Source organism: Mercenaria mercenaria, chromosome 2 (genome assembly GCF_021730395.1).
Source record: "Mercenaria mercenaria strain notata chromosome 2, MADL_Memer_1, whole genome shotgun sequence".
Lineage (NCBI taxonomy): Eukaryota > Metazoa > Mollusca > Bivalvia > Venerida > Veneridae > Mercenaria > Mercenaria mercenaria.
In genome coordinates this window covers 63,789,694-63,849,204 of record NC_069362.1, presented here as the reverse complement: position 1 = coordinate 63,849,204, position 59,511 = coordinate 63,789,694, and the positions used below count along the sequence as shown (strand labels likewise).

Below are 59,511 nucleotides of genomic sequence, written 5' to 3'. Positions count from 1 at the left end.
GTTTAATAAATAGTCTAAATAGTGATTATCAAGCTTGTATCTCATTGAAATCTGACAAAAGTAATTGGTACTAGTTTTATTTGCTTAAATGTCTCAATGAGTGATGATTTAGACAACGGCGTGCTTTAGATTTAGTACCTTTATACACTGTGTAGTTGTAATAACTGCAATAAAGCAACACACATTGTATCTTTCTAAGGATCTATTATCTATAACACGATGGGGAAACCAAGAATGCAACGTCATCAAAAAGCAGCGCAAATGAGCTGGCCACATACAAATATACGCCGATTCAGGTAAAAAAGGACTTGTAACTTTTTTTGGTTGCGGGTTTTTCCCGCTTCCTAAGTTAAAGTGTATTTCTGACAATCATATCATCTTTATTTGATTCCAAATCACACCCAAATGTTCATGTGCTACACAAAATAGTCCCATTCATGAACAATGCGGATGAATTATTAATGAACAAGCAGTTCTTATTCAACCTGTATCCACTGCACTGACCATTTAGATTAAATAAGATCTGTCAATGATAAGGTATTCCAGCCCATGGTTACATCACAAGCTGGGTCAGGCAGAGTTCATCTTAGATATGAGGCACATTAAATTTGTATTTGTTTCTCATTCATGTATATTCATAGACTGGCATTTAAACAGAAAATAAATCTACCAAAAACCCGCAACCATCAGACATTTCAAGGCTTTGATTATTACTGCAGCTTTCGACTCGAGATAAAGAGCACCATACCCGTCCTGGAGTATACTTCTCTGCGATAGCGCATGACATGTTGTCTCATCATGGGGAAAATTTATGCTAAGTAATATAAAAATCCCTTCATGGATGGCAGAGTTATGGACGGGACAGGAAAAAATCTCTGTTGACCTTTGACCCCCAATTGTGACCTTGACCTTTGAGCTAGGAGTCCGGGATTTGCGCATGACAGGTCGTCTCATCATGGGGAACACTTGTGTCATGTGATATTAAAATCCCTTAATGAATGTCAGAGTTATGGACCGGACACGAAACAGACCCTGTTCATGCTATGTTAACATTTGACTGCTAACTGTGACCTTGACCTTTGAGCTAGAGGTCTAACAGTTATACATGACACATCGTCTTATTATGAGGTACATTTGTGCCAAGTAATATTAAAATCCCTTCATGGATGGGAGAGTTATGGACCGGACAGGAAAAAAGCCTTGTTGACCTTTGACCTCCAATTGTGACCTTGACCTTTAAGCTAGGGGTCCAAATTTTGCGCAGGACACGTCGTCTCATCATGGGAAATATTTGTGCCAAGTAATATTAAAATCCCTTCATGGATGGGATAGTTATGGAACGGACAGAAAAAAAAGCCCTGTTGACCTTTGACCTCCAATTGTGACCTTGACCTTTAAGCTAGGAGTCCGGGTTTTGCGCATGCCACGTCACCTCATCATGGGGAACATTTGTGACAAGTAATATTAAAATCCCTTCATGGATGACAGAGTTATGGACCGGACACGAAATTGCGGACGGACGGGCGGTCCACTACTTTCGTTAAGTGGGCCAACAGCCAAAAAGCCACTTTTAAGGGGCCAAGAAGGGTCAACAATGGCCCTCAATAATCTGCTGATCAACCAAAATGGCCTCTTAAGGGTCCCCCCTCCCTCCCCCCGGTTTCGGCCATGGCCCCCTTGTTTATAAACGGCCCCCTAGTCACCTCTGGGCTACTAAAATGGCCCGTTATCCCAGTTTAGAGGCACGGACGGACGGACGGAATGACGGAAAAGCGCATTCCTATAGTCCTCGAAACTGGTTTTCAACCAGTAGGGGACTAATAAAGGCAAACATAAAAACACACGGACTTATACATTTGATTTATATTTGATTTAATCATATGTAAGACCGTAGCTTATATTTCCGACAGAGAAGATTCATTAAAAGCTGCATTGGGGACAATTTATTTTTGAAAAGATGATTTCCAATAGGCACCTATTACGAAAACTTACTTAAGGTCAAAACATTCTGTTTAGCAGAAAAAGCACATGACACTATAATTTTACTTTTGCCGCAAGTTGCAAGTTTATTCTATAATTTGAAAAAAAAATCGGGGTTTAATCAAATTTCAGATCATTGAAGAAAAAAAACGGATCCGAACTTGTAGAACTACCGTAAGCATCATACGGGAAAGAGATTCTTCTATGCTTTTTTGTGTGATTTCATGTGACGCCTTAAAATTTCGTCAGTATTTATATACCTTTCCACACTCCTCACATCTTTGGTTTTCTCTCTCCGCTGTGACTGTCTAAGAGTTCCCGCAGAGCAGGTTTTCCGGCTAAAGCTTAGCCACTAATATCGCACGTCAATCAAATGCTGATTTATTAAAATAAATTTCCCAATAATTTGAAATGTACTGCAATGCCATTGGACAAAAATAATTTCAAACACTAAATACTGTATTAATCAATTTACTAGTCGCGGACACCTATTCACATTAGTAAATCTTAATAATTTCAAACTGTTTTATAGAGCTTGAGCCGTATTTTTCGTTAATAGTAGTTCAACCAGGAAAATTGTAAGGGTGTTTAGTATAGATTTGTGGTTTGGCAAAAGAAATTTACATATACTTTGTTATCTCGCATATGTAATTGGTGCCAAAATAATTTATATGGGATAAGAAGTTTTATTTTTCTAATTATTGGCTAACCTGTTTAGTGTTTGCAAATTTAAGCTCCGCGTACAGTATGTGACTTACCGGGTTAATAAACGACTGGAAGTAAATGTTGATTTACTAAAATTAATTTCCCCATAATTCGAAAAATACTGCAATGCCATTGGACAAAAATAATTTCAAACACTAAAAAGGTGGAAAGAGATCTATGTTTTCTTTTCGTTTTTTTTTTTTTAAATATTATATCTACATTTATTGTCCCACTAAAGTGTGTCCCTTATTATTCAACATGTACTATGCTGCGGAGTCATTCTGTGTGATTTTAGCCATTGGAAATACATGTATTATGTTCGCTAAGTCTGTCAACTCGTCACTGATGTAGGCCTATGGGGCTTTAAAAGAGTTCAAAAACAATAAGATGGTTTATTGAAAATGCAAAGTCCATCAGATGACAAGTATTTGTAAATTATAAAAAGCAGAAAATAACAGCGGGAAGATAATCATTCTCGAAAAAGTAACACGATCCTATTCATGTAGATTCTACTCTACTAAATATTTATATAGATCAAACGACCTACGGATTGCAACAATATTTTCAAATTGACATTATTAAATGTATGTCATGAAAAGAAACAAATACTGTCACCCGAAACAAAATAATGAATGACGCGCAGATTGAATGCAACGAAATTTATCACTTTTACTGTACATGTCAGATTTTAAAACAAAAACGTTTTTGGCTTAGATTTTTCTAAATAGTGCATGATGATAGTGTGGATGTTCTCCATCGGAGTCGTCAGTGTGGATGTTCTCATTTTAATAATGTTGTTTGTTTTTTAATAAAATATCGTCGGATATCCTCGAAAACAGCAAAATAAAACAATGGTTGAGTATTATGCTAGTCACTGATATTAAATGAGCGTCAAATTTGTTCTCGTTTCACGAAAATACGGTCAAAACTCGCTTTTTTAGACAAAAATGTGGTACAGCTCATGCCTTCTTTGCCAACATTTCGCGTTTTCGGGCAAAAACCAAGCTATTCCAGGAATAATGTATCTATTTATGTCCCTGGCTATACGTACAATATGGAACACTACCGCAGAATACTTTACTCCAGGCCGGGTACGGTGCTCTTTATCTCGAGTTGAAAGCTGTAGTAATAAAAAAAATTACAAGTCCTTTCTTACCTGAATCGGCGTAAATTTGTGTGTGGCAAGCTCATTTGCGCTGCTTTTTGATGACGTTGCATTCTTGGTTTCCCCACTATGTATAATGATAAAGTTCGTTCATTTCTTGTGCATATATTGATGTAGAATACGCGACTATTGATTATATACATCGACGGTTAGCATTTTTTGAAATTTTTAAAAAGTGAATAGTTATTTGTATTGTCGTGTAATGGCTTGCCGCTCAGGTGTAAACATTTACTGAATAATTCGGTCTTGTTGGTTGATACTCATTACTATTTACCCGAGTTGTGACGGCAACAGTTCCATAAATGGTTTATTGCATGACATTAGAAGTGATCATTTTGCAGATTTCTTTTTCAAGTTTTGTTAAGGAAACCCATGTTGAATACAGAACACTGTTCGTTCGTTTGTTTGTTGCGTGTTTAGCGTCGTTTTCCAACAGTATTTCAGTTATATAACGGGGGCCTAGCATGTGTTCCTGTGTTCTGTACCAGTAACGTAAAAATCTCGCCAACTTCTCTACATGAGTTAGCGGACGAATGATTTTAGACACATTGTTTTCTATTAAGCGAGCAGGTTTTGTTCAAACTATTGACTGGCAATTTATTTAAGCAGTCTTATAGTTTAACTAGTCCAAACATCCAATTAGCTACAAGATAGTTTCACTTATTGTATTAGGTGTGAGTGTGTGGTGGGGGGGGGGGGGGGGGGGGGGGGGTGAGGGTGCAATGACGTTTACCATGCACCCTCCCTAGACTTTTTTTCATAGGTACCAAATTGTTCGGCAGGACCAACTCTTTCAAAATAAAAAATGTTCCCATGAAGAACTCTTTTGAACTATATATGATTTCACTGTTTCCATGGCAACCGTTCATTTTTGGAAAGGACAACCATATAGATTATAATCAGTCATATTTTGGTCAGCTTTGGTGATAAAACAATAAAAATGGTATCAAAATGAAGCTAAGACATTGGCCTTTAGATAGCAGCATGTTTATGTTAATTAACTAATTTACATATTCATGAATATTAATTAGAATATTACAAAATGACAAAATTTTATTAGAAAAAATATTTTCTAAGTTTTAAATCAATTTAAATGTACCAAACAGTTTTGATCTGTTTTGAAAGTCTCTCGGTGTTTTCTTAAATAGTATTGTAACTCTGATGGTAATTCTTTTACTCTAAAATAGGTATGTTTAGCTAATTTGCATAAAATAAAATATTTCCAACATCTCAGGAAACGAGATACCGCTTAAATTGAATAAAATGATATCAATAAAATAACACTTATGTGAGCTATGTAGTCCATTCTAAACAAGTTTTAATGACCAGAGAGACTATCATTCTTTTCTGTTGGTGGTGGTATCTAAAATATATTATAATTCTTTGTTAAGTAGAAGAACAATTTGATATGATAGATATGTATATAAACATTGGTGATGATACCAATAAGTATTTCAAGGATTCCATAAGTGCACACTGGTTTCTCAAGTGGAAGTCTGTGAGTTCAAACCCTATACCGCAGACCGTGAATGGGCGTGACTTTGAATTGAGTCCCCGTGCTTTACACCTTGCACTTAAAAGAAACAGAGAAAGCTTTTGTAATTGAAGCGTCTTGCACTGTCCTCCAAAAATCTTGCATGATTATTCTTCTGGAGGAGTCGTGCATATGAACAACCGTAGCGACCATAAATTAATTTAAAATATTGGATATTCATTCAGTGTTTCCCGGAAACGAAGTCGTTTCAAAAAGTATTTGTGTGTTTCTTTTTCATCTGAACAAAACCATTTGTAAAACTTTGGTGACCACATTGTAATGTGCACAATCTGTCAGAGGTCCATTCAGTATGCTTAAGACTGACCAAGCGATTCAAAAGATGAAAAACTGCAAAGACAGAATTCCAGATGGAATAGCTCCCAAGAAAGCAAGCCACTTCAACGAATCCCGATAGAAGTGAATGAACTAATGTGTAACAGAAATATACTCAAGATACACATACAAAGTAAAAAAATAGACAAAACACATAAAGGAACACAATATAAAGATTTTTTAGACTATGACCGACTTACGAACGCAGTGATCCTTCAGTGTCAATGCACACACCCTATCTCGCGCTTAATTTATTCCCATTCTGTTCCAAAGTCGCATTTATCCCTGCAAGGTGAATCTCTAATACATGCAATGATGCAATGTTAACAAAAGTACAGAAATATGATGAGTGATTTCAGCCGTGAGCCGACGCGACAGCTCGAAAGATAAGCTTCTTGTCGAGTTGTCGTTCTGTCATGTCTTCACACCTGCAACACAACCCGACAGGCGAATACACGGAATACATTTTATACCCACCAACACGACAACTTAACAAAACATCTGTCGAACTGGCGACCTTTGTATTTCTTTATTTCGTGTAAAATGTGTCGTATTGTCGTGCCTTCGCCCCACCAACACGACAGCATGACAAAACGACTCTTTCTATATTTGTCGTGTCTTCGTGTTGGCGTGCGCACAGCAATTATTTCCCCTCTACATATTAAACAAACTCTCCCGTAATGATCCTCTTTACGATTATTCCGAATATACACATGTGTAAAAACCTTGTGCAGGTCTACCGAAATGCAAAATATGCCGTTCTGTCGCGTAGTCGAGCTGGCGGATGAAGACACACCAGGTGAACAGATAAAGATCGCCACAACATTTTTCTATCAGCCAATAACAAAAGCAGAACAAATATATGTGCCAAGTCGGCGACCTTTATTTGTTTTAAATTTTACTTCTTGTGAAATCTTGGAGGTTGTCGTATTGTCGTATATCTCCAGCAACTCGATGCCAAAATGTCAGCACGGTAGCTCGACAAATACAGAATGTGCAGCTCTTGCGGTCGAACTGGCGACGAGAAAACACGACAACACTACAGCACGACAAATGAAGGGCACCCGAACGATATTTTCAGAATTGCCAACAAGTGAATTCGACAAATAAATCTGCCGAGTTTGCAACCTGTTTCTCATTTTATATATCATACAAGGTTTTTATAGCGCCATTTTCATGACAAACACGTCAAAAGGCGCTTTACGTATAAAGGCTGCCGTTCAGAGCGCCAAATTCAATTACTAATATAGACAAAGAGAGATCTGACTAGAGAGAGAGAGAGAGAGAGAGAGAGAGAGAGAGAGAGAGAGCTCCTTTTAGATACAGACATGTTCGGCTAACTTTGTCGCTAGCTCTTTGCGAATAGGAATTCCGGTTCTTTAACGTGCTAAGTTTGTATCGCCGATACATCTCCTTAGTTAGGTGGGAGACACTCAAAAAAAACAAAAAGTATTTCAGAAATTTCTGTTGCCTGGCCCAGACTTCTGGACTGACAATCAAGCGTGTTACCTCTAGACCACCGGATCATCTATATTCTTTCGTGTCTAACCTGTCTTCTTTAGTTGTCGGGTTGGGCAAAGACTCAACACTACAACAACACGTCAGAAAGCTGAATTATCGAACTGTCGAGCTGTCGAGTGTGCGCCTCGCAAACAATCTGCCACTATAGTAAAGCAACGAAGATGAATTGCATGATCATACTAAGAATGTCCTATCACAGACTTTAAGTAGAATGTGGACGTGGAAAACAATTCAAAATATACATAAATGTAAAATATATAAGATTCTGAAGATGAACATCATTTTGCCATAGAATGCGTACTTAATTTAAAGGTATACTAGACACAATGTTTATATTTGGAACTATGAACAAATTTTGTTGTTTTGGGTTTAACGCCGTTTTTCAACAGTATTTCAGTTATGTAACGGCGGGCAGTTCTTGGATTCTGTACCAGTACAAACCTGTTCTCCGCAAGTAACTCCCAACTTTCCCACATGAATCAGAAGTTGAGGACGAATGATTTCAGACACAATGTATTTTATCAAATCGTCACGGAGAACATACGCCTCACCCGGGGACCGAACTCACGTCCCCGCGATCCGTAGATCTGCACTCTCCCTACTGAGCTAAGCGGACGGGTCTTTACTATATATAGTTTATGTAGACATAAAATAAACAAGGTTATGTCAATTATGTTTCATGAATAATTCTTAAAAATGATGTCTCAAATATGTTATTATTATTATCATTATTATTATTATCATTTATCTATTTTTTATCATTGTAGCACTCTTTTATGTAACATAATATGTACGTTCAAAAGTGGTTTACATGAGACACTGAGAACAATATAAATACTTACGAATTGCAATATTTATTTTATAGGTCACACACGCCTAAATAGTATTCCCTATATATATGTCCTATATAAAGCTGACATTTTTTAAAGAGCTACCAAACATAGCTAGACCCATTTCAGAGAACTAATCATCACCTCATTTTAAAGAGTTACGATAAAACTGACATAAAATAAAGAGAAAAGTAGGGGTCATGTATCTTCTAAGACAGATTTCTCTTGTCACATTTGCTTAATGTAAAATCATATCAAAATCACACTGCTGTGACCTGGAAGTACTAGATTTTGACGAGTATTATTGTCTATAGTGTGGCCATTCAAACGTAAAATGCGTCAAAGTAAGCTTACAAAGTAAGAACACTAAGCCAATCATTGACGGTACTTGTTACAGGCCCCCAAAACAAACTGATTTTATCGAAAACTGAACTTGGTAAATCTTAGCTGATTGTGAAACTATAATCTTGGGCGGCTTGAATAGTTGCTATCTCGAGAAACGTAGTACATTATATCGTTATTATGTAAATATTTTGAGAATTTTTAGTTTTGATCAAATTATTTCCAAACCTACTCGTGTATCACAGACATCTAAAAGTCTTATAGATCATATATTATGTAGTAATAAGGATAATATTTTCCAGTTTGGAACGATTCCTATCGGTGTGTGATCACTTTAAGACTTTTTGTTCACAAAAAAAAAACGCAATGAAGGGTTTTATAACAAATATAAAACTTTCAAATTAAGATCTCTAAAACATACAGTAAAGAGGACTTTATCCAGCATCTCTCAAGTGCAGACTGGACTGGAGTACCTGTTTTAACGCACCATGTGTGAATAATGCATGGTCAGCTTTTCAAACGATATTTCTTTCCATATTAGATACAGTTGTCCCTATTAAAGACATTAGGTTAAAACAACGTAGTGAACCTTGGATGACTTCGGAAATTCTAGACATTTTATCAAGCAAAGGGATACTGCATTGTATAAATATAAAAAAGTATATGTCTAAAGATCATTATAAGGAGTTTTGTATTTGTAGAAATAAGCTTTAATATTGGATTAAAGCAACCAAGTCGAGTATTTTTCAAATAAAGTTGAAGAACACAGACATGATTCCAAGGGCCTGTGGCATCACTCTAAAACGTTAGGATATAAAACAAAGCCAAATGGTAGCTCAAATATTGTTCTCAAAATTTATAACGAAGTTTGTCATGACCCTTCTGTTGCCAATCATTTCAATACATTTTACACTACAGTTGCTTCAAACCTTGTAGATACCGAGTGCTAAGCATATTTTCAATTACTTCATCTGTAAGTTTTAAGAATTTTTCTGACAACAAAAAATCTAAGAACACATTTTTTACGGTAAAAACATGTACCCGATTTTTTTGTTTATAAGGAATTGTGTAAGCTCAACGCCATTAAAGGTACAGGCTTAGACGGTATCCCTGCAAGATTTGTTAGAGACAGTGCTGTTGTTCTTCAAATCCCCTTTATTTTTATTATTTATATGTCCGTTGATTCGTGTACTGTCCCCGACGCAAGGAAATCAGTTCGAGTAAATCCAATATATAAGAAGGCTAATCCCCTAGAAGTAGGTAACTGCAGACCCGCAAACATACTTAGTATAATTTCCAAGAGACTAGAAGGGTCAATACCAGTATATAACCAATTCTCTGAATATTTGTCTAAATATTCCCTACTATAAGAGATTCGGTCTGGGTTAAGGTCCAAGTATCCCACAGATACATGTCTGATCCACCTTCTCGACTACATCAAAGGCAATAATGCAAAAGGTCTCTATCCAGGAATGGTTCTACTTGACTTACAGAAAGCTTTTGATACTGTAGACCATTCGATTTTTTTGCGAAAAACTTTTAGAGACAGAACTCAATTGGTACGTATTAATAAGGTGTCATTGGAAGAAGCCAGTTACTTGAGGTGTTCCACAAGGAAGCATACTTGGGCCTCTGCTCTTCCTATGTTATGTTAATGATATGCACATATTTATAGACTCTGACTGTAAATTGATTTTTATACGCAGACGATAGTGCTATTCTGTTTGCCTATAAAGACCCTGCACTCATTTCCCAGAAACTAGCACATGTCCTGGAATATTGTCCTAACTGGCTAGTAGATAACAAACTATCTTTACATTTTAGGTAAAACTGAGTGAATGATTTTCGGGTCGGTAAGAACACGAAAAAAGGTGAAATCGTTTAGTGTCAGTTGTAATGGTCATACAATACCGTCTCAGGACAAGGTGAAGTATCTTGGGTTAACGGTTAATGATATGCCTAATTGTGAACCCATTGTAGACTCCATAGTAACAAAAGTTAATTCTAGAGTGAAGTTCTTGTATAGAAATTGCAGCAACCTTAGTCTTCAAACCAAACAGACACTTACTAATGCTCCGGTCCAATGTCACTTCGACTATGCATGCTCATTTTGGTATGCAGGATTAACAAAAATGTTACAACACAAATTGCAAATTTGTCAAAATAAGGTTATTAGGTTTCGATAAGATCTTCCTCCAAGAAGCAGTATAACATGTAAAGAACTTGATACTGTCAGTATGCTTAAAATCGATGACAGAGCCCGACAACCTAGGCTTTACCACGTGTTTAATATTTTTAAATAACAACTTTACTAGAGTATTTACAATTCATACTACGACCAGATCTAGCTCATGTAACTTATCGTCCCTAAAATAAACAGGTTTTGAATACGAATCTTTCTATTTCAGTGCTATAAAAGATTGGAATGCATTGTCAGAGAGTGTTAAAACGATCAAATCTTAACAGTGTTTCAAATACGAAGTTAAGAATGCTCGTGATAGAGAAAACTGTGATACTAGTTTTTACTAATGTGTTATATAATCAATGCGGATATATTTATCCGTGATATCATTTTTAAATAAGTATGATTTTTAGACAGTTGAAATAGCCAGTTATCACCTAAGTCAAATCTTAAGAATCAATGCATATACGCGTGAGGACTTTCCGTACCGCAATGTATTGCTTCATATATCGTGTGAGTTTTGTTTAAAACATCTTTTAGAAATACAATTTCTAAGATACACAAATATAAGTGGTATTAGGAATTGATTAAGTGCCAAAATAGATATTGATGTCAGCCGGGACTCCAATGAAAATAAGTACATGTACTTTATTGGGCTATCCCAGGTATACGACGTGATCACTACTATATATCTTCGTAACGACTTTCGTAACGACTTTTGTGCAGTTAATTGACCATCAAAACTGTTTTGTTGGTACGAACTCGTATTTTTATGTCAATTATATGTTTTAGTTCACTTTTTATGTAATTTGCATTATTGATCATATACCTAAATAAAATTGAATTGAATTGAATTGAATACACTAAATGGCAGTGAATGAATTTCTAGGGTTAAGTATAAAAGATTTTCTGATTGGTCAGCATAATAAACACAGTTAAAACAAATACAGATGCTATTTTCTGATTGGTTATTGATACGACGCATTCTGATTGGTTCAATGGGTACAATCTGAGAGTTACAAAAAGACATGTCGACAGTCCGAGTTCCGTGACTGAACCGATCTATGACGTCAAGAAAACGGGCGGCCAATTTTGTAAATATAACATTGCGTAAAATGTAATTAATTTAAGTTACACAGACACATTTAATAGTACTAATTACGTTTCTAAATCTGGAATATTTGTTGCAATTGTAATAACAAAATTGGAGTAAATAAGCTTTTAAATATTGTTACATAATCAAATATATCTTACCCCAACCAACTTGTTTTCAACAGATCTTTCTTTCATTCGATATATTGGTTACACATTCAAATAAACGAATATCATGATATTCCAGTACTGTCGTAGTTTTTATAACTCTTGCTACGTTGAAATCACGAGTATATTAACGGCTACCTTTCACGAAATTTCTTGGAATATAGATACTCTACAAATTAAAGTATTTACAAATAATACCTTTAGATACCTTGCACAGAAGTATTAAAACTCACGAGTAGTCTACTTAAATCTATAACCCGTGTCTAATTTCTTTAATGCACCGGCTACAGCTTGTACTATGTGACGACAAATATTTGCGATCGATTTATTATCTATAATGCTGAGAACTCGATTGTCCATGACAATGTTCAAATTATCAGGAAGGACCCACAATTCACCAGTTCGTAGAAAATGTGCAGTGGAATAGACATGGATTTTCCTGCAATAGTTTGGCCATCAACCTGATCCTGTAAATTTCCAGGGCTATGTTTCATTTTTTTTATTTAATAAATAATGTTTAAATCTACTTTTCCATTGATATATATTTCGTTTTATGGAGAGACACGCGTTCAGAACCATTTATGCGCGCGGATTTGCTGAACAACAACCAATAGCTGTTGCTGAGCACATACTAAACATATGTTTTATATATTGGGTTTACAACACTATTTGCACATGGCGGAAATGTCATTCATATTCGATGCCTTTTTGTTAAGATAATTTTGAACAAAACTATTTCTGTAGTTTGTGTGGCTATTTTATATCGAGCTATATTTCTTTAAAAGAACAGTTATAAACAGTTTTTATGACATCGATATCATTTGCATGAGGATGAATTTTAAATATTATATCACCCACAGAGTATCGGCTGCTTGGAACAAACAATATTTACAAGTGCCTTTTTTCCTGACAGAAAAAAAACCCTTCCCTAAAATGATTTGCATAATCTCTAGTTAGTGCTAGGTGTGTTAGGGGCGAAATCAGAATCACAATCGAAAAGTAGAAAAGATATTAATGCTAGGACAGATTTATAGCACATCATACAACGTCTCCATATCGTACAGTCTTTGTATGGTGTGATAAGACATTTTGACACACCTTGTTATGTATAAAACAATACTATTTAAAACAAATTCTTGCAAGAGATTATAAATGCTACGCAGACGCTGTTTCACTTCCTGTCATTTTTAGCTACCGGTATTATAAGTTTATGGTTTTACGGACTATTTCGCCGAAATATGAATGATTAAAGAATTAAGTATCTGCTAAATACACTCTACAAAATTCCTAATTGGTCAGTTTATATTGTATTACTATTTTGTTAATAATGCATGTAGTTACACAAAATTTCACATACCGACATTTGGATAGGTACTGCAGCTAATTATTGATTTATTTTTGACCGACTCACGGCTAAAGTAACCGCATTAGGCGTTTTGACTAATATTTGATATTTTGCACGTGCAGGGCATGAGCACCAACATGCACGTGTTCGTTTACACTTTTGGCAACATTACTGACGAAAGTCATACTAGAAAAACACATATCATGGTGAAATTGACTCAAGAGCAACGCGATCTAGCTGTCAGAATGTTGCTAGCCGGGACACATTTACGACACGTGTGTAATTATTTTTGCAATTTCAAAAGAATTTTGATTTAATCTGTTTGTAGCTGTTACTTTGATGGTTATTTCCATTCTTAACCTTATTTCCGTATATAATAACCTTCAATCATTGGTTATCTACCATCCGCGCTCTTTTGGCGAAATCTCACCCATGTACAATTCATTGAAGTGACCGATTTTGAATTTTGTTGTATAATTCCGACAGCCCAAGCGCGTTGCTCTCGAGTCAATTTCACGATGATATGTGTTTTTCTAGTAGGACTTTCGTCAGTAATACCAAAAATGTTCATTAACACGTGCATATGCCCTGCACGTGCAAAATATGCTTTATTGGTCGAACGCCTAATGCGGTTACTTTGGTCGTGAGTCGGTCAAAAATAAATCAATAATTAGCTGCAGTACCTATTCAAATGTCGGTATGTGAAATTTCGTGTAAATACATGCATTATTAACAAAATAGTAATTCAATATAAACTGACCAATTAGGAATTTTGTTGAGTGTTACATTGCAAAACGAAGTTATTTAAGAAGATACAGTTATTACTGGTTGCTATAGTATATTTGTTGTGTGTACATTTGCGTTAAACAGGAGAGGACAAGAGTTCACTCATTTAGAAAAAACACATGTACAATAATCAATTATTGTGTAAATTAGAAAACTACAATAATTATTTCAAAGGGTTGTGAAGTCAAGCCCTGACGAGGTAATTCGTTTCTATTTATTTTAATTTGAAGATATTTTTCAAGTATATACGATTATTATTATCATAAGATATAAACGGGTGCGTATACATTTGATTTTCCCTAATGACTATCAAGGCATTTGTTTCGGTCCGCCTTCATTTAATTATGTACTATGCTGCTGTTTCACTAAAATATACTAACATTAGATATCCATTTAAATCTAGAAAATCCGCATCAGATATATTTAACTTTTCTGTATATTAACTAACTGTACATATGCTGCAATAACAATTAAGTGTCTACCATTTGTTCAAAACAAACTTCCAGTTTTTTTCAGTGGAATGACATATTCAGATTGTGTTAACTTACACATATATTCATATGTAGTATTTAAACTATCGGACAGTAGTACCGTTTATACACACAAACATTTCTAGTTTGATAATATATGGATGTTGTACATATTTTTAAATAAGAAATATGTGCATGATATATCTTTAATATTATATAAATGACGTTCCTTTTATTAAAAACAAAACAAAAACAAGAGATCACAGAGTGATCTTGGCGCCCACCAATGTGCCATTTTTGAGTGTTCCAAATTTCAAGACTTATTGACTAGCTCAAGGTCAAATTTCATTTCCGTACACAACACTGTGCATGTGGTCCATGCATGTGGTCCAAATTTGAAAGCTGTAGCTTGAGAAATGTGAAAGTAGGTCACTAGATCAATTTCAAAGACAGAGTTTTTTGTACACAAAACTACGCATGTGCATCAAGTTTGAAGGCTGTAGTTTTAGAAATTTGAAAGTCGGTCACTCTTAAGGTCAAAGTTTATTTCGGTAAACAAAGCTATGCAAGTGGTCCAAATTTGAAGGCTGTAGCTCGAGAAATGTGAAAGTAGGTCACTATGTCAAAATCAAGGTCAAATTTCATTTCAGAGCACACTATGCATGCGGTCCAAATTTGAAGCCTGTGCCTTCAAAAACGTGAAAGTAGGTCACTAGGTCAATGTCAAGGTCAAAGTTTGTTTCGGGTACACAATCCTATGCATGTGGTCTAAATTTGAAGCCTGTAGTTACAGAAATGTGAAAGTAGGTCTCTAGGTCAATCTTAAGGTCAAAGTTCATTTCGGTACACGAAACTATGCAAGTGGTTTAAATTTGAAGGCTGTAGCTTGAGAAATGTGAAAGTAGGTCACTAGGTCAAAATCAAGGTCAAATTTTATTTCGGAACACAGAACTATGCATGTAGTCCGAATTTGAAGCCTGTACCTTCAAAAATGTGAAAGTAGGTCACTAGGTCAATGTCAAGGTCAAAGTTTGTTTCGGTACACAAAACTATGCATGTGGTCCAAATTTGAAGGCTGTAGCTTAAGAAATGTGAAAGTAGGTCACTAGGTCAAAATCAAGGTCAAATTTCATTTAGGAACACGAAACTATGCATGTGGTCCAAATTTGAAGCCTGTACCTTCAAAAATGTGAAAGTAGGCCACTAGGTCAATGTCAAGGTCAAAGTTTTTTTCGGTGCACAAAACTATGCATGTGGTCCAAATTTGAAAGCTGTAGCTACAGAAACGTGAAAGTAGGTCACTAGGTCAAAATCAAGGTCAACTCATGTCAAGGTTCATCTTGCCACTCAAAACCATACATATGGTCCAAATTTTAATGTTGTAGTTTATTGACAAGAAGATTTTAAAAGCTTTTACCCTATATAAGTCTATATGAACAATTCGGGGCCATTTGGTAGAGAACCACTAGACGATGCTACATTACAAATATCAAAGCCCTAGGCTTTGTGGTTTGGACAAGAAGATTTTCAAGGTTTTCCCCTATATAAGTCCATGTAAACCATGTGACCCCCCGGGCAGGGCCATATTTGACCCTAGGGGGATAATTTGAACAATCTTAGCAGAAGACCACTAGATGATGTCACATACAAAATATCAAAGCCCTAGGCCCTGTGGTTTTGGACAAGAAGTTTTTCAATGTTTTTCCCTATACAAGTCTATATAAACCATGTGACCCCCGGGGCGGGGCCATACTTGACCCCAGGGAAATAATCTGAATAATCTTGGTAGAGGACCACTAGATGATGCTTCATACCAAATATCAAAGCCCTAGGCCCTGTTGTTTTGAACAAGAAGATTTTTAAAGTTTTTCCCCATATAAATCTATGTAAATTATAAAAATAAACAAAGGGCTATAACTCACTCAAAAATAGTTGAACCAGTCTGATTTTGAGAGGGACACAACTAGGGTACCAATATATCATTCTGACAAAGTTTGGTAAAAATCCCCCTGGTAGTTTCTGAGGAGATGCGATGAGAAATTGTTAACGGATGGAAGGACGATGGACCACGGACGCAGAGTGATTGGAATAGCCCACCATCTGATGATGGTGGGCTAATAAACACAATACAAGTTGTATTACAATGTTAAATACATAAAGGCAGATGGTGGGCTAATAAACACAATACAAGTTGTATTACAATGTTAAATACATAAGGCACATTTTAACATAAAAAATAACTCCGATCAAAAATTTAAAGGTAAAGATATACTAGTAGTTTTAATTTAACCTGCCCGCTTAGCTCAATAGGGAGAGCCCAGATCTATGAATCGCGAGTTCGATCTTGGTCTGTAGCATCATTATAAGGTCTTCTCCCAGATTTCTTCAAATGGGGACACTAGAGCTAAAAATAGAAATACCTTTAAACAACTTATCCTCATGAACGGCTCGATTGATCTTCACCAAACTTGGTCTGTAGCATCATTGTAAGGCCCTCTCCAAAGTTTGATCAAATGGAGGCACTGGACTCCTTTTTAGGGCCGCCAGAGCTAAAAATAGAAATACCTTTAAACAACTTCTCATGAACCACTAGATGGATCTTCATGACACTTGGTCTGTATATTTGAATCAGAATTTTTGAATACTCTTGGTAGAGGGTTATATAAGGACAATTCGTGTGAAATTATTTTAAAATCGGATAAGTGGTTTAGGAGATGTTGTTTGAAGATTTTTCTATTTTTAGCTTTGGCAGCCCCTCTTTGCACCCAAACGGAGCGTTTGAACAACTTCAGCCCATAGCTTTTTCAGGACTGGTCCCAATTTCAGGCTTTCGACCGACAGAATTTTTCCTATATAACTCTATTGAAAATGGATATTTCTATGGCTGTGTTTTGGGGTGCTCTGTGCTTCCAGAAAATCTACCCTTACCTTTTATCTTTTTGAGAATTTATATTTTCAGGTTTTTGATTTTTGACTCAGGCCTGCGACTTTGGAAGATGACTACCCAAGGAACACCCAGACATAGTTTCATCAAATTCCACAACATGGTTTCAGATGAGGTGTAATTTGAAGAATAGTGTAAACAGACGGATGGATGCTGGCCAACCGGACATGAGTGGTCACAATAGCTTACCACAAGCACTTTTTGCTCAGGTGAGTTAAAACACATGTCTCCCACCACTTACCATGCAGAAATTGTAAAATGCCATTAATTACGGGCCATAGCTCCATGGAAAATGACTGAACCATATGGTGTAAGAAAAGTTGCCAAAATATCATTAAATTTGACAGCAGGCCGTAACTCCCCTGAAAATCACTGAACCAGTACATACGAATAATATGCACAGTAAGATTTGGCACTGATCAATCCCCGTTAGGTTTGGTGGAAATCCTCCCTGTTATATAAGAGAAGTGACTAAAACATCATACAGTTTGATGAATCAAGGGCCATAACTCTGCTGTAAATTCAACAAGAATATGCCCAAGATACGCACAACTAGGCTTGGCAATGATCACTTTTATAAAGTTTGGTGCAATTCCCCTTAGTGGTATGGGAGCAGTTGCCCAGACATGGTAAATTACAACAAATCTTGGGCCATAACTCCTCTGAAAATCACTTAACCAGAACATCCTGACAATATGCACAATGTGGCTGACCACTGACCACTCCTGTAAGATTTGGTGGAAATCTGACACTGCATAAAAATGTATTTTTTGACTACCAGTATTTAAAAAAAAAAACTTGCTGTTATTCATACTGTTAGTCAACACAGAAAATGGCAGGTCACCCAAGAACCATTTGAGAGGAATTATTTTACATTCTGCTTGTGGTTGCAGAAATTAGGTTTTCCATCAAACCATTTTGAGAAAACTAGCAACACCCCACATTTTGTAAATCAACATGCCTTGAAAATAAATGGTAGAGAATCACCCGAACAACATTTTTTTTGAAATCAGGTCTGCGGTTTCAAGAGATTTTCTACGTTTTCCATAAACAGGAAAAGTTTGAGAGGATAAGACTTGTAAAGTTTTTCATATAGCCATACACAGGAAACTAGCCCTGTCCCCCTGATTAACAAATCAATATTGCTTGAAGGAATTTGGTACAGGGTAGTACAAGGGACATTTCAGTAAAATTATTTTAAAATTGAGTCAGTGATTTCAGAGATTTCAAAGTTTTCCATACAGCAATATTGATAAAAGTAGCTCTTTCCACTGGTGCAAATAATCTGAATGAATCTAGTATAAGTTTACCTAAGGAATATTTATGTGAAATTATTATGAAATTGGGCCAGCTGTTTCTAAACAGAAGGCCTAGATTTGATGGAAACTGAAAGAGAACTACCCAAGGAACATTGTGGTTGAAGTTGGCTCAAAAAGTTTAGCAGATTTTCTTTACAGAAACTATAGATAGTCAGACATTCAACAATCCTAAAAGCTCACCCCAAGGATATTGTGCTCAGGGGATTTAAAAACACAATGTAACACATCAATTACTTGCCAATTTCAATTTTTATTCCCAATTGCATCATATACATGTAGCTGCATTGCATAGTAAATGTTTGGCAGAAAAAACAACATGCATTCCCATCAACTTCGGATAACAAATATCATTCATTAAATACCATGTAAACATCATTGTCACTGCTTTAATGAGCAAAACATTTACAAGTCTCTGAAAAAAAACAACTTTAGCATTCATTTCTAATATTTACTAATTTTTGTCAGCTGTTTCGTATTTTTAAAATTGATTAGTGTTAACTACAATTAAGTCTCTGGGCCATGCTGTCCCTGAATTATGCTGTCCCAGTATCGTCCTGTCCCTGTATCATGCTGTCCCTGTCTTGTGCAACACTTCCTGAGAATAGGCCTAGGCACTAAGTATGCTTTTTGGTCAATGCTTGAAACATCCTTTGTATTCATAACACATTTAAATGAGAAATCTATTCTTTTTCATTGTTTACCAAAGTTTTTCAGGTTGCTAACTGATAAAACTGGTCAATATAACACCAGCTGCAGTATTTTCCCCAAGTGAAAGGTGTTTTGATCTTGTATGTAAATCAAACAGAAGTTCTTTTTTTCAATGTCTATTAATTTAACATTAACATAATGCCAAAACACAACATCACAATGATCATAAACAGTTCAATGAGGTTTCTAGATTTCTTGTATATTTCTTTTGTGTGGAGCATACATATCTGGTCTTCTATGTTCTTGATCAAGTGCATCATTCAATGTCTTTTTTTGTATGTATACTTTTGACAAGATTTGCGATTGATTCTAATTTTTTCTTCTGCAAGTATTTTAACTAGTGAAATGCACATTCTGCAAAATCAGTTTAAAATTTACAAATATAATCTACCAAAAGATTTCAATAAACCAGTGAAAAAATGAAATAAAGAAAATATGAAATAAAGAAAAATATGAAATAAAGAAAAAATGAAATAAAGGTATTGTGTAACATTACACCTTGAAAGAAAGAGTGCAAATTTCTAGAGTACCAACCTGAATAAATGATATAGACATCAAATGATACCACACATACCAATATATCACTATAGATATAAAAACTATTCATGTCTCCGATGTTAGTATAAAGGAGAAGTTGTAGAAGGCATCCTGCTTTGCAAGATATTACAGCACACAGAAAAAATTAGCACTTCGTAATTAAAATCAATGACATGATTTAAATTGATTAATAATTTCTTTCTTAAAATCATGTTCAACATCGGCCAGAAACATTCAAAGACAATAACTACTGAAAATCTTGTCCTGATATTGTATTTACAATATCGTTTTTATTTTGTTTATCGGTATGAAAATTGTGATCAAAATGTCAGTGGGACTTTGTTTTGGGTGCACAAGTGATAATCTTGCAAGAGGTTCCATGGGGTTCCTGTTTTAATAACAAAAGTAAAACCACTACTGTGGTAATTTATGTGTTGTAAAAGTGAAACTGGAAGCTCTCGAGCTCACTTTCCACTTATTTTCTTTTTCAGATTAAAATAATGACAGTTTTCCTGTTCACATTCTCCTGGTTTTGTTACTGAAATGGTTAATAGCTACATACAGCTAATGTTCCTGCTTACAAAATTATGCACCAATCTTAAATATATATTTGTAATTTCTATTGTTAGTTCAGATAAAATTTGAAACAGTTTAATTATGTACCAATTTATAAACCATTGGTAACTACTGTATAAAACTGGACAGTTTCCGGAATGTAAGCAAATGTAAGAATTTGACTGAGGCTATATACATGTTGTACCCTAGGTGATGTTGAGCATGCCCTATGTAAGTCTATGTATAGAATGTATGGAGATCTAGGTAAATTCTGGCTTTTCTGGTACTGTGCAGCCAGACCGCTGTATAACGAGACTTGCTGCGTAGTTACCACATCGTACACATGTTGCTAGCGGCTGTCTCTGTACTAGCTGTGATAGAAAACCTGTAAAAAATAAACCACACATAGTTACTACATCAAACACACACTGCTAAGCACTGTTTCTGTACTAGCTGTGAAAGAAAACCTGTAAAAATTTAACAACACAGTTACCACATCGTACACATGTTGATAGGGGCTGTCCCTGTACTAACTGGGATAGAAAACCTGTAAAATAAACAACACAGTTACCAAAATGTTTGTTTCCTTTCACAGGAAACATAGTTATATACAAATACCATTTAAGTATCAATGTACTTGCAAGGGGGAACATTATTTGAGATCTATAATATCCAGACACATATACTATGTGTGAAATTAAAGGTCCAATACTAAGGAAAGTGAACATTTTAATTTCTTTTAAAAAGCACAGAAACTATTTCATTTTATTGGAAAATGAAAGTTGGTATGTAGAAATTCGAAATAAATCGCAGTATATGTACAATTATTTTTCTATGAAGTATGAAGAAAGTTAAAAAGACCTGGGGGTCATTCTGTCGATTCATTGAAATTTCAACATAATACACATACATTTCTTTGAGTTCCAAAGACCTTCTGTAAATTTTGACCTGCCAATCTTCATTATTTAGTGTCTTGCAGAAGTCTATGCACTGGCTATGAAAAAAATTGCCAACTCACTTTCCCTTAGTAATGGACCTTTAAGTTGACTACATTCTGAAATGTTTTCCAAAATATTCTTAGCCAATATAAGTATTGTAAGTTTTTACCTCCAACAAAGGCATCTCCTGCTCCATTTGTATCTTCTATGTCCTTTGCTTTAACTGGTATAATTGGAAATTCTTCAACTTTTCCCTCTGAAAAACACATGCATAATATGGTTAAATCAAATATACAGTCACCTTGTAACAACAACTGGTACCTTAGACTTCATCAAATTGACTTAGCAGGTGCTTACTGCATCAAATACATTGCTGGCTACCTCCAGACTTCACTCACAGAGGAAGTTTTGTACTGTAAACTATGACTGTGTGCTATGACCACAGTTGTGGAGGCAGGGGAATGAAAAAAATAGATAAATACAAAGCCTACTGTTATCTATGACAACAGTTGTGGAGGCAGGGGAATTGGGAAAGTAGATAAATACAAAGTCTACTGTTAGAGAGCTCTATGACAACAGTTGTGGAGGTAGAGGAATTGGGAAAGTAGATAAATACAAGCTTACTGTTAGCTATGACCACAAAGAACGGAAGTAGACAGCAGTAGCTGAACTGGAGCAAGAAGGAAAGTAGATAAATAAAGCCCACTATTAGCTATGACCACAGTTGTGGAGGCAGAGGAATGGAGAAAGTAGATAATTACAAACTTACTGTTAGCTATGACCACAGCTGTGGAGGCAGAGGAACGGAGAAAGTAGATAAATACAATGCCTACTGTTAGCTATGACCACAGTTGTGGAGGCAGAGGAATGGAGAAAGTAGATAAATACAATGCCTACCATTAGCTACGATCACAACTGTGGAAATAGTACATCAATATAATGCCGGGGCGGGTATCTGTTTGAACATTTTTGGTATTAAATAGTAAACTGTGATATTCTAGCTATATGTAAGTTTTTTTTTTAATGAAAGTCACACATGAGCAGGAGGGTCAAAATCCCATTTTTTCACCTTGCCTCATGTCTCCCGACCAAATCCAAAAATCTCTGGCTTTTCACCTTGACTGAGAGACCCGGGTCATAAGTGCAACACATCTTAATATGGTTAACATTTGTGTCAAATTATTTTCAAATCCCTTGATAAATGGCAGAGTTATGGACCATGACAAGAAACAGACCATGTTAACCTTTGACTTCTAAGTGTGGCCTTGACCTTGGAGCTACGGGTCTAAGTCTTGAGCATGACATTTCATCTCATTATAGGGAATATTTATGCCAAGTGATTTTAAAATCCCTACTTCCATGGCAGAGTTATGGACTGGACAAGAAACAGACTTCTAAGTGTGACCTTGACCTTGGAGCTAAAGGTCTGGGTCTTGTGCATGACATGTCTTCACATTATAGGGAACATTTATACAAAGTTATTTCAAAATCCCTTGATGAATGGCAGAGTTATGGACCAGACAAGAAAAAGACCATGTTAACCTTTAACTTCTAAGTGTGACCTTGACCTTAGAGCTAGGGGTCTGGGTCTTGCACATGACATGTCGTCTTATTATGGTAAACATTTATGCCAAATTATTTCAAAATTCTTTCAAGGATGGCAGAGTTATGGACTGAGCAGACCCTGATAACCTTTGGCCTGTAAGTGTGACCTTAACCTTGAAGCTAGGGGTCTGGGTCTTGCGCATAACATGTTGTCTCATTATGGTGAACATTTATGCAAAGTTATTTCAAAATCCCTTTATTGATGGCAGAGTTACAGATTCTGAAATATTTGATTGGGGAGGCATAAGTTTAAGAACAAAAGCGTCACAGGCAAGGTGCATAGCGCCGAAAGGTTTTGAGGTACTGAAGGGGTATTCCCCTCATTTTAGGGGTGGAGATTGGGGGACTCTTGGACAATTTTGAAATAAAGGTATGAAACGGTGGGCTCTGGTGCATTTTTGGTCTAAATTTTGAGGTCCTAGACATTTTAGGGGGGTCTCCCCCTGGAAAATTTTGAAATACATGTATGAAAGGGTTGTTTTCTGGTGCATTTTTTTGGTCTAAATTTTTTAAGGATGGGAGGAGGTCTCCCAGTCATTTTAGGGTGTCAGGGGGCTTTTCCCCCTGGAAAATTTTGAAATATAGGTATGAAACAGTAGGCTTTGGTGCAATTTTTGGTCTAAATTTTGAGGTATGGAGGAGGTATCCCAGTCATTTTAGTGGGGTCAGCCCCTGGAAAATTTTGAAACACAGGTATGAAATGATGGGCTCTGGTACATTTTTTGGTCTAAATTTTTAAGTATGAGAGGAAGTATCCCAAATATTCTAGGGGGTCAGTGGGCTCCCCCCCTGGAAAATTTTGAAACACAGGTATGAAATGGTGGGCTCTGGTACATTTTTTGGTCTAAATTTTTAAGTATGAGAGGAAGTATCCCAGATATTCTAGAGGGTCAGGGGGCTCTTCCCCTGGAAAATTTTGAAATATAGGTCTGAAACTGTGGGCTCTGGTGCAATTTTTGGTCTAGATTTTGAGGTATGGGAGGAGGTATCCCAGTCATTTTAGGGGAGGGGAAGGGGGGTTAGGGAGCTCTTCCCCTGGAAAATTTTGAAATACAGGTCTGAAACTGTGGGCTCCGGTGCATTTTTTGGTCTAGATTTTGAGGTATGGGAGGAGGTACCCCAGTCATTTTAGGGGAGGGGAAGGGAAGCGCGGTTAGGGGGCTCTTTCCCTGGAAAATTTTGAAATACAGGTATGAAATGGAGGGCTCTGGTACATTTTTGGTCTTAATTTTGAGGTACTGGGAGGGACATTTTCCTCAGCTGGGTGCAACTTTGATGAGTACAGGTCACTTCTCAGCAAACTTGGGAGGCATGGGCACCCTCTGTCTAGCCCTGGACCCAGGCCGCCTGAATTTTGTACATTTACTCACAATTACGCAGCAGGACATAAATCACAATATATAAGGTCTGTCTATTTTCATGATCCTTTGAGGTCCCCATTGTACATGGCTACCTGCAACCTCTTATGTTTCGAAATCAAGGTCAGTCTTCAACTCACATAACAAACTGTCAGCAGGTTTCTGCATGCATAAGAGGTCACCAGCAGCATGTCAAAGGTCTCTAGAGCATCACAAGTACACTACCAATCCTTATATTATGTAACACAATTAATTATATAAATAGACTTACAATATATATTTGTTAACATATTTCTTCTTCTTTAGATAAAAAGTAGGAATAGTAGGAGTTTTTCAAAAAAAGCAGGAAAAAAGTAGGAACAGACCTAAAAAGTAGGAAAAGTAGGGAAAAGTAGGACTACTTGAAAGCCTGCTTGTACGAAAACTGAAACAATTTCCAAGTCCAAAAAGGGCCACAATTCAGCCAAAATAGTTGACAGAGTTATGTTCTCTTGCCAACAGATGGAAATCATGATGATAAACAAGTGTTCAAAATTTCAAAGCCACATGTCAAATAGTTTTATAAAGCATGGACTTGTACGAAATCTGAACCAATATCCAAGTCTAAAAAGGGCCACAAGTCAAATGGTTTATCGCGGCCAGAAATTTGTACAAACCGGACAGAAGTTGCGAAATTGTCATCTGTGCAGGAAAGAAGCATTTACCATAATGTCCAGTACTGGACAGGTATAGTGACCATGCCCCCCCCCCCCCCCATCCTGGAAATTTTGAAATTTAGCACTTCATTTTTTGCATTCTGGGACAGTTTAATGGACTAACCTGTTAAGTTTGGGAAAATGATAAAATCAAGCTTTCTTGAAGGTAAAATTCTTAGTTTCTTTTAGATAAATAATATGAATTATGTCGGGGTCGTATGTAGCAGCAGCCGCATATACTTTACATGCAGTCCTAATGTTGCTTTTTTCGAAAAACATTTTCTTTCCTTCTTGTCTTCTTTCCTTTTTTAAAGATTTTCCAGAGGGGGTCCAGACCCCCGGTCCCCCCCACCCTCTGGATCCGTGCATGGTGACATATCATGCTTTCTGTTTATGCAGGTAAACTTGTGTTTGGTTAAATTTCAACAGAGCACAATTGTCTGAACAGTGTACAAACTCATTACTGCTTTTTCAGGCAAGGGTGGAAAAAAAGTGGTAGACAATGAAAGCAGTAACAGTTTTATTAAAAAAAAATAAACAATGAGACAAACATTTCCAACATCTTTGGACGGTTCAAAAATCCCATGTTAAACATACGATAAAGCCCGAAACGCGTGAAAATGTTCCGAATGTAAATCGGGTGGAGTAGGCGCTCTTATGTATAGAGTTAGATTATACATCTAGATTGATTAAACTGGGCGAGTCTACTTACTTATTACTTGAGGATGAAAAAAAAAACGTGTTTTTTAAATGTTGCTCTTAAACAAGGGTGGAGGTTGAACTACTAAAAGTACAACAACAGTTAATTCACAACAAATCGTACGGTATGTTTTATAATCAGTAGAAGCTAGTCGTATTTATGCTTATGAGACCTGTTTCACCCATAAGTAAAGAATTCACAGGTCCATCATGAAATATATTCCCCAGCGTGCATATACTTTACCTATTCAATATGATCGCGGCCTCATCGGCCGCGATCAATAATTCAGCCAAAATACTTGACAGAGTTATGTACTCTTGCCTACAGGTAGAGACTATTATAATAAACAAATACACTTAAGTTTGAAGTAAAAAACTTTGATGGTATACAAGATATTACCATTTCATAAAAACTTTACCCCAACGCCGACACCAATGTGAGTAGTATAGCTCTCCATATTCTTCGAGTAGTCGAGCTAATAAACAGCTTTTTTTATCCCGCTTTTATTGGTAAAGATGAAAAGAAAGTTGTTCAACAGGTTTTGCTCAGAATCTGATGTAGGTGTCACAATGTGTGAATTTCAATTACATTATTTTTGTCACACAAGGCAGGTTTGGAAATGCTTCATAAAACAGTATTTTAAAAACACGAGAAAAAGTTAGTGAATTTTCTGAAAATGTTTGAGGTAAGTTACTTTTTAAACAATCAAAAGATAATGAAGAGAATGAAATCATATAATCAATTGTGATTACATCAAAACAACAGCTGCTTGTAAGCAAATAACCTGCCCACTAATTGCAATGTGCATGTCAAAATGTTCATAACAAACGCTACTTCAAACAATGAGACTGTATTATCAGTATAGTTATGTTTTATCATCCAAACTGTAGTTAAATTATTGAAGCAGTCAAAATTCAGAGGATACGATTTAGAACAAACAAATATGTAGAATTTTCCATTTTTGCTACTTGCAATTTTCATTCATCACTTTGATCGCAAGTTCGCCAAATGGCGCAAGTGGAGAAAGAAAGTGCGGGCCCTGCCAAGCTTACCATAAGCTACGACAACTGGCAAATCTCCCTGAGTTATCACAACCATCCGTGCTCTGTTTTTGTTTTCTTTTGCTAAAGCTGCTATTTTCAGTGCTATCTCTGGTACTTTGTCCGTCTACAAATACAAGATATAAATATTTATGCTACAAGAAAGCTCACAAAATGAGGAAAAACTGTTATTTACTCTGCAGCTACTAAACCAGTGCCGCATCAAATGGTGACTGTAAACAAGAGCAAGATCTATTTTTTTTATCTTACATTTTCATTTAATTAATATATTTTTTTTAAATCTGAGAATGCAGTAACATGTAAGAATAGTTTTGCTAGATGTTGGGTGAAATGCTGACAGCTGCTCTTATCACCATATTTAGGTGGCAGCAGCTGTAGACAGGCAACCTTATTAATCTATAATATTGCTTTGCAAAATACTTATTTTTTAATTATTCATTACACCTCACCCAATCCCAATTTCACCCATTACATTACATTATAAACTGTTCTAAACATGGAATTACGACAACTAACATTTTACAAGCATGGCAAATAATCAAGGTTAAAAAGTAAGGTAAACTACAACTGATGAACGTGTAAAAACAGACTGAAGCTTGATACATATCTTCAAGTGTTTATGCTTCAGGCTTTTGATAACATTCACTTACCCCAAGATCATTTTCTGTGGCAAAAGTGGCTGCTTCCTGAAAATACACAAATTTTACATACAGTTCTCACTGACAGTAACTATAATAAGTACATAATGATACAAAAATTCAACATATTTTTCTCACTATCAGTAATAATAATAAGTATACAATAATACACAAATTCTATACATAGTTCTCATTGACAGTAACAATAATACATAAATACTGGATACAGTTCTCACTGACAGTAACTTTCACAATATTATACAAATTCTACATACTGGTTTGGAACCAGTAGAACAAGAGCTGTCCATTAGACAGCCAAGCTCGACTATTCGAAATATTGTCCCAGAAGCAGGAAAATATTACCCAAAAAGGTTAAATATCAAAAGAGTTTTAAGTTCAAAAGGGGGAATAATTTGACCAAAATGCATATCAGTTATGGGACTTGCTGCTATCAACTAGTTTTATAACCCCGAAGGCACATGTGAAGTTTCAATTCAATATCTGCATTAGTTTTGGAGATAATAACTAGCATGTAAAACTTTAACCAAAATTTTCTAAGTCTAAAAGGGGGCATAATTTGGTCAAAATATATGTCAGAGTTATGGGTCTTGACCCAGTGAGGTTGGTAATTGATCTAGAAAAAGGAAAAATAAGTTTCAAATCTATATGCCTTTTAGAAATAGCTGTATGTACTTGCACGCAAAACTTTAACCAGAATTTTCTAAGTCCAAAAGGGGGCATAATTTGGTTAAAATGAAGGTCAGAGTTATGGACTTGCTGCTATCAACTAGTTTTATAACCCCGAAGACACATGTGAAGTTTCAAATCAATATCTGCATTAGTTTTGGAGATAGTAACTTGCACGTAAAACTTTAACCAAAATTTTGACCGGACATGACCCAGATTCGCATTTGACCTAAAGATCACCAAGATTAACATTCTGACTAAGTTTCATGAAGATACAGTCATAAATGTGGCCTCTAGAGTGTAAACAAGCTTTTTCTTTGATTTGACCTAGTGACCTAGTTTTTGACCCCACCTGACCCAGATTTGAACCTGACTTATAGATCATCAAGATTAACATTCTGACCAAGTTTCATTAAGATATGGTCATAAATGTGGCCTCTACAGTGTAAACTAGCTTTTGACCTAGATTTGACCTGGTGACCTAGTTTTTGATCCTACATGACCCAGATTCAAACTGGACCTTGAACATTCTGACCAAGTTTCATGAAAATACAGTCATAAATCTGGCCTCTACAGTGTTAACAAGCTTTTCCTTTGATTTGACCTGGTGACCTAGTTTTTGATCCTGGATGACCCAGTATCAAATTCATCCAAGACTTTATTGAGGGTAACATTCTGACCAAGTTTCATTAAGATTGGGTCCAAATTGTGACCTCTAAGTTGTTAACAAGCTTTTCCTTTGATTTGACCTGTTGACCTGGTTTTTGATCCCAGATGACCCAATATCCAACTTGTCCAAGATTTTATTGAAGGTAACATTCTAACCAGGTTTCATTAAGATTGGGCCAAAAATGTGACCTCTAGAGCGTTAACAAGCTTTTCCTTCGATTTGACCTGGTGACCTAGTTTTTGATCCAAGATGACCCAGTATCGAACTTGTCCAAGATTTTATTGAGGGTAACATTCTGACCAAGTTTCATTACGATTGGACAAAAATTGTGACCTCTAGTGTTAACAAGCTTTTCCTTTGATTTGACCTGGTGAACTAGTTTTTGACCCCAGATGACCCAATATCGAACTCGTCCACGATTTTATTAAATTTTAAAAAATTGAGTTTTCACAGCACATAAAGAACAAAAAGAAACCCATGATAGTAGTAACTAGAGCTATCACCAAAGGTGATAAATATACCCCCCCCCCCCCCACACACACGCACTGACACAGTACATTGCAATTTGATGCAAACAAGATGGCATAATTATGTGGACTGTATGTATATAGACTGTATGCTTACAGTATAGTAACAAAAAACAAAGCCCAATAACTCTGCAGAATATTTATCTAAAAGAACTAACATGTGCAATGTACAACTAGAGTTGCTACTGATTACCTGTGTGATGTTTCATACAAATGTGTGCAAGGGTTCGGAAGATTAGGCGCGCACAAGATTGCATATGCAGACTGTATGTACACAGTATGTTAACAAACAAGAGGGTCATGATGACCCTGGATCGCTCACCTGAGTAATATGAGTTACATGTTTCAAATGTCAAACTGTTGATAATATATTAAGAAAGTCAGTAGGTCACATTCATGGTCAATGAAATTCAGTTTTACGATTTGTGTGAAAAACTGTATATGTCATCAAAATTCCAAGGCTGTATACTAAAAAAACAAGAAAGTAGGTCAGTAGGTCAAGGTCACAGTTAAGTAACACCATATTACTTGGGGTCATCAGGTAATTATAATTAAACAGTCTTGGAAATAGGATCAGATGATTTTTTAAGTATTTTTCCTATATAACTCACATAATAATTAAGTGACCCCAGGGCAGGGCCTATTTTAACCCTAGGGGCATAATTTAATCAATTTTGGTAGAGGACTATTAGACAATGCATCATACCAAATATCAAAAGCCTAGGTCGTATGGTTTCAGACAAGAAGATTTTTAAAGCTTTTTCCAATACAAGTCTATATAAAACTTGGGACCCCCAGGGCAGGGCCTCTTTTCACCCAAAGGGTACAATTTGAACAGCTTTGGTTGTTGACCATAAGACAATGCTATAAACCAAATATCAAAGGTCTAAGTGTTGTAGTTTCAGACAAGAAGATTTTTAAACTTTTTTTCCTATAAAAGTCTATGACCGCCAGGACGGGGCCATATTTGACCCTAGGGAGATAATTTGAACAATCTTGGTAGAGAACCACTAGATGATGCTACATACCAAATATCAAAGCCCTAGGCCATGTGGTTTTGTACAACAAGGTTTTCAAAATTTTCCCTAAATAAGTCTATATATAAACCATGTGACCCCCCCCCCCCCCCCCCCCCCGAGGCGGGGCCAAATTTGACCCTAGGGGGATAATTTGAACAATCTTGGTAGAGGACCACTAGATGATACTACATACCAAATATCAAAGCGCTAGGCCATGTGGTTTTGTACAAGAAGATTTTCAAAGTTTTCCCTATATAAGTCTATATAAACCAAGTGACCCCCGGGGCAGGGCCATATTTGACCCTAGGGGGATAATATGACCAATTTTGGTAGAGGACCACTAGATAATGCTACACACCAGATATCAAAGTCCTAGGCCCTGTGGTTTTGGACAAAAAGATTTTGAAAGTTTTTCCTGTAGGTTGCCATGGCAACCAGAGTTCTGCATGGAATTCAATTCTTTGCATAATTTTGAAAGGGGGCCACCCAAGGATCATTCCTGTGAAATTTGGTGTAATTCTGCCCAGTGGTTTTCAAGAAGATTTTTTTAGAAAATGTTGACGGACGCACGACACACGACGGACATTGGCGGTCACAAAAGCTCACCATGAGCCTTTGGCTCAGGTGAGCTAAAACAAATTCCTGTAACTCTGCAAAAGTTTTTTCTGAAATAACCCAACATGCCCAATGCACAACTACTGTTGTTACTGATCACTTGTGTGAAGTTTCATTAAATTGTGTCAAGGGAATGAGGAGAGATGGTGCGCACAAGATTGTGTCTATGTATATAGTATAGTTACAACAAATAAAGCCCTGTGACTCTGCAATTTTTTTTTTCTGAAAGAACCTAACATGCCCCATGCACAACTACTGTTGTTACTAATCACTTGTGTGAAGTTTTATTAAATTGTGTCACAGGGATGAGGAGAGATGGTGCACACAAGATTGTGTCCATGGACGAACAGACAGACAACATGACACAAGTATATCTCAACCTCTCCATCTCTTTACCTTTCTCTTCAACCTCACCATCCCCATCTCTCAACCTTTCATCTCATTCTCCATTTCCATTTTTTAACTTCTCCATCTCTATCTATCAATCAATATTTCAATGTGTCAACATCTCCATCTCTCTCTATACCTTTCTATATTTCAATGTCTCTATCTCTTCACCTTTCCATCTATATCTGTCTATATCTCTACTTGTATAACACAATGTATACTTACTGTTTCATTGCCAAATATAATATCTGTATAAGGCAACACTTGCAGCATAGGTTCTTTGAAAAACTGGCAGAGGAAAGGTGCTGATAGATTCATACAGAATGTTTTCCCTTTCTCATGTGAGTGTTTGGCTAGCCTTAATATAGTTGGTGGACTAACTGTCAGTGGAAATCCCTGTAATAAGAATACAGTAATGTCTTCTGAAATTATACATTAAAGTTTTTGGTAAGAATATATCAAGTATCTGTGAACATTACTTGTAGAAAAAAGCAGTGTTTTTGTAGGCCTCTTCAGTGTGACACAGCACCCAACATCTGCGCACGAGTATTGTTAAACAATCATCCCCGCCTCCAAGCAAATCACATGACGATTGTAAAACCATGTGATTCTTAAACTGTGACATGCTTGGCAATGCCTGGTAAATCAAATGCTTGCCATAATCTGTAGGCAAAATTGACATTTATGTGACAAATTTTAAGAACATAATGAATGTATTCAATGTATCTATATTTTGCAGTATGCCATTCTTCAAATTCTTTATCTGTACTCAAAATTTTGTCATATAATTTCACTGTTTACATTTTTAGCAGGTGCATCTGACAACACAAGAAAAAGAAGTAATCTTAGCATTACTGCATTATTTTTTAGTTTTCTGCTAGTTTTACAAGCAAAATAGATAATATTTAACTATTAAGATATAAACTAAATAATAATAAAACAAGAGCTGTCACTAATGGTGACAAATGCCCCCGCAGCACCTTGACCTTTGACCTGGTGACCCCAGTAGGGGTGGTGTACTCAATAAGTACTATCAGCATGTTAATTTTGAAGGTCCCGGGTGAAGTGGTTCGCGACTAAAGTGCCTTCATGTAAAAAGTTAACGTCGGCCCCTGTGACCGTGACCTTTGACCTGGTGACCCCAACTTCAGTAGAGGTGGTGTACTTAGTAAGTACTATCAGCATGTGAAGTTTGAAGGTCCTGGGTGCAGTGGTTCGTGAGTCAAATGCCTTCATGCAAAAAGTTAACATTGGCCACTTTGACCTTGACCTTTGACCTGGTGATCCCAAAGTCAGTAGGGGAGGTGTACTCAATAAGTACTATCAGCACGTGAAGTTTGAAGGTCCTGGGTGTACTGGTTCGCAAGTAAAGTGCCTTCATGCAAAAAGATAACATTGGCCCCTGTGACCTTGACCTTTGACTTGGTGATCCCAAAGTCAGTAGGAGTGGTGTACTCAATAAGTACTTTCGCGAGTAAAGTGCCTTCATACAAAGAGTTAATGTTGTGACGAACGAACGAACGCACGAACAGACTGACGGACAGTTGAAAACTAATATGCCTCCCTTCGGGGGCATAAAAAACAAGGCAGTCTGAAAGACAGCTAAATCCCCCGCCACTGCAATGGATAGTGAAAGGGTAAACCTTTGACCTTTAGCTGTGACCTTGACCTTGAACTGACATGGCTGACTCATGAATTCTGCACAATGTCTTGATGAGGTGATCATTTGACCCAAGTTTCATGAAAATCCTTCAAGGGGTTTGGGAAATACATAGCTCAAACCTTTGACCTTGAGTTGTGACCTTGACCTTGAGTTGACATGATTGACTCATGAGTTCTTGATGAGGTGATCATTTGACTCAAGTTTGATGAAAATCCTTCAAAGGGTTTACGAGACACAGAGTGGACACAAAATGGAAGGCTCAAACCTTTGACCCTAAGTTGTGACCTTGACCTTGAGCCGGCATGGCTGACTCATAAGTTCTGCATATCATTTTGATGAGGTGATCATTTGACCCAAGTTTTATAAAAATTCCTTCAAGGGGTTTAGGAGATATAGAGCGGACACAAAATGGAAGGCTCAAACCTTTGACCTTGAGTTGTGACCTTGACCTTGAGAAAACAAGGCTGACTCATGGGTTCTGTACTTCATCTTGATGAGGTGATCAATTGACCCAAGTTTAGGAGATATAAGACTTGTATCACCACAAGATCTTGGTTCTTTTCTTGAACTGGCCAGATTCCATCATGGGTTCTAGAGTTATGGCCCCTTAAAGGTCAAAAATTGGCTATTTTGGCTTTCGCAGTCATATAGAGACTTCATTTATTGTTTTATTTGATACAAACTTCAAAAATATCTTCAACAACAATAAATCTTGGATTCCATGGCAAATCAGATCCAATCGTAGGTTCCAGAGTTATTTTATATCTGATTACCTCCACTGATTGTAATCAAAATGGATTTATATCATTAAGTACTTATCCGACTTATTTGAAATTTCATTATTGTCACTAGTTGCAATGAGTCAATCAGGGTAGATAACTATGGACTGATTTTATGTCAAATTACCTCCCTTTATTTCAAATTAAAATGGGTATATCTCCATAACTAATGAAGATGCTGACCTGAAATTTCATTTATGTCAACAGATTTATTTGGCAGATCCTTCTTTTGTTCACTTACAATAATTTTCTTTTTAATTACTTCCCTTTTACGTTACTATAAATAGCTTATTTTAGTAACTTTTTTATTATTGGCCGTAGGGAAAAACCGAGACCACTTTTCTGTGGTACAACATGGATGGTACCTCCAATTTTTAAGTGTATTTTGACATATCTGTACCTTGTAAGAATTCTCTTTCTTTCTGGTTAAATTTCTTTCCTTTGTTGTTCCTGTCCTTTGGACTTAGATATTTTTTCTGAGGACCTTCTTGTCCTCAAGTGCAATGATAACAGGTGAGCGATATAGGGCCATCATGGCCCTCTTGTTTTATACTTTGCTGTCACACACCAAGAACGCATAACCAGCAGAAGAAATATTTCAAAGTATTTATATTTTATCTCTAGTGGTCCCTAGAAAGGCCTAAGTGCCCCCATTTGAACAAATTTGGCATAATACCTTAAAATGATGTTGCAGACCATGTTTGATGAAGATCCATCAAGCAGTTGATGAGAAGCAGTACTTAAAAGATATTTCTTTCTTAAGCTCAGTGCCCCGAATTGAACAAACATGGTAAAGAACCTTATAATGATGCTCCATACAAGGTTTGATGAAGACCCATCAAGCAGTTCATGAGAAGAAGTCATGTAAAGGTATTTTATTTTTAACTCTAGTGGCCCCTAAAAAGGGGCCAAGCACCCCTCCCCCCACCAAATAAACAAATTTTATAATGATGCTACAGACCAAGTTTGATGAAGATCCATCGAGCGGTTCATAAGAAGAAATCTTTAAAAGCTAAGGGCTCTCGTCCTGTACTAATAGTTCAGGTTAGCTAAAAATGTTTTTGTTTTCGAGAGCTTCTATTGGTTACCAACAGAAAAGAGAACTGTCACAAAGTGTACTATCTGTGTTGATCTATTCATGATAGGTAGAAATTCGATGACTAAGGCAGCAGAAAGAGAAACAAGAGGCACCATGTAGGAAACAGTCTCACTGTGGGAGTAGGCTACAGTGTTTCGAGCCGCACCAGTTTGGAAAATGTCTGGGGTCTGGGGCATCAGATGAGAAGCAAGAAAATCTGCAGTCCATGTCCGGCAAAGCTACTGATATAAGTTATAACCCAGTTGGCTCTGGTAATGTCAAAACCTGAACACTTTTGTTCCTTCAGAAGTACAGCATACAATACTTACAGCACAATAAAAATAGTCTGCTTTTTCTACAAGCTCCCAGTTAGCAGCATTATCTAAATGATCCTTTGTAAAACAGTTGGCAGCAGCTAAATTTGCACATAGAGATCTGAAAATACAGATAAAGCTTAATCAGTGCAGAAACCGCAATCACATTTAAATCAAAATAATGCATGCCTACTTTCAAATTTTGAAAACAATGGATCCATCTGATGCATTCTCAGGTACTTTATTTGGTATTGAAAAAGGACAGGTTTTTGTGACAAAATCAACCCAAATAACATGCTAATTATAGTCCATGTTTTATGACTTGTCAGAAAAAATGCATATTATATATTTTTCACCCAGAACAAAAGATTAATTACAAATGTACCTATGCGAGCATAGCGAGCGAGAAAAAAAAGCATATTTTATATTTTTCACCAAGAACAAAAGATAAATTATCTATGCGAGCGTAGCCAGCGAGAAAAAATGCATATTTTATATTTTTTTCACGCAGAACAAGAACTTAATTACTTATGCGAGCTAGCAAGCGAGAAAAAATGCATAATTTACGCTTTTTTCACCAAGAACAAAAGACAATTATTATCTATGCTCTGGCGATTTTTTTTTTTATTTGAATCAATGTTTCATTCAATAACAAAACAACAAGAGCTGTCACTATCAGTGACAAATGCCCCCGAAATGTGCCCAAGAATGCTACAGTTGTCTGCGCAAAATATGCCAGAATAGCAGGTGCCTAGCTAGGTCCAGTTTTTTGAGAGGTCACTTCTCCCTCAAGCTGATAAAGGGAAAAGTGGGGAGACTTCAGGGAGAAGTGGGAATACCTCAAAGCTGTTGAGTGATTAGAAAGATGGCTATAATTTTCTTTTTTCTTCATTTTCTAAACTGTACAAGTACCTGTTTTCCCTTGTAACAACTACTGCAATGTTCTAAACTGTACAAGTACCTGTTTTCCCCTGTAACAACTACTGCAATGTTCTAAACTGTACAAGTACCTGTTTTCCCCTGTAACAACTACTGCAATGTTCTAAACTGTACAAGTACCTGTTTTCCCCTGTAACAACTACTGCAATGTTCTAAACTGTACAAGTACCCGTTTTCCCTTGTAACAACTACTGCAATGATCTAAACTGTACAAGTATCCGTTTTCACTTGTAACAACTACTGCAATGTTCTAAACTGTACAAGTACCTGTTTTCCCCTGTAACAACTACTGCAATGTTCTAAACTGTACAAGTACCTGTTTTCCCCTGTAACAACTACTGCAATGTTCTAAACTGTACAAGTACCTGTTTTCCCTTGTAACAACTACTGCAATGTTCTAAACTGTACAAGTACCTGTTTTCCCCTGTAACAACTTCTGCAATGTTCTAAACTGTACAAGTACCCGTTTTCCCCTGTAACAACTACTGCAATGTTCTAAACTGTACAAATACCCGTTTTCCCTTGTAACAACTACTGCAATGATCTAAACTGTACAGGTACCCGTTTTCCCCTGTAACAACTACTGCAATGTTCTAAACTGTACAAGTACCCGTTTTCCCCTGTAACAACTAGAACTGTCACAGGAGTGACTCATACCCCCACCATACGGTCTTGTCACAGAAGAATGGCAACCATAAGGAATCTTAAACATACTTTGGAGTACTTCATCCTGGGCTTCCACATATAAGTAATACTAGTATAATACTAGTATAGTAATACTAGTAAATATTTTAAATCTCTAATATTAGAGATACACTAAAAGTGAATACAAAAAAGTGTCTTACCGACCCATGTTACCACAGAAAAATGTTTTTACTTTTTACATAGGACTTATAATAAAAAAGTTAGAAAAATACCTAAAATATTAAAAATCTAAAAATAGGATTTCTAAAAATAGACTAATTCCTGGAATTTAAGGGGAAGAAACTAAGTACAAAAGTTAAAAAAGGTTACTTCCCTTTGGCTCTAAGCCAATCAGAATGAGATATAGTGAAAGTATACATCAAAATTAACCTTAAATTCTAGGTAAAAGGGGACACAATTCATGAAAAATTAGTGTCAGAGTTATGCACCTTGTGTCACATGATGTGGGTGATGAGGTGGAACATCTATTTTAAGTCTGAATCAAATCCATTCAGTAGTAACTGAGATATAGTGAAAATACATCAAAATTAACCTTAAATTCTAAGTAAAAAGGGGCATAATTCATGAAAAATTGGTGTCAGAGTTATGCACCTTGTGTCACATGATGTGGGTGATGAGGTGGAACATCTATTTTAAGTCTGAATCAAATCCATTTTGTAATAATTGAGATATAGTGAAAATACATCAAAATCAACCTTAAATTTAAAGTAAAAGGGGACATAATTCAAAAAAATTTATGTCAGAGTTAAGCACCTTATGTCACATCATCTGGGTGATGAGGTAGAACAACTATTTTAAGTTTGAATCAAATCCATTTAGTAATAACTGAGATATAGTGAAAATACAACAAAATTCACCTTAAATTCTATGTAAAAGGGGACATAATTCATGAAAACTTGGTGTCAGAGTTATGCACCTTGTGTCACATGATGTGGACACATGATGTGGGTGATGAGGTGGAACATCTATTTTAAGTTTGAATCAAATCCATTCAGTAGTAACTGAGATATAGTGAAAATACATCAAAATCAACCTTAAATTCTAAGTAAAAAGGGGCATAATTCATAAAAAAAAATGGTGTCAGAGTTATGCACCTTGTATCACATGATGTGGGTGATGAGGTGGAACATCTATTTTAAGTTTGAATCAAATCCATTTAGTAATATCTGAGATATAGTGAAAATACAACAAAATTAACCTTAAATTCTAAGTAAAAGGGGACATAATTCATGAAAACTTGGTATCAAGAGTTATGCACCTTGTGTCACATGATGTGGGTGATAAGGTAGAACATATATTTTAAGTTTGAATCAAATCCATTTGGTAATAACTGAGATAATAGATTTCGGGACGCGACGGGACGGGACGGGACGCGACGGGACGTGACAAAACTGACTCCTATATACCCCCCTCAAACATGTTTGGTGGGGGTATAACTACTGCAATGTTCTAAACTGTACAAGTACCTGTTTTCCCCTGTAACAACTACTGCAATCAGGGTTTCCAATGGCCCCAACTTTTTTCTGCCACAAAATATGAAAGTCAGTGAAGCATTGTGGGGGGGGGGGGGGGGGGGGGGGGGGGCGTGCACTCTCTGCCACTTTTTTTTTTTCGCCATTGGCGTATTTAGCGAATTGCAGCGGAAACCCTGTGCAATGTTCTAAACTGTACAAGTACCTGTCTTCCCCTGTAACAATTACTGCACAGGTCCCTGTAGGTTCTTTGTCTGTTATCTGAAGTTTCATATTTACACCCATTTCACTTGCTTTTTTCTCCAAGATATCTCCATATGTATCTTTATTTATACAACCAAAGAAGGTTGTAGAATCTTTCTTGCCTATTAACCACTGAAAAATTAAAAAAGCAGTTGAATGTCATTTGTGTTGTAGTACAATATTTGTATACTGTAAAATCATTTAATTTCGTGGGCATGAAATTACTGGTTTTGGTCATAACGGCAATTTTGTGGGGATATTAATTCGTGGATTTCAACTTCTGAACATAAAATGAACGGGAATTTTACTTGTTCATAAGGATTAAATTTCATGGATTGACTCAACCATGAAATCTATGAAAATTAGTCCCCCACGAATATTAATAATTTCACAGTACTGTCTGGTCGCATGACTGATATCTAAGTATACTGTCTAGTCACACTGACATGTATGTGTACACTGAGATATACTGTCTGGTCAAACTGAGACGTATATATACTGTCAGTGTCTGGCCACACTGAGACATATGGGTGGTGTTCAAAATAATGAATCAAAAGTGTGACATAGGGGTTGAAAATTCAAACCTTTTTCTTATGGTGGTTTCCTATTTCTTATAACAAATACTTCGAATTTAAAGGAAATAACTTTGAACAGGTGTTGAAAAATACCAATCAGAAAAATATTTCAACCTTTAATTTGAAAGTTCAGTGAATTTCCAGTAAGATGGGTGATAAAAGCTTTGTGACAAGGAAATATGTATAACAGCAATTTTTTCAACATAATTATATGATAAGTGCAAGTCCAGTCCAATCATGCTATTAAGTTTGAAGAGACACTGGGTCAAGTGGTTTTCAAGTTACTGAGTGGAAATGGTTTTCAAGGTTAAAGTCCCTGCGACCTTAACCTTTGACTTACTGACCCTTAAACAACATGGGCCATCTACTTCATATCCTAATCATGCTATCAAGTTTGAAAGTTATAGCCATTAGGTCCATTGGTTCTCAAGTTACCATGCAGAAATAGTTTTCAATGTTCAGGTCCCCGTGACTCCTCAAAAACTATACATGTAGGGGTAATCTAATAAGCCAATTCATGCTACCAAGTCTGAATGTCCTGGTCAAGTGGTTCTCAATTTATTTGGCGGAAACTGTTCGCTTTACCATCAGACAGATAGATCAATGTGACCAACAGGTGCAAAGCAATATACCTCCTCTTCTTCAAAGGGGGGCATAACAATGTGAAGTAATGTTTCTCTGCCATCTACTGATAAAACTTTAGTAATGTCATTGCATGCTTAAATTCACAAAGTAGTGCTTAAGCTTGGTAATGCTTAGTGGCAAACATGCCGATGTCTGACATTTATAATTTCAGTGATGCACATCATTTGCCATTACCATGCTTTCAGCAAAAGTTGATATCTAGACAACAAGTATGTAAAACACTTTTATGACTGTTTTGGAAAATATTGCAAATAGTTCAAGGTACTTTGGAATGAATTTTGTTGCTTTCTTTTATACAGCCCAAAGGACAACACTTTGGATCAACACTTATATAAATTCAGACATAGACATAAAATCTGTCATAGATATAAAATCAGTCATACATATAAAAAATCAGTCACAGACATAAGATCAGACATTGGTATAAAATCAGACATAGGTATAAAATCAGTCACAGGTATAAAATCAGACATAAGACATAAAATCAGTCTTAGACATAAGATCAGCAAAGGTATAAAATTTGTCGATGGTATTGAATAAAGTCATAGGTTTTGTTAGACCTGAGTCGAAGCCAAAACCTTAAGTCCTTATATATACTTCAGTGGAAAGTTTGCTACTATTACAGGAAAGTTAAGCTTTTTGTAGTTTGTATACCTGTGCTACTTTGATTGAATTAAGGGTAGCTCCACCAGGGACATACACTACATCTTTAAATGTTGCAGTCATGTCATCGTACCTAAAACATCAAGCAAACATAACTGTGCTGTGTATGGTATAAACAATTAGTGAAGCATTATGATCATGTATTGAATTAACCATTTCAATTTTCAATTAAATAACATAAACTTGGTGTTTTCAATGCAAGAACATTCAAGTATTATTTATGTAAAATGCTGTGGTAATATGATCTTATTGACTATCAACAACAACTTGTGCTAAAATCAAATGATTCAGATTTTTTAAATTATAAAATTCTAACAAGAGGGTCATGATGACCCTGGATCGCTCACCTGAGTAATATGAGCTACATGTTTCAAATGTCAAACTGATGGTAAAATATTAAGAAAGTCAGTAGGTCACATTCATGGTCAATGAAATTCAGTTTTACGATTTGTGTGCAAAACTGTGTATGTCATCAAAATTTCAAGGCTGTATCTTAAAAAACAAGAAAGTTGGTCAGTAGGTCAAGGTCACAGTCAAGTGACATCACCAGGTAATTATAATTAACAGTCTTGAAAATAGGATCAGATGATTTTTTAAGTATTTTTCCTATATAACTCACATAATAACTAAGTGACCCCAGGACAGGGCCTCTTTTAACCCGAGGGACATATTTTGAACAATTTTGGTAGAGGACTACTAGACAATGCTTCCTACCAAATATCAAAAGCCTAGGTCGTATGGTTTCAGACAAGAAGATTTTTAAAGCTTTTTCCTATATAAGTCTATATAAAACTTGGGACCCCCAGGGCAGGGCCTCTTTTCACCCAAGGGGTACAATTTGAACAATTTTGGTTGAGGACCATAAGACAATGCTACATACCAAATATCAAAGGTCTAAGTGTTGTGGTTTCAGACAAGAAGATTTTTAAACTTTTTTTTCCTATATAAGTAAAACTTGGGAACCCCGGGGCGGGCCATATTTGATCCTAGGGGGATAATTTGAACAACTTGGTAGAGGACCGCTAAATGATGCTACATACCAAATATCAAAGCCCTAGGCCATGTGGTTTTGTACAAGAAGATTTTCAAAGTTTTCCCTATATAAGTCTATATAAACCATATGACCCCCGGGGCGAGGCCATATTTGACCCTAGGGGGATAATTTGAATAATTTTGGTAGAGGACCACTAGATGACACTACACACCAGATATCAAAGCCCTAGGCCCTGTGGTTTTGGATAAGAAGATTTTTAAAGTTTTTCCTTTCGGTTGCCATGGCAACCAGAGTTCTGCATGGAATTCAATTCTTTGAACAATTTCGAAAGAGGGCCACCCAAGGATCATTTCTGTGAAGTTTGGTGTGATTCTGCCCAGTGGCTTTCAAGAAGAAGATTTTTTTTAGGAAATGTTGACGGACGGACGACGCACGACGGACATTGAGAGGTCACAAAAGCTCACCTTGAGCCTTTGGCTCAGGTGAGCTAAAAACAACACACGAAAAATGTAAACAACTGAGGAAAAACCAAAGGTCCTTGGTAAATCACGTAGCAGAATCAATATCATAATGGGTTCAACAGAAATAGCTAGGAAATATCAATCTAGGAGCTGCATAGGGTAACATATTATGTCACAAAAATGGAACATTACAACTGACAATGGAAATAAACCTGGTCTTTACTGAGAAACTACTTTGACGAAAATGTAGGCATATTACATAAGGTTGTGTTGATGTCAGGTGATAATTAACTAAGATAACAACCAACTAAATGTACTGTTGCCACTATAATCTATCAAACGATAGTGAACAGCTGAAACGTGAGGACAAATAACACACAGATCAAGTTCAAGCAACAAAGGCAACATTTCTAGAGCATTAACATTATTTTTTTGAAAACTCTAGAACAGCTAGTTTCTTCGATACTGGATTGTCCAGCTGTACATAACTTGTGTATGGCTTGAACTTCAGAATAGTTAGAACTACCAGTACTTCCAAATCCAAAAGACAAAAAAGGGAGGTAATTTAACAACATATTTCGATGGAGATATTTATTTTTCTAAAAAGAAGATGTTATGCGCAGTGAGTGAGATAGAGAAAAATCTCACTGATAAATTTTCAGTATTTCACCAGTTAGCATAAAATAAAAATCTCATACTTACATGGGTTTGTGTTTGTCTTCTGCCAAAATGGCGTTGTTGGCCTTCAGATCATACCTAGAAAAAAAATCAGTAATATTAATCAACCTAAAACTACAAAGTTCTGCCCTGGAGTGGGTCACCTAGGTGTTGACTTTATAAAATTGTGTTGTATATTGACTGTATCTTTAATGTAAGACATGTTATATAAAAAATTAAAATTTGTCTTTTCAGTTTTTTTAGTGTGAGATGATAGCTAAGTGCAACAATTTACTAAAAATATTTGTTTTGCCTCCTTCCCATTTGTAAATATAGACAACTCCTGTACTGGATTTTTGGATTTCCCCAATTATAGTCTATATCAAAAGTTTCCACAGGTAAATAAACTCTGGAAATAGGGGGCACCAGAAGAACAAGGCAGACTGAAAGACAGCTAAATCCCCCGCCACTGTTATGGACAGAGAAAGGGTAAACCTTTGACCTTGAGCTGTGACCCTGACATTGAACTGACATGGCTGACTCATGAATTCTGCACAATGCCTTAATGAGGTGATCATTTGACCCAAGTTTGATGAAAATCCTTCAAGGGGTTTAGGAGATAGAGTGGATACAAAATGGAAGGCTCAAACCTTTGATCCTAAATTGTGACCTTGACCTTGAGCCGGCATGGCTGACTCACAAGTTCTGCATATCGTCTTGATGAGGTGATCATTTGACCCAGGTTTCATATGAATCCTTCAAGGGGGTTAGGAGATACAGAGCGGACACAAAATGGAAGGCTCAAACCTTTGACCCAGAGTTGTGACCTTGACCTTGAGCCAACATGACTGACTCATGAGTTCTGCACATCGTCTTGATGAGGTGATCATTTGACCAAAGTTTCATGAAAAATCCTTCAAGGGGTTTAGGAAATACATATGGAGCGGACATGAAAGTGTTACGGACGGACAGACGGAGACCATTCCTATAACCCTCACCCCCCACCTCGTGGCGGGGGATTAAAAATAGGAGGTGCGCAAGTTCACATCATGATAAAGACTCATGCAAGGTTTCATGAATTTATAGCATGACAAATACTTTTTGAGCTAGGTGTGTCACAAACTTTTTTGTCGGATGGATTGCGCTGACCAGACCAAATCTATATGCCCCCTCCACAGAGTGGTGGGAGCAAAATAAACATTCTGACAAAGTTTTATAAAGATCAAGTAGAAAATGTGGCCTCTAGAGTAGACAAAGTTTTCTTGTATTTTAACCGAGTGGTCTAGTTTAAGACCTCATGTAAGCCAGTTTTTAACTAGACTTAGATTTCATAGGAACAAATATTCAGATTTTTTTATGAAGATCAAGCAGAAAATGCGGCTTCTATGCAGTTCAAACAAGGTTTTTTTATGATTTGACCAAGTGACCTACTTTTTGTTCTAAAATAATTTAGCTTCGATCTTGATCTAGATTTTATAGAGACAAACATTCTGATAAAGTTTTTTTAAGATGAGACAGAAAATGTGGTTCTTAGAGTGTAAGCAAGGTTTTCCTATTATTTGACTTAGTTTCTGACCCCAGATGACCCAGTAACAGAAATGTCTCTTATTTTTTTTAGCGTAATATTCTGACCAAGTCATTAATATTGCACTGGTCAAAATTGCGACCCCTAGTGTGTGAACTAGGGATGTAACGAATACACTTTGGGACGAATATGATACCTATCACGAATACAGTGTGACGAATACGAATATTTATTCATGAGTATGAATTCTAAACTAAAAGATCTCGGAACATTATGTGGCTATGACAACAATATGTTACAATCTCATTATAGTACTTACTGGGTACTCAAAACAAGAGGACCATGATGGTCCTGAATCGCTCACCTATCCCCACATGACCCAGTGTTGAACTGAGTATGACGTCGTTATTTCTATTATCTGACATAGTGACTTAGTTTTTGAGCATATGTGACCTAGATATCATCAAGATAAAAAGATTTGACCAATTTTCATGAAGATCCATTGAAAAATATGGCCTCTAGAGGTCACAAGGTTTTTCCATTATTTGACCTAATGACCTAGTTTTTGAAGGCACATGACCCACTTTTAAACTTGACCTAGATATCATCAAGGTGAACATTCTCACCAATTTTCATGAAGATCTCATGAAAAATATGGCCTTTAGAGAGGTCACAAGGTTTTTCTATTTTTCGACCTACTGACCTAGTTTTTGACCGCACATGACCCAGTTACGAACCTGACCTAGATATCATCAAGCTGAACATTCTCACCAATTTTCATGAAGATCCATTGAGAAATATGGCCTCTAGAGAGGTCACAAGGTTTTTCTATTTTTAGACCTACTGATCTAGTTTTTGACCCCACGTGACCCAGTTTCGAATTTGACCTAGATATCATCAAGGTGAACATTCTGACAATATTCATGAAGATCTCATGAAAAATATGGCCTCTAGAGAGGTCACAAGGTTTTTCTATTTTTAGATCTACTGACCTAGTTTTTAACCCCACGTGACCCAGTTTCGAACTTGAACTAGATATCATCAAGGTAAACATTCTGACCAATTTTCATGAAGATCCATTGAAAAATATGGCCTCTAGAGAGGTCACAAGGTTTTTCTATTTTTAGACCTACTGACCTAGTTTTTGACCGCACGTGACCCAGTTTAGAACTTGACCTAGATATCATCAAGTTGAACATTCTGACCAATTTTCATGAAGATCCATTGAGAAATATGGCCTCTAGAGAGGTCACAAGGTTTTTCTGTTTTTAGACCTAATGACCTAGTTTTTAACCCCACGTGACCCAGTTTCGAATCTGACCTAGATATCATCAAGGTGAACATTCTGACCAATTTTCATGAAGATCCATTGAGAAATATGGCCTCTAGAGAGGTCACAAGGTTTTTCTATTTTTAGACCTAATGACCTAGTTTTTGACCCCACGTGACCCAGTTTCGAACTTGACCTTGAACGTTCTGACCAACTTTCATGAAGATCTTATGAAATATATGGCCTCTAGAGAGGTCACAAGGTTTTTCTATTTTTAGATCTACTGACCTAGTTTTTGAAGGCACGTGACCCAGTTTCGAACTTGACCTAGATATCATCAAGATGAACATTCTGACCAATTTTCATGAAGATCCATTGAAAATTATGGCCTCTAGAGAGGTCACAAGGTTTTTCTATTTTTAGACCTACTGACCTAGTTTTTGACGGCATGTGACCCAGTTTCGAACTTGACCTAGAATTTACCAAGATGAACATTCTGACCAAGTTTCATAAAGATCCCATGAAAAATGTGACCTCTAGAGATGTCACAAGGAAAAGTTTACGCACGGACGGACGACGGACGCTGCGCGATCACAAAAGCTCACCTTGTCACTTTGTGACAGGTGAGCTAAAAACTGTGAAAGAATACTGTTCAAAAGTAAAAAAAAAAACATTGAGTCAACATGTAAGCTTAAGCTTTGGATTCAAATGTCTAGAACTGTCAACTGAAAACCAAAATGTTTCCAAACATGCGATGTGTATTTGACAGGAGGATCCATGATTTCCTTAACAGTTTGCCCGTTGCTCGACATGTTGTTTACGTAGACGGTTTCGGATGTCTAAAATGGGAATTCACACATGTTGAAATCAAATTTTAACTGAACATGAAATTTAATTATGAATTCAATCACATTTTAAACCCAGAAAGTTATGAAAAGCATTTTATTAATGGTAAACCAACATCAAATATCGGCTCTATGACTTATCAGTGTCATGAAAATATCCGTCAACTGTTGTGGGTGGGGTAATACGAAGAAATAGAACAAAATGTGCAATGAAACGGGAGCATTTTTCGGTACACACATGTAGGGTTCCTGTGTTTAAGGTAAATTAGAGTGATTTGAGTTTAAATCATGCATTTTTTATTTATATTTGTAAATATTTGGTTCAGGACATGGCGAATAATGAATGCAATTCAGACAAAACTGTATTTGACTAAATCAAATATTCAAATGTATTGTTACAACTCTAGTGTGAACAATCAAGTTGTTGACGACGGACACAGGGAGATCACAAGTGCTCAAGATGAACTAAAACAAGTTGAATAGGAGAGTAGGTGTATCTACTGACCAAATGAAATGTGCAAGTTGAACAGAATAAGGTATGAGATGACTAATACTGAAGGTACAAATGTATGAGTTTACTGCTGAGATTAAAGTGAGTTGTTTCTCCTAAAACTATGTTGATGTACATCCATAGGAATATCTGTAGGGTTCCTTACTTTTTTAAGAACTCCTCTGTACCTACAACCTGTATGTCCAGTAATGGATTTCCATAACCAAGCAATACACCTTCTCTGTGAAATAGAAAAAGCAGAAATTAAGCTAAGTCAATTATTTTAATAATATGTATTATTCAATTAAAACAAATTCTGACTCAAACTGTATAGCAGCAATATTTTCTTACATTACCATAACTGACATGTGCCATACAACTAGGAAGGTCTAATAAGGGGAGTGGACACTCCATATCAACAGGGCTTCCATTAGGATTCCATTTCATGGAGTCAGGACTGCCTAACATTCAGATTTTGGAGTCCCTCTTAAATTTTCTTTGAGTCCTACGTAGTATCACTTTGTACAATGACCTTCAATATCATCATCATCATTATTATTATCATCATACCTAATTGGTTCAGAACAATGTGTAAAGTAATAGAATTTAGAGAAAAGGACCACTAAAATGATTCGAAAAAGATTTATTTCACAAAAAATATTTTATTGTTTTATTATACGTATAGCAACAGTCAGCATTTTATCAAAATCAACAGACTTACTGTTGTTCAGCTACTTAAACAAAAATCCACTTAAAAAATCTAAAGTACATTTTACTTGGAGTAGAATTATGTCAAATTATGTCATTCACCTGGCAATACCCAACCAGTTAACTTTCATCCCACATCAAAGAAAATCAATAAAGGAAAATTTTGCTGACACTCTCCCTTTGAACTTAAGTTGCCATGTAATACTGTAAAAGTAGGATTTATCATTTACAAAAATCCAAAGTATGTAGCAAATTTATTACCAATCGGAAAAAATGTTTTAATTTAAACTGGATGTGAAATGTCGTTTGCTAGAGTATAGTTACTTGCTGAGGTTTTTTTTTGTGCTGAAGTTATCGATATATTTTCCACAATTAGTTACTTTGTCTTCCGACCTCAGAGCTTGTTTCACCAACTTAATCCGAGCCAAATGCATGTAATGTTTTATTGTCAGCAATTAGCGCCTTCTAAACATGTCAACTGATCTGAATAATGGTTTACATTTACAGACAGTCTCTATCAAACACGATGCTTTCACACTTCGAACATTGCCGGCAGTTTTTATGAGGCTGTCAATCATCAAGAGTTACCGTACATAACCGCTTATAAGACGCATTTTTAGGAGTCATATTTCCGGGCCAAAGAGTGGGACGCGTCTTATAAGCGCGTTCTACACGAAAATTAAAAGAAAATCTTAAAAAATCTTCAAATTACAGCTCAGTACATCTTTATTTCTGTCACTGCAAACCGCTACTTTGGTTTTTCGGCCGCCATTTATATAGCGGTGATAAAATCTTTAACTGCACGTACCGTATTTCGGCCTGCTATAAAAATCGATACTAATTTATTTTACGATTCAAAAAAGAATATTTTTTTGTAAATGTATTATTTTTCCTTTTAAAACACCAGAATGTATTGACTTTAAATTAAATTGTAAATTGTAATGGAACATAGAAATATTTTCACAGCCCGCAAACCGAAAACAATTAAAAGTTAATTGGCGCCAATTACAGAGAACTGTTTTAGAGTGTTAAAACACTTGTTATGAAATATCTGATGCTCCAGATCCGCAAATAAACAGCTTTGTGATTGACACTGATTGATGTCAATCTTCGGCATCTTCAAAGAATGGCGAACGGAAATCATATTGCATAATTTTTGGACTAATCTTCTTGCCAAATGACGGGCATGTAGAGATGGCTAGCTACTCGAAACTCGAACACGATTGGGTAATATATCGAAGTGGGCATACCTGTATTTGACTGGCAGATGTCAAGCTATGATTGATTGACACGTGTCATATTTGAAAGCCCAGCAATAAAGTCGCCGATATTATTTCGGCCGATTTGTAGACGTAATTTCGCTGTTTCCTAGTATTTTATTACGTATAATAGGATTTTAAAACATTCTGTTTAGTTTTACATTTTATAAAACAGGTTTTGCAAACTCTTGAATAATCTTTTCTGACGTATTTTCGCCGAATATACGTTTTTTAAATGTAATTTATCATACATAAAAATACATTTTAAAATACTTTGTTTTATTTCGTTGAGTAACATCGGCAAATATTGTCAAAATTTCGGCCGATTCGTACATGTAATTTTGCCGTTTCCTAGGAGCTAAAATATATTTTATTACACATATAAAAAAGGATTTACGTTTAATTAAACAAGTCTGCAAAGTTTTGAATAATCTTGGTGAATAACGCCAATTTTTTTCTAGACGTATTTTTGCCGTATCTTGGTTATTCATATGCATTTTATTATACATCAAGATATTTTTAAAAATACTTTATTTTATTTCATTGTGCAACATCGGCAAATATCGTCAAAATATCGGCTGTTTTGTAGACGTAAGTTCTCCGTTTCTAATTCATCTCAATGTGTTTATCACAGAAAAATAATTGTATATAAGCTGATTATATATTTTAAAATTTAATAACTGAAGTTTGCATTTTTTTGGCAACAAAATCGGCGATTTTACCATTTTATTTTTCTCAAAACACATCATGTTCGAAAAATAATGCATTTCTACAAATATCTGACATTGTTAATATCAAAAAATGACCGCGTCTTATACGAGGGTTAGTGGAAAAGACCCCAGATTGCATGTCCTATGTCGGGATGCGTCTTATAAGCGAGTGCGTCTTATAAGCGGTTATGTACGGTAAACTGCTTTGATTAGTTACGGGGTGGAGATAATCACGTCATTCGAGTGAAGTTACCTCACGATGTATTGATTTTGTCGTCCTTCACTATTGGAAGTCCTTTGTACGCTTCTGACATTGTGTATTGGCATACGGATCATAATTTTTGGCATATTTTACGCCGGGACACCGCTTAATGGAAGCCCTGTATCAATCAATATATTTATCTGTGTTAACAACTGTTATCTTGTCATCCATACCGTATATATTGATCAGCCATTAGCAATCAATATGTTGTTTTGGGCATTATCTGTAGTATGCAGAATAATCTACGACATATGCACCGATTGGACGACAAGATAAACTAGAATAAATACCGCATTCCACTCCCCATAGTCATTCCAGATACAACATACCTTCCTGGTGAAATTTAATTAATACATGAATTAGATTTTGAAAATATCTAAATAAGCAAATTATGCAAAATCCTGCATAAATTCTTTTAAACATTCGCTCTCAGGCAACAATATAACACAGCAGATACAGTAAATCTTCAGTTAAATAGCAAAAATTCAATCAAGGTACATTTTAGGTACTGGTACATCTTCTAATAACACTCTCAGATTCATAAAAAGAAATGTACAATGTAATAACCGTAAGTACAAAGAGCTGCAGCCAGACATGTTATGAATGATTACCAAAGCAGCTTAACATCAGTGCTTGAAATTCTTAAATGGCAGACATTAGAACAGAGAAGAATACATGCATCTTTAATTATGTTGTATAAAATATCGCACAACCTCGTCTCTGTAGATCATAACCACCTGACAGCCTCTAGAAATTTAAACTTCATCATTCCAACTTCAAGAACACAATATCATATGAACTCCTTTTTCCCCCGCACGATTAGATACTGGAACGCCTTGCCTTATAACATCAATGACAGTGTGAACCTTTAGTGCTTCACATCTTACCTAGACTCGCATATATTATGTACTAATGTCATCATCCTGTTTTTATTTTTAACAAAGCTGTACATATTACTGCTCTTACTCTCTTAACACATGCATATCATGTATCAAATAACATAGCAACATGTTTTTAACAACTGCCCTGACCTCCCAGTTATGATCAGAAATTGATTGTTGGGAGTATCCCCGTAGATGTAGAAATTCATCTTAGTGTTTGTCAGCCTACATTTAAGCAAAAACTGATGCATACACCTAGAAACACCTTAGCAGCAGAATTATTCCCACCTGGATACATGTAGTAAATTTTGTGATGACCTTTATCATAAAAGTCATGTATGATACTCCCATCGCCACTCTAAGATAAGTATAAGTGTATGATTAGATACCAGGTATTCTTCTTTTTTAACTATTTCATCTAAAGTATTTAGAAAATTGCGTTGCGATACTCATACTGTATTATTTATATATGAACTACAAATAAATACAATAACTGATAACATTATAATTATGCAAATAAAGAAAACTATTGACTTAACTAACTTTGCCATGATCCTGTGTATAAATGAGAACGTTCACTGGTTGCACACAGGTTATATATCTTCTTGGATTTGACCACTTTATGTAACAGGGAGTTCGCATTAAAAATAAGAACTTTATTATGTTCATAAACTTTATCTCTGTAAAGTAAGCTAAAGTCAATCTACATGTACAAGAAAGTGTGGACATGACAGCTACTCTATACTGATGACAACTGTACCAGGGTTCTCGAAATGAGGTAAAACACCCATTATGTCAATAGACTTTCCCGCATGGCTCGTTGTCCAATAAAAATAAAGTTAAACCCGCGGATTCACATTTTTTGGTCTGGCGAAAAGTCTCGTAATATAAATAATTGGTGCGATTACATATAAAACAAATAATTGCCAACACCTTATGTAATCTGTTTTTAGCTTTTTAATTGTAGGTTGATCCCCATTTAATTCCGCAGAGCTATTTTCATTCATGTCAGCCATTTTGCTAGGGGAGATAACTGTGACCGGCATATAGGCGTGTTTGATTAATATCGTAGAATATGTTCTTAAATATTCTCCGCTTCTTCTGGTCACAAACCAGTAAATAGTTTTCCCTATATCCCGGCACAACCTAATTTCGAACATCTAAAGGATTTTCCTTTAATACCTGAACGTATTTGTGGTATTTGCAATAAATTTGATTCGTATGTATCATCAATTTAACATTTCTAAGCACTATATCAGTACACAAGTATTGCATTATATGATGACCTACTTTAATTGTTTTCATTAGATAAAATGGCGGATGCTTACCTCATTCCCAGGAAGATTTCCAACCAGTGGTACACTTTGGGCAATAGAAGGCGTCTCCCCTTCTAATAACCCTAACTGGACTGCAAAATTTCAAATGTACCCAGCCATTACATTTATCACATTGGCACCAGTTTACTAGTATTAACTGAGGATACTTATCAAGATCTACAGGCTGGAAACTTTTACACATGAAACATTTCTCTGATTCTTCTATGTCACTACCATCAGATGATTCATCCTCTTAACATAACAACTTTTTGTTTTCTTTTTGCAGGTAATTTGGAAGTACTTGGGGCTGCTGGTCTCTTTGAGGGAACTTTGATGATGTTGACTGCATTTCAGCTTTTTTAGATTTAGAATTTGTACCATTTTTGTCACAGTGTTCCTTTATTCTTTCAAGCACATGGTCTTCAGTGATAGCCTTTCCCCCAACCACCTTACTGAGTGTTTTTCTTACTTTGGAGACTTGAACATTTTTAAGTATTTCACCACCTCTCTTCTCTAGGAAACTTTCAGCTGACTTGCTAAGATCTTGTGCAGATTTCAATGTAGCCTGAGAATCAGTTACTGGAAATGTAGTAGCAGGGGCAACTGAAGAGTCCTCAACAACATTTGGGTTAAAAGGATAAAAACCACACCTTTTAAATGATGACTGTATATTATTGGCAGTAAGTGTCTTGGCATATACCTTACATGCAAGACGGCACACATCATACCTTGTGATGACTTTTCCCCCTGATTCACGCAAGTAATGGTGACAAGTCGCATTCCAGGCCATTTCAAAGGGGCCATAGCACCCTACATCTAAAGGCTGTAAGAGGTGGCTGCAATGTGGGGGTAAATCAAACAATATTATACCATTTTCCTTTGCCCATTCAATTAACCCAATTGACACATGACTTTTATGTCCATCGTAAAGAATAAGGACATTGCTGTTATTCTGGATAGGTAAGTATTTAATGATATGGGATTTCAAGTAACTTGAAAAAATTTCTGTGTTTGACCAACCACCTGAAGAAATTGTACCATCAGCACCTGGTGAAGCACCATCTAATAGCTGAGGAAGCATCCTAGCTCCTGGGAACACAAAATAAGGTGGGAAAACTTGCCCAACACCATTACAACATCCAATTAATGTTACAGTTTGAGACTTCCCAGATGTAATGGCCTGTGTTTTATTAACAACACCAGAGATGACTTTAGGTGGTTTATGCTCTGTGTGTAATCCCTTCTCATCGATGTTGAAGATCAAGTGAGGCTTGTCTGTAAGGTCATACTTTTGCAAAATATTCCCTAACTCTGAAAAGTAATTATCAATAGCACTTCTAGTGGCACTTTTGGCCCTACATATTTCAAGACTTCTTGGCTTTTTAACGTTTAATTCTGGCCACCTATTTAGGAAACTATAAAGCCACCTGTCAGGCATGATCTTTGTCTCTTGAACACAGGAAAACTGCATAGTCTGTGGCCAAATTTATTGTTTCACTGCGGCTATATCCATATCCTACCTCTGCCATTGTAGTTAAATGACCAGCCAATAATGATTCTTGTTCCATGGTAAACAGAGGGGATGTTCCAGACTTAACAACGTCAACATTTACTTTACCATTCACTCTGTCAATGAGTATTCACTCTGTCAATGAGTGTTGTAACTGGAACACCATATTTTCTAGCAGCCCCTCTTATGGATAAACCTGTTTCTTTGACAGCTATGTAGGCACTTGATAAAGACTGGGTATCATATGACCTGTAAGACCCCCTCTGGTCAACTTTTATCTGAAGATATAAAGGGACCTTCGAAAAAGAAAATTGAAACTTTTATCATCAGTTCATAACATATGCACTAACTTGTAACGTAGTTTTTTACTGGTAGTATACATTTTAACACTATTCCGTACACCTGGGAATAAGGTAAACTTAACTTGATAGCAGACGCCAGCTGTCAAAAGTTTGAGTGCTCTTAAAATATATTTTTGGAACTTTTGAAGTTTATTACTGATTGGTATTAGCAAAATGGCTGAAAATAGGTAAGGGCATCAATTTTGACATGTAACCTACCTTTCTTACTTCCATTATCTACGTTTGAATTTGCGTGACATTTCGCCGGGTGTTTACAAACAAAAAATCACGTGACCTGTCAAAATGGCCGATTGTGTTGCGTCATTTCCTGTTTACATGCATGTGTTCGGATATATGTTGTGTTCGAAATTAGGTTGTGTGGGGATATATTCTATATAAAACTGACATTTTTAAAGAGCTACCAAACATAGCTATACCCATTTCAGAGAACAAATCCTTACCTCATTTTAAAGAGTTATGATAAAATAGAAAAAGTGGAAACTCCACAGGTCGCTCAACACAACAAAAACGAAAATGTTGCAGGCTTGGTTTGATTGAGCCTGTTCATGGACGGTATGGAAATGCATACTACCGTCCACGCCCTCTAGCCCCGGGTTGAGCAGAACTCAACATTTACACATGTTAAAAGTACCAAAAAAAAAAAACAATTTAGAGACATCCGCAGATGTATTCATACGGAAGTGCACATGGAACCTTCAATGCTACACTAGTGTGTAACCCTAAAACTGATATAAAATGAAGTGAAAAGTAGGGGTTATGAATCTTCTAAGAGAGATTTATCTTGTCACATTTGCTTACTGTAAAATCACATCTAAATCACACTGCTGTGACCTGGAAGTACTACTCATACTCAGATACAACCTGCTCTCCCAATTTTCCTACCAAAATGTCAAAAATACATCAATAAACAGAAACTAGCTTTAATTTAGACCTCCGTTGCAATGCCAAGTGAAAAATTAATGTTCAAAAACCTGTCTGCCATTACGCGACTAGACCAGATGGCTCTCATTCTGGTTCCTTTACTATAGTTGCACATACAGAGAACAAACAGATGAAGGGCAAAGGTCAAGACCGCAGCATAATTGAAATTCAAGGCTAATAAACTAAGCAGGAAACTGATTTAACTGAACCATACTTTCGGTAGAAAATCCTGTTAATATTAATTAGACTGAAATGGTTAAAGTGCCAAACTTAAAACACAAGCATTACTTACTGAAAACTATAAAGTTTCATACAGTTTCAACAATGATTAGATCAGTATTGTTATCAAATGTACACTGACAAAGACCAACCTGTCACAAATATGGTGTTATCAATAAATTATTTCTGTTTACAGTAATTTCAGTTTCATTCATTCTTTGAAAACTATTGTGAGTACTTGTATAAAAAGCTGGAGAAGCTATTTATATTCTATGGGGAAGTGTTAACCCTGCCTCGGAAACCGATGACAAACGATTTTACTGTCTCACTAAAAACATATGAGCTGCTCTCATGCAAACTACGTATAAATCAAAGAACAAACTAATGGTTTTTTCTAATAAACTTAACGTAAAACTGTCTGCCGGCCAGTTACCACAGGAGCTCGAATTCAACTTGAAGTGGTCAAAAAAACCTTTTAAATCAAAGTACACACTCCATGGCATATGGCCGAGTCTTGGAAACAGTTCCTGATGCAAAGTACCTTGGGGTCACTATATCCTCATATCTTAATTGGAATAAACACATCAATTAAGTCACGTTCAAAGCTACCCGAACACTTAACTTCATCAAGCGAAATATCCCATGCAAGAACCCAAAAATTCGAGAAGTAGCTTATAAAGCCCTAGTCAGGCCACAGCTAGGAAATGCTAGCTGTGTTTGGAACCCTTACACCCAACAAAACATTCACCAGATCGAAATGATTCTGCAGAGGGCAGCGCGATGGGTTAATCATGACTACTCTCCTTACAGCAGTGTCACAAACATGCTATGTCAGCTGTGATGGCGTACCCTTGAAGATAGGAGATCTGATTCACGCCTCCTTATGTTCTACAAGATAGTGAATGGTTTGGTTGCTGTGCCACTCCCTCCCTATGTCAGCACCCAATCCCGTCTAACAAGACATATGCATCCCCACTCCTATACTCAGATCCTCAGTCCCTGTAATTACTATAAGTACTCTTTCTTTCCAGCCACCATAGTGCTTTGGAATTCCCTTCCAGTACAACTTGTGCAAGTCCCCACCCTGAATCAGTTTAAGCAGGGTGTGACCAAACTTGTACACAATGCTTAACATGATAGACCTGTTTTTAAACTGCTTTTATCTGTAAATCCTTCTTGTTTTTAACACTATCAACTGTATTCATGCTTGCAATACACATCGTGTATTACATTTATCCTCCTATCCAATCTACGTTTAACTTCTTGTACAGGCGCGCAGCTGCACATAATACTCGCAGAGAGGAGTGCTGCAGTATAAATAGATAGATAAGTGCAGCCGAAACGCGGATCTTGTTTCCGTTAGTAACAACAAACAATTGATTTACCCAAAGTTATTCTTAAGTAATACAAGCATTCTGGAATACCATTATCCGAGCAAAGAACCGAAATGTATCTTTTTCTTATGGTAAAGATCATGCAACTAAACAGTTCCCTAGTTTAAATCGGCTAACGGATCTACGTTTTATACGGAACTGGAATATCAGAGTCCTGAGACTAACGGAACAATTTCATCCGTAAGTCGCGCTCATTGGATAGACTCAAAAAGACTGTTTACAATTTACGGAAATTAATGCTGTAAAGGTTATAATTACAGCGTTCGTCTTCAGTTGACGGCTTTCCATCCGTGAGAACGGACATATGGTTAAATTTTACGTTTGATCCGCAAGGTTACATTTTCCGTAAGTCACGGAATCCGTAGGTGAATAAAATCCGTCAGTTAATAACAGTATATATAAAATCTATACAAGAAACAGTACAAGTGCAGATTATATACGATTTCCGGAAGTTACGGAATCCGTATGTTAATAAAACCAGTAGACAGTAGAGTCTACATTCGATCATAGATACAAGTAACAATTCACAATACCAGCACTGGAGAAGCATACTACCAATGAACGTTAACTACTTTCACCCCTCCAAAGAACTATTACAAAAGCAACGCATTTACAAATTATTTTGGTTGTTTTGTTTCAACATCATTTATAAATATAACATTCCATTTCAGTATCAATTAAAAGTTATAAAAAGTTTAAGGACTTTTATTGCTATTTTCTACTTGTGGTATTTTACCGATCCGGCCATTTCGGATTACAGGATTTTAGTCGATGCCATCCCGTACCTTGTACCGTAAAATACATGCCTATGAATAGCTTACAGTATTTACTAAGCAAGTAAACTGAAACTGAAATTGCATAATTTGATTAAACGACTATTTGTATACAATGACATATTTAATGGCGTTGTACATAAAAACAATAATAGACAATGGTAATAGTAACAATCATAGCAGCCTTATTTAAACAAAAAGTTATGACCGCACCCCTCCCCCTGAGATTATTTTACCTCTGTTTCAAATACCAATGCTTAAAACTTTACATGGTACGCTCAGACGGGCTGCATATAAAGGTTCAAACCCCCTGGTTAATGGTGTCATCACAGACCATTTGAAAAAAGAAATACTACACACTACCCTACCCATAGAGCCCCTCTACCAACAATTACGTTTAATTAAAGAAATAAATCTTGAAATGTAAAACCTTTTACAAAAAGTAAAGAAAACAAACTATCACCTGGTGCTATCGTATATGAAGCAGTTATCACAAAAAATAAAACAATGACACGAAATCTCTGAAATGCAGTGTCTTAAGATATTATTAATGTGTCAAGTAATTTACTTTTGCGCAGTTCTAATGGCAGTTCATCCCACAGTTTTGGACCAATAGTACAGAAACTTCTATCATTGAATTTTTTTTGCACTTGTTGTATGGAACAACATTCAGAATTTTCTGACAATCTCAAACCTTTTCTACTAGGAGTATACTGTGTCCAGTCATTGATTATAACTGCGCACCGTTCAAGGTCTCCGATTGCTTGTGATTCTACGGAAAGAGATGTGGGACGAAAGCTTTTATTTGCTTACTTGCTTTATGATCATCAGCAAAGCCGTAGACTGATATGGATTTTGGAATGACATCAAAAAGAGTTCCAGCATAGGTGAGATACAGCCAGGGACCAAGGCAATTGCCTTGGGGCACATTGCATTCAAGACTGCGGTCTGATGGATATACATTGTTGATATTAATCTTACAAGTACGAGGCCTTAAGCAGGAGTCTACCCATTGCAGAGCTGTTTCACAGACTCAATACTGTTATTTTAGGACATCTATAAGAATGTCGTGGTCGACAGTGTCAAATGCAGCACTTAAGTTAATTGCAATAAGGGCCGTGACTTCCTTTTTCTCCATTTCACTTAGAAGATCATTAACCAGAACAGAAGCAGCGCAGATTCACAGGAGCGATATTTCCTATATGCAGACTGGTTCTTAGGCAAAAAACTGTTTTGATTTACATGTTTGTTTCCCAAACAAACAAAAAAAAAAAAGGATTGGAATGAATGGGTGTAATAAATGGTAAACAAATCGGGTGATTTGTTCAAGATTTGATCACGATTCAAATGGTATGCAAATGAGCTAATGAATCGGAAATAAACCGTAAACAAATCGTTTAATAAATCGGTAACAAATCAGGACTTAAAATTGGCTTGCTAAATAATGAATCGGTAAAAAATCGGGTATGCTGAAGTTGAAATGAAAGGAATTTCGAAATCAGTGGCACTAATAAATCAGTAATAAATCGTGCTGATGAATAGGTAATGAATCGTACTAATAACTCAGCATTGTTTTTAAGGGACGAAAGCATGGGTACAAAAAGTTTGAGGACAAATTGTAATTCTCTAGAAAGGATAGCATTAACTATAAAAATGGCAAACTAAATGTTCTAGTAAGGAAAGAACAACATGAAATATATAGATTCTATTTACAGTAGATTCTATAGCAATTGCAAAATTCAAAAATATGATACATATTAGAACATATGCATCAGATCTAATATATAAAATTTCTTTAAAGTTGTCATGAAAACATATGACAATTTTGTAATTATTCCTAAAAACTTAACGGCTTCAAATATAGTGTAAAGAGTTAATGTATGCACTTAAACATGTCCTTTTACAACTATATTAGACAATCAAACATTTGCACTTACTCCATAACAGTTAAAAGTCCAGTATTTTAGAGGATGTACGTGGTGTCTCTGTGTATTTCAGTTATCCCGCCAAAATGCATTAAAGATGGTTGATAATATACTCATGTTTCCCGCCCAAAAGGTTACAACTTTACTTTTTAATGAATCGGTAATAAATGGTACTGCACAAAATATCTGTTTCTAATGAATGGTAAACAAATCAGTTATATGCAATGAATTGGGGAGGGACTTTCTCTGCAAAACCCGATTTGCTTCCGATTCATTAAATGAATCGTAAACAAATGGTGTTAATAAATCGGCAAATCCCGATTTGTTCACCATTTATTCACGATTTTGATACAATGTGTTACTTGATTTTTTTGTTTGGGAATTAGTCTATAAAGAACAGCGTTCTCAATAAATTTTGATAGAAATGATAAATTACTCACAGGACGATAATTGGAAAGCTCTAGTTCAAGACCTGCTTTTTTAGCAGTGGTCCAATAACTGCTGCAATGGGTTTTCGGATTTATTGCTAGTTAGTTC

The 59,511-nt window shown here is 36.1% G+C and overlaps 1 protein-coding gene across 3 annotated transcripts; it reads right to left on the bottom strand.

Moving 5' to 3' along the window:
• Positions 1-18,946: 18,946 nt before the first annotated feature.
• Positions 18,947-59,006, bottom strand: LOC123564109 (uncharacterized). Of its 3 annotated transcripts, none has more exons than XM_045357432.2 (11): positions 58,987-59,006; positions 46,901-46,975; positions 42,650-42,703; positions 40,484-40,565; positions 38,572-38,741; positions 35,266-35,371; positions 31,642-31,812; positions 27,524-27,559; positions 26,865-26,979; positions 21,624-21,710; positions 18,947-20,901 (listed from the first exon to the last, which is right to left on the bottom strand). In XM_045357432.2, the coding sequence occupies exons 1-11, from the start codon at positions 58,989-58,991 to the stop codon at positions 20,777-20,779; spliced, it is 1,026 nt and encodes a 341-aa protein (XP_045213367.2). In that variant the 5' UTR covers positions 58,992-59,006; the 3' UTR covers positions 18,947-20,776. The 3 variants fall into 3 exon arrangements, with proteins under 3 accessions (XP_045213367.2, XP_045213364.2, XP_045213366.2); XM_045357429.2 differs by lacking the exon at positions 58,987-59,006 and adding an exon at positions 51,488-51,620; XM_045357431.2 differs by lacking the exon at positions 58,987-59,006 and adding an exon at positions 51,098-51,149.
• Between the last annotated feature and the right edge of the window lie 505 nt (positions 59,007-59,511).

Bases quoted from the DNA above. Each gene is read 5' to 3' on its own strand.
- LOC123564109 (XM_045357429.2), bottom strand. From the start codon at position 51,600: ATGCCGGTCACAGTTATCTCCCCTAGCAAAATGGCTGACATGAATGAA. The intron at 31,813-35,265 runs GTAAGTATTGTA...TTCTTATTACAG, and splicing joins CAGACTATTTTTATTGTGCT to GGATTTCCACTGACAGTTAG. The intron at 27,560-31,641 runs GTAAGTATACAT...GTGTATTTTCAG, and splicing joins TTATATTTGGCAATGAAACA to GAAGCAGCCACTTTTGCCAC.